The 72,089-nt window shown below is 35.4% G+C and overlaps 2 protein-coding genes and 1 long non-coding RNA gene across 4 annotated transcripts; all 3 read right to left on the reverse strand.

Moving 5' to 3' along the window:
• Positions 1-9,252: 9,252 nt before the first annotated feature.
• Positions 9,253-10,824, reverse strand: LOC149775825 (uncharacterized). Its single transcript, XR_016416439.1, has 3 exons — positions 10,759-10,824; positions 10,146-10,283; positions 9,253-9,453 (listed from the first exon to the last, which is right to left on the reverse strand). It is a non-coding gene; the product is annotated as an uncharacterized LOC149775825 (long non-coding RNA).
• Positions 10,825-11,099: 275 nt separating this feature from the next.
• Positions 11,100-45,604, reverse strand: LOC149775826 (ATP-binding cassette sub-family C member 3-like). Its single transcript, XM_089943523.1, has 5 exons — positions 45,481-45,604; positions 16,412-16,537; positions 14,064-14,189; positions 12,304-12,432; positions 11,100-11,234 (listed from the first exon to the last, which is right to left on the reverse strand). Exons 1-5 carry the CDS (start codon positions 45,523-45,525, stop codon positions 11,100-11,102), a joined length of 561 nt encoding a protein of 186 aa, XP_089799649.1. The 5' UTR covers positions 45,526-45,604.
• Positions 23,910-35,893, reverse strand: LOC149775827 (uncharacterized). Of its 2 annotated transcripts, XM_089943269.1 has the most exons (6): positions 35,197-35,893; positions 34,373-34,448; positions 33,006-33,214; positions 26,551-26,864; positions 25,306-25,411; positions 23,910-24,032 (listed from the first exon to the last, which is right to left on the reverse strand). In XM_089943269.1, the coding sequence occupies exons 3-5, from the start codon at positions 33,099-33,101 to the stop codon at positions 25,372-25,374; spliced, it is 450 nt and encodes a 149-aa protein (XP_089799395.1). In that variant the 5' UTR covers positions 33,102-33,214; positions 34,373-34,448; positions 35,197-35,893; the 3' UTR covers positions 23,910-24,032; positions 25,306-25,371. The 2 variants fall into 2 exon arrangements, with proteins under 2 accessions (XP_089799395.1, XP_089799394.1); XM_089943268.1 differs by having other exon boundaries at positions 33,006-35,893.
• Positions 45,605-72,089: the final 26,485 nt, after the last annotated feature.

Below are 72,089 nucleotides of genomic sequence, written 5' to 3' on the forward strand. Positions count from 1 at the left end.
TAGTTTCCAAATGCGCCTCATGTATCACCGAAAATCAAATATCGTCAACCGAAGCTGTATAGATACAATGCTTGAGTCATTTTATGTCCTACACAAATTTGAGTTGTGATGCCATTTAATTTGTTCGTCTATATACATGTTGAGCAAGGAAGTGTTACGTCATTCGGACAGTCTTTCTATCATTCATACAGGTGTTATATCCTTAGAGATCAACATTATGGGTACTGGTAGCACGAAAATAAGACAGGGATTTTAGCTAATTTTCTAGATCACAGTCTCTGTCCCATAGGGCTTTTGCTCATTTCAGCAAGCAAGCCACATCTGCAGTCCTTGGATTATTAGCATTATTAGTCCACATAAGTTAAGTAGCCCAAACATGCAAATAGAGTCATACAATGACGCCGTGACCTAGACAAGTAACAAAAATTCAAACAACGTCATGGTCACTCTACCCCAGCGCGTCCTCAACTGCAATCCACTTCCGAGTTGCTATATTTGCAATCACTGACTCTGACAGTCGCTGTTAAGCAGCAGCATTAACAATTTTACCAGCCACAAATGACATCATTAATGTTTATGGTATGGTAAATGGACACTTTGGTTCAACTTTTTATGCTGTTCAAGTGCTCAAGTGCCTAATCAACTTCAAATCAATTGATACGCATTAACCACCCTTTTCAACCGATCCCCAGCAACATGATTGACACTATTAACGACTCATATTGCAACTTGTTTACCGACTGGTGAAGACAATTCCGCAAGCACATTTGATGCGCCCGTGAACAATCGACGAGCAATATGTATGATGCCCGTTCCATAATATGTCGTGTAAACAGGTTTTCCTGCGTTAAAAATGCGCACGGGTCTCACGCGTCAACGTAAGACTGTCGTTATATTAAATATCAGATCGATTTCTAATGTAAAGTAGTGTCGTTAACGTTTCTCGTCGAAGGTCCACATATACTCGATGTATTCCAATCGATAAGTCCAAACAATGACACACCAGCATTGATTTTGATATGCAAAGTAGACAGACAACCTTTCAACTGTTTAAATCTTCGAAATGCTACCACTCTTTGCAGACGAAGTTACTTTCATGAATAGATGCTACCAAAGACTACTCTGGTTGTCTTGATCGATATGTACAACATCTACAAAACAGAAACAGGTGCGTACTAGAAGGAACACGGAATACTCGTATTCTGGATTCTCTACCAATCGTATTCCGGACAACCAAATCAGTGCCGGAAACAATTGTCTATCTGTTCACACAGAAAATGTTCCATAGGATCCTCCATTCGTCTGTGTACAATAAATGCTTATAAACAATGTAGCAAATATCCAAATGTAGAATGTCCAGACGAACGATTGAGAACAACATTTGCCAACTCAGAAATACAACAAAGAAGGATTTGACGTATCGAAGTGTCGCTGTATGTTCTGTTGTCAGAATATACAACAAAAGAAACTGCCACAAACATTGTAGAACAGTATTGAACAAACTATCAAAAATCTCCCCATCGTTCACTACTTTTATTACAGTTGATACAATACCAATACCAACGAACAAATGAAACAAATCCACATCGTCCACTAATTTAGAAACAGTCAATACAATATCAATACCAAGCTCAAACAGCAGATATATTTTACAATCCGGAACTGCTATCGAAGGCAACCAAAACGTTATATGCAATATACTGAGGAAATACCAAAGCCAGAAGACTTCATGCAGTTTCAAAACAATAAACCAACGAAGACACAAGACCTTCCTTGTTTTTTTGTTTGTTTTTTTTTGTTGTTTTTTTTTTTTTTTGGGGGGGGGGGTACAAATTAACGCTATTGTACTCAGCCAAAACCAAGAAGGTGTACAGCCGAATGAAGACATTTAAAAAACCAAACGAGTGCTCTGAAACATATTCCCTACTAATTTGTATCAGTTGCACCTGGAAACGTTCCAAATCTTCCAGCACAACAATAACTAAGTCTACTGCAACACCTAGGATACATATAATGACACTATCGCCATAGTTGTTTATATCGGTCAACAACAAAATGGTTGCAGATACATGTCGTGTTCAAGAAATGTGTTTATCTTTTTCGTCCAGACCAGAAGGTGAAATGAATAAACGCTTTTGATACGCTGGTAGAAAATCCCAAAATTACAACAACCTGCAACTGAGGCATAGCTTGTGAAAAAGGAACAGATTGATATGTTTATTTCTGACTGTCAAACATGTTTTCCGGCAATTGTGTATCGAAGATGAAGACGATGCAGAAAAATCTCCAGCTTCCAAGAAGATAAAATCCTACTAGTCTATTTGTTGGTCGTTGTAGGTGGAAAAAGTTCTAGAGCAACAACATTGTTCTGTTTTGGTACTCATGGTGGCCATTCACAAAGAACATTGAAGAAATGTGTTTTCAGCAGAGAGTGTGACTTGGATTTTTAACGTAGCTTTTATCAATTATTTTCAGTCATGTCGCTACGATGTCTGCAGTGTGGCAGTTTATATTGATGTCTAGCCCTTGGGCATGTTGGCGATGTCATGTAGCATCATGTCCCACCTAGTCACATTATTATGACACAAGGCCGTCCCAGTCCTAACACTAACATCTTAATGCTGAGCGCCAAATGAGTAAGCTGCTAGTACCATTTTTATAAGTCTTTGTTATGAATCGGCCGGGGATTGAACCCGTGACCTCCCGCATCCGAGGCTGACGCTCTAACCACTTAGAGCGGCATAGCGGTGCCAGCACAGAGGGATTAGCTTGGAGTGTTTCTATGCAGATATACAACCTGCAAATTCTAGAACGTATATATTTTTTCACGAAACAGCAGCGCCAATTATTCTACTATCAAGAACTCTTGTTCAAGCACATCCAATTTTTGCAATCCTTGGCTTTGGTGATAGACCTCTATTGGTGTTCCCATTGGGATTTCGGTGTGTCATAGTTGATCGACTTTTTCTTGTGCAATATCGACAAGCCTTTCTAGTTTTCTCTACTCTAGAAAATCCTTTTCTATATATGGCAATGCAACTATATTTTGCAAACATCGTGCACAATTCCCAGTATAGGATGTGTAGCAATATTTGGCCTGGGGATTTTGCAAACACGAACATAAAGCCACTGGGGTTGTCGTGGTGGCCTTGCCTGGTGTTCTAGATTATCTTCAGTAGAAACAAATGCAACTAGTATTGTTGCATCGTATTGTCGTTTGCTCCAGATCTTGAATTCCCAATAACTCTAATCGTGCAGGTAGAAAAGGTATTTTTGGTCCGGCCACTGCGAAATTTTCTTGATGGTCTGGTTGCCCAAAATCCTATACTGGCTTAGTCTAGAGGTTTTCGCACATGGTCCAGACGTTTTTGCAGCACCGCGGGCTTGTTTTGCAATCGTACAAGAATACGTTCCGCTTCCGTTCGTTGTTGTCCATTCGGCGCATAATATTCGGTTCTCTCCCTATCGGCATTGTTTTGTCGTTAGGCTATTATGTCTTGCCAATTTTATTTTTTTTTGTAGCAAAATATTTGCGTATAGCATTCGTTACCGAGCTCGAAAGGACACAAGGGAAACTATTTGATGTCACATTGGATGTTGTTTGGTCAATTGTAAATGGTAGAAGACTTCAGATCTCATTCAATACGTTTCGATTCCAAAGCGATCGAGAAAAGGTTGTATCCGAAAGATATACTGGTGCCAAATACATCGTTTGGTTCCAATCTGGTTTCAGGATTTTTATCGTCTGGTTCTTGTACACCTGCATACAAAAATGTATCTTATAATTTTCCACGACATAGTATGCGATTGGTGGATCCAACATAATTGTTTTCCAGGAGAATAGACAATTGTTTCCAACACTGTTCTTTTGATTATGCAGAATACAATTCATCGAAGCGTCATTAATAACACGTGCAATCGCTGTTACTCCTAGTAAAATCTGTCTTTGTTTTGTAGATCTTGTACCATTTCTAGTCGATCTAGGAAACAATAGTATACTGGTACGTTTGTGTTTGGATGTTTCGGTCAGAATACATAAAGTATATGTGGGTATTTTTGCAATATAGCTGCAACTGAAGATTGGTACAATTATGTGCTGTTCCAATGTAATATTGTCGTAGAAACAATACGTTCACGTAGGGCATCCGGCAGAAAGTTTTTCTAGATGCATGTGCGCCAACATTGGCTAGATTTAGTTTTCCTACAGGTCCGGCAACAGAGAGGGTATCTCCTCCTACTCTGTATGCGGTACATGGTTATCGTGGAGAAGACTCCAAATTTTAGATTTTCTATACATATATGGGGTATTGGTCTCAATCCTGTACCAGAAATTACTGCTTGCTCTTGTGAAAGCTAGTCTGCATTTACAAGGATTCCTTGGTATATGTTATGCAAGAACACGTGCGCATCGGTTCTCTCTCCAAACAAATCAGGTACTTATACTGTGGGCGATGGCGTATGTGTTTTTGGAATGTGTGTTCTCGATTAGTTTGCTGGTGCAATGCAAATATGTTTTGGTTTATATATACATGGGTGATGTATTTCTCCAACTGAAGATTATTTCGACTCCTGTGTGCTTTGGCTATTGTTGTGTAATGTTTTTGCAGGGCAACAAATTGGCAAATTGATTCTTGTGTTTGCTTGGAATTGTAGATTTGTTGCAGGCATTGTTTGTTGTTTGTTTGTAGTTGTTTGGAAGTATGTTGAAAATGTAGTTGAAATCTGAGGCCTTTTGAGGACTCATTTTTAAAATAATCGAAGCGGAACAACAACTACAAGATGAGACCTTCAAGAGAAAAGACATGGTCATTAAATACAAACTCAGGTGTTTGAGCGTAGATATTATTTGTGGGCAGCAACAAAATTGTTGGTCTTGGTGTGACAGGACTCAAGGCAACAATAACCATTTTAGGTGCACCAATTGAAATTATTGTCGGGGTTATATTGATAGTAAACGATGTCTCTGGTGGTGCAAGAAAATTAATTTCGATACGATTACATGCGCTAAAAAGTGCCTATTCAGAACTATTTTCAGCGGCACAAAGTAGTCTCAACTCGATTAATGAACTGTATTCGGTGGCTATTGAGGATAAAATAATTAGCGCAGGCAAAGTCAACACAGTGCTGGCGGACACGGAAAATCACCGACAACTCTGATCACAAATAAGAAACCCTGCGGTTGCGGATTTATAGACAATACAAGTCTACTAGAAACAGATAGTAAAGCTCAATTTGTCCAAGGAGGTTTTGCCGGTCAATCATCTGTATCACTAAATGACTCTAGCTGCTAGTTTGGGCTACTTTACTTTCGTGGATTATTAGTGCTAATAATCCAAGCGTTGCACAATGTTTGTGGTTTGCTTCCTGAAATGAGCAAGAATCATTGTGATAGAAGCTGTGCACAAGAAAAGTAACAAATTCCAAACCCTCTAATTTTATACTACTATTTTATAGCAAAGTCTTCGTAAATTCCAATCAGGCAAACAGAACACTGTTTGCTGTTGACTTTCGTTAAAGAAAGATACATAAATAGAAGTGTTTTCTGTACTTGAGTGGCCTCCATGTTGTTTTTCAGGCGATATATATTTGATCCTGACCAAATTGCAATTCAGATTGTGTGAGTTATTCAGAATCGAGAATTAGTTTGCTAATTATTATATTCTCTATGTTGTACATAAGTACTCTGTTATTTACATTAATATACTTACCATTCATTTTTGTATATTAAATACATGTATTAGATCATCATGCCTTTGCGAATTCCATAACAACATCTTGCCAAGAAAAGGCATAACAATGGAGGCATCCGACTATATTTTAAAATAATTTCACTATATTATTCTGCCGTTTGATCAACTGTAATTAGTATTTTCACAATGCAATAGAGATTACCTCTGTGCTCATTTCAAATGAAATTCATGAAGTTCGCCAAATATATAGAATCTTTTGTTTGCCAAGAATCACAAAAAAGCAAATTACTTTCGACTTATTTTACATATTTAATTTACTATAATTCCGATTTTTATAAATGAAGCGGATTTTCTGCAATACGATCGGCTGTAAAGAGTTAAGTGATACTGATCTGGAATTTTTTACACTTTGATAAATTCTGGGACTACATTCGGTTTTTATACTGTTTGCAATATAAATAAACATTGCAGACACGTTATTGTGAAACGATTGCATAATCTTTTAAATTTTTAATTCAGCAAATAAATAAAAATTATACTCTTTTTATACTTTTTGAAAATATTCTTTGATTCACATGCATAATTTACAATTTGGCGTTCGTTTGCTACATAGTCGCGCTAAATGGCGGATTACGGTTATTTTTAACTGCAATTTTCTGCAGAGTTTTCTGAACAATTAGATGACAAGGAGTTAAAAGAAATAATAGCAGCGATTGAAGCAGATGAAGATGGATTTGACGATAATGCGATGGATGTTACAATTGCTGAAAATGAAACAGAACAACAGAGATTGATAAATTCCCTCACACAGCACCCTATGACCTCAGTCACCCTAGCCATACACAACAACAACAATAATAGCGTGGGAATTGGACCAGCCACTTCAAGTAGTCAAATAAATCCAGTAAAGCATAGATAACTTAGGGAGATGGGCAGATAACTGGGGTTTTAAGATCTCACATGAAAAAATGGTAGCAATAATCTTCTCCCCTAAACACAATAACCAGATAAGTTACGCCAACTTCTATATTTAAAACCAGTTAATCAAATATGCTACAGTAGTAAAATTCTAAGGTATGTTCTTCGATAATCATCTATATTGGAAACACAAGACTGAACAACTAATTCAAAATTGCAATAAAGCTATTAACCTCTTAGGAAATCTTAATGGGACCACCTGGGGATCCAATCAAGAAACCTTAGTAACCATCTATAGATCACGTATAAGGTCGAAGCTAGATTATAGATGCAAAGTTTACAACTCAGCGAAACAAACATTACTGAACAAACTGGATACCATCCAAAGGAAAGCACTATCTGTTTGCACTGGCAATCTACCATCGACATCATTGGACGAACTTTAAGTCCTCACCGAAGAACTGCCATTAAAAATAAGAAGACAGGAAATGCTCCTCCAATATTCCAATCAATTAACAAATCACCCCGACTTGCATGCTACAAAAGTAACCATTAGCAAATGCAAAAAACCGTTTAGCCGCAAACTAGTTCCTAATCCACAAGGTGGCAAACAAATCCTAGAACTTAGGGAAAAGCTGCCAACACTTGCAGTACAGGTAGAGTACACTCACTCCCCTGACCCCGCCCCATGGACAAACCCTATCCCTAGGATCAACACTAGTCACCAATTATGGACATACTAAAATTAAAAAAGAATGTAATTTTTATATGAAAAGCAATGTGCTGACACCACGGGTAGCCATTGCCTAAGGATTGTGAAGTTGCCGAATAAATGTAACTGTGACAGGAGTTGGATTTCATTTGACATTAGATCACTGAACGGGTCTTCAAAAGTATTAACGCTGTTGAGAATGATATAAAATGTTATTTCTGCATACAATTTATTTAATTGTTACCTTTATGTTAGTAAGGGATAGCATCATCTTGTTAAAATTTCCATGTTGTTCATTCATAAAATCCATTATGATTTAAGGTTTGATTAGAAATTTAATCTAGCACATTTGTTCATTCCGTATCAGCTATTATTATGCACGGTCATGGTCATCTGACGTAGCAGATGGGACTGACTAAAACTGAACAAGAATGTTGTAAATGAACCAAATGTGTTGAAACCATTGGTAGCCATTGCCTAAGATGTAAAGTATGAAGTTTCTGAATAAACGTAACTGTTACAGTAGTCAATATGTTCGTGTGATTCTGTACAGGTTATGTATTATGGGGTGATGTGAAGCGGCGAATGGAAGAAAAGTACGCGCTACTTAAACTGGAATGCTTTATGGATGGAATAGGTTGATTTGACGAAAGAAACGACGAAATTGGAATATAAGGATTAAATGATCATGGATGGGTATTTATCGATGTGTAAATGTTAACAACGTTAACATAAAGTCCTTTGGACTTTTATTTACTTTGTGAGTGATTAGGTACAAATTACACATCGATAAATACCCAACCAAGATTATTTTGATCCTATAATAATATCTTCTATATCTGTGATTATGTCCTCAGAGAAGTTTTAGTCCATTGTCCAAGATAATCAATGTAAACTAAATATTTCTTCAAGAATCACCCACAGTATGCTAAATATATAAACGTAAACATTTTTGCAGCTATCAAGTGTAAATAAATGTAGAATCCGAATTCAGATTCCGTTGGTTTCCACAGATGCTTCAGGGTGCTTTGATATTCATTGTTTTCACACTTTGGTACAAGCCAAATATGTTGGTAACAAGTTTTTTCTTTGCGTCAGCATAGCCAGTTTTCATTACTAATATACATACTTGTTGAGAGCAATAATAAAATATACGTGTGTCTACTATCCCTCAAGTCGCTGACTACCTTGGACCATTCGGTTAATAAGGCCGCCTTATTGTATCTAGTGTATGTATCCCCTGGACTTTAGATCAGTTATACTGGTGTATTTATCATTCAGTAGGATGATGGATGTTATTTTGTATTACCATTATGTATTATCAAATTAATGTAATGTGTAAGAAACCATAGATACTTGCTTATAATTAGAGTTCAATAGCAAGCATCATAGACCCTGATCAGCCTTGATACAAAGCGCCGGCAGATCAGATTTTATTATCATTGATAGGAATCATTAAGTAATCCTTGACGTTATATTCACATATATTTTGTCGGAATTTTTGAGAACTCATTCAAAGTCATTGTGGATTGGATCATTATGGTACATCAGGGCATTCAAGACTATTGGAATTCATTCGGAACATTCTAAAACTTTAGACTTGTGAAAGAATATTTACGATTATTTGGGATGTAATTTACAATATTTTAAGTGATTATTAAATGTTCACTTTGTAAATGAAGAAATATAAATTCTTTGTTGATTTGACTTAAATTATTGTTTACATTTTCACTATGTTACTTCATTTAAGACCAGTAGTCATAACAGTAATAATTCATATATATATATATATATATATATATATATATATATATATATATATATATATATATATATATATTGCTATTTTTATCATCTTTGTCATAGCAATATATATATGTCACACAGAATAACAAGCTATATAATCGTGATGCATCATATACTTACCCTAGAATAAGTGGGGTTAATACTTGTAAAACGTTGTAGATCAGCATACATCCAAAGGAAGCAAGCATTGCAAATCCATATACTTTCATTAAGGCCTTAAAAAGCGATGGTTTTTTTAGCGTCTCTGCAGACTGAAATCCACAAAGATGGATTCTCTTTGTATGCTTCTCAGGGGAACAATTGTTAGGTGATGCTTTGCTATCACTGCTGAAATGTCCACATAAGAAATGTATTAGTGCACCCTGTAAGTGGTAGATCTATATCATATATGCATGGTGGCTTAAAATCAAGCAACCATCCTTCAACATACCTACATACTATCTCCAAAAATACAGTACACTCCAATAATATGTAGATGTAATGATAATGAGAAATCGCTAAACTCTTAGGATTGATTAGATAAACTACTACATCTTTTGAAAATATGAGTTCAGCTTTGATTTGTTCTTCACTGAAATCTGTGTTCTCTCAGAATCGAAAGAGCCAATTGCATCGAGATGTTTTCTTTCCGTCCTCTGTTTTATTAAATATGTATTCCGTTAAATATGTATTCCGTGGAAAATGGATGGATAAAAGCTATGTACTAGTACACAATCATGGGCCAAAGAGTAGTGACCAAAAACGAGATGTTTTTAACCAATGTTATCTCTGTAAGTGAACAATTCCACTCTAAAGATTTAAGTGCGAAAGTCCATACAATTCGTGTTTTTATATAGAGCATACGCTTTTTTTCAGAGAGATTAATTAAAAAGGACGATCATAAACGGCAGTCAGTGTCTTTCAAATATTCTGCTTAAGGATAATTATTGGATACGGCAGAGAATACATTAATGATATTTCAATGGGTGGGGTATTGTTTTATATTTAAGATAAAAGCGCAGATATAGTAAATAACATACTCATATTTCTTGGATTTCTTCATTTCGTCGCTCCAGGTCTTCAGAAATGGTGGGTGACTATTACTGCTGTGGTCTCTTGGGTTCAGTGGCCACAAATCTGTTTCTTCTATCCCTTCACGAAATCCCTTTAATAGGATACTAGAAAGAAATATATATATATATATATATATATATATATATATATATATATATATATATATATATATATATATATATACACGCACACGCCGGAAATTACTTAACATGAGAATTTCCATGTAATTTCTTGCTGCTATTTAAATTGGTAGATTAAATTATGATATTAAGTTTTAAACTATTTTAATAATTCGTCTGCAAAAGGGGACATTGCAAAGCATGTGTTCAGGGCTCATCACAGCAAGATAATCTACAGAGATTTATAAGCCATAGTATTAAAATACAAGGGATAAAGGAAGCTATAAAAATAATCTTTAAATGGACAATTATATATCAGCAAAAGAGTTTTCGAATTAATCCAAGTAGACTGCAAATACATTCTCTGAAATGATTTCGGAATCCAGACTTTCATCAAGAAATCTGCCACACTCATGATTTTGACATTCGGGGAATATGAATCAAAAGCGTGTGTACTTACGGGTTCATCCACCAGAAGAGAATCCTTGACAAAAATGAAGACTCTATTTCTGGACATGCGTTCTGAAAAGTTTAACTTCAAGTCATATCCATAATTTCTAATAAAAATATAAATTACAATATATACATGAGACACATATTCTGCATTTCAAGTATTTCGATAATTGTGGGGAAACTTTCCCCAACAAATTAAGACTAACGAATACATAACAATATATAAGTCTGCCTGTTCGCATCTCAACCTGTCTGTCTGTGTATCTGTCTGTCTCTGTGTATGTATGTATCTATGTATGTATGTACAACTTCATATATGCATTGTAATGTATATCGTGTAATCCGATTCTAGAGGAAAGCTACCTGATTATCTGTTTCGTTCTGCACCGGCCTTTCTGCAAAACTGTGTAGAATCAACTGTACTATTATACTGCCGTAGTGCAGGAAAAATTGTACAAAACGGACTGCATCTGTATGGTATATCTGGTGGAGAATAAACAAACAATGAACTTGTCAAAAACTCATTGGGAAACAAAGAATAAAGCATGAATCATTGAATACACAATTATAATATTGACATTTTTATGCAATCACAGTGTATTATTTTTCTGTAGAAACTGGTGATATTGATTTGTAGTTCTACAAAAAGGTTACTTGAAAGAAAATGTGCCGCATTGGTCTCTCGAGTATGAAGAATGGGAACAATCCATGGACTTCCAGTTATAAGAAGAACATTTTGTTGTCTTTTCATAAATGTATAGAAAGATGATGCTAAAGAAACAATGTTAAAACAATGCTGGTGATACAACATGATTCGAATAGCAAAGGTAGAATGAGTTTATCAGTTTCAAATAAGTTCATTGCTTAAACTAAACGATGTAATTTGAACTCCGTTCTTGTTCAACATAAACATGCATACATACATGTACATAAACAACATATACATCGAAAAGCAGAGAGGAAGGCGACCACAACTTGTCGCTTTTGCAATTTATGTCACATACAAGAATGGTCTATTCTACGATAATAAATTTAACAATATCGTCTGGTGAGTAGATATCCACCAATCCACGCTAATGTATTAGGATATCAGATACAAGGTGACTAAGGAACAAAACGTTTACAAAATTAATATCATTTAGGTGATAATCTTGTCGTTTAGAATAATTAAGTTTTATCAGAGCACAAATATAAATATCACGATGTCAACCATATGAAAAACATATTTTACAAATTTAAAGTTACACATTTTCCTACATTAAAAAAAGCCATAGCTTATATCTTGCGCTGAAATAAGGATTGTAGTCCACATATATGCTTAATTTCTAAGGACAAAGTCTGAGAACTACATTCACCTTCTCCCATAACGATTGTATTAAAACAACAAAAAAAGGACTTAATGTGCGAGAAGAGGTGATGTTTCAAAACCAAAATTTCCAAAGATCCTGGCAAATCTTTTCACTTATTAAGCTATGTAAGAGATCTTTATGTCCTTATTTATCATTTATTTCAAGCATATGCCTCGAAAGGTTACCATGGATTTTATACTCACTTTATCTGTAATAAAGCCATCGAAATTGATGGCTTCTCCAAAGGTCAGCAAAAACCAAAACATCCAGAGAACACCCGAAGTTACTAGTCCCTTTGCTCTCTCTAGATGAATTATCAAGACGGACAAAACCTGAAGGACGGAGAGAAACATATTCATGGTCAGAGAAAGAAATCGTTTAATGTATATTCATATTTCAAAGCGTACAAACGAGGGAAAATGCCTGCATAATAACTTAACATGAATACAAACGAAAATCGGTGAGGCGTCAAAGAATATTAAAAGCAGTCGGAGTTGGCGTCTTTTCTACATGACAGTAAACACAGCGAATGAAAAAGAAAAATGGTATGTATTTCAGTTTTATATATTTTCTGTGCGCTGAAGCTGATAAAAGAGAAAGAAGATGAACAATTAGAAGTTGAAGAAAAGACTTTGATAAGCAGTAAAAATAATACGAATAGATACAGAAATGGCATAATGCGTTTTCCGTCATCGACATTTGGCTATTTAGCAAAATAAATTAAATTCCATACATCGATATGTGCTATACTATATCTTTGAATTAACTTTTAACAATAAGGGATATGCGGAAAAGAGGAAACGAGCCTTAGCTTACAATTTAAACCCCCCTCTCTTTTTTAATGCAGATTTTCTCAAAAAGGGCTCCAAAACTTGTACGTTTGTTTAAAAGAATCATTTAATTCTGTCCGTCCATTGCAGCTGTGAGTAAAACGTACATATCCACCCTCGATTCAAAATAAACAATATTTTAATTTGTGGGCAAAAACCTAAGAAAACGCCATTCTCAGAACAATACCATCATTAGTCGGTCCCTATATGATTCAGGAGCTATACTTGTATATCTACTTTGTTTTTTAAATTCCACGGAGACAAATCCAGATCTTGTTTTGAATGTGACCTTATTTAAAGGACACGTAAATTATACATGGAAAATAAGAATAAGAATGAAGACAAGTCGTTGAGAGATTTAGTGCAATAAATGTTCTCCTTTTTAACAAATATTTACTCTTGTATGAGCTTTATGTATGCCGCAATATAACATACGTTATGTCAAAACGTTATTTAGTGACCTACTAGTAATTGGGGAAATATTTTTATATATTAAAATATTAAAATAGCCTGCTTGCCTGTATTGTTTGGGTGTAGTAGACTCTTTTCCTTAAGACCATTTACATTTTCTTAACAGAATTATATAATAATGGCCATTGAGTTAAACTTGATAATGAAAGAAACTAAGAAATACATTCAGATGCTCGGTCAATGTTGATCCTTTCTTATGGATTACTTCTTTCACCATTTGATCAGTGAGGTACTACAACTCTTGCCGAAGAAATTGTTGAACATACAATACTTATTGTTTCCAGCAACCCGTTCGCCATTCTAGTTAGACCCAAGATCTTTTAAAAATATTATTTATAATGGTTTAATCATTAATCTATACAATAACTATATTTAAACTACATTAGAGTTATAACTGATCAAATGTACACCTTGACATCAAGCAAAATCACGTCATGTCTGAGAACAAATGAGCAAACACATTCATGAATTCAGGGAAAGGAGAAAAATCCATTGTTTTCTTGAACGAAAAACACAAAGAAAAAGATGCTCAGAGATTATAAACCTAATAAAAGTACGTTTTAAAAGGTATGTCATCATAAACACGTAACGTACTGAAACAAAATGATAATTAAAGTAAATTAAATTAACGCAGATTAATTTACTGCTCAATTCATGCTTACAAATGTTGCAGCCTTGACGCACCCAGCAAAAAGCAAAACGCTGCCTAAGTTCGTCCCAGGGATTTCTTCACTCGAATATTTTATCAGATTCACAATTGACAGCACAAACAGAAATACGGAGAAGACCTGCAAGAAAAGCAATCAGATGTGTCGTTTCTATGAGCCTTTTCTGAAACTTTCTATTTTAATTACAACTGAATATTGTTTATCATATGGACGATTAGAAGAGAGAAGTTACCTCTCCACTTGCTTGCATACAGATAACTCTTTGTTACGAATCGTTAAGAAGACATGATGCTTTTTATCTCACATTCCAGACGGACAACAATATTTTGGACAAAACGAACTTAAAATGTTATATTTAACGCTCTCTTCAGCAATGATTGCATAAATCCATTCGGTTACTCATTACTAAATGTAGCGAAAAAAGTTTAAATCTAGCTAGGAAAATGGATAAGAAAACATTATAAGTAGAAAAATTCTCACGTTTCCTACAAAGGCTGACAATATGAAAACTTTAACAAAGTTATATAGATCGTAGAACAGGTTTGTGCTGAATGGATAAACTATTAAAGATTGAATAGCAATAACTTACTATTGTAGGTGTAGGATGAGTAGCATTCGTGACTATACACATATCAAGCGCAACAATACACAGTCAAATATTAAAATCATCTTTAACAAAAATCTGCAAATCATTCTGAAGCAGTCGTCGTTATATTAATTGGACCATTTTCTATAGAACGTGAAAAGATATAAAAACTAGTTCAACAATTGGATTATCTAAGACATCGACAGCTTTTAATGTTTTGAAAGACTTTAAACTGTTTCTACTTTCATAATTTCATTTACAAAACTTTTAACCAAGTATATTTTAATAGCTAAATGACGTCAAAACACGTGAATAATGGGTATATTATAGAGCACTTCAAAAGGGTTTGCCCATTTCTAAGCAACACTTAGATTTTTTCCACAATGTTATTGATTAAATAATTAATTCGTAATACTCGTTTGCATTTCATCTGCTACGAGATATCCGTACCTTAAACATCAGATGTGAAACGTTAACGTGATACCGAATCTGGCAGATGACTGTTATTTTAAACCAAACTTAAACATTTTTCACTATTTTGTATTCCTATATTAGACATTAAGGTCTTGAAATTGTACGTATAATTCAAGAGATACTGATTGAACCCTGTTTACTTGTTTATCGGAACAAATATTACGGTATATTAACTAAATTCACAAATATACTGTAAAGGAAATAATATGGATTTGTTAAAGCAAAAGTATCCTGGACAAAAGTTTTTAAAAATACAAAAAATCTTCGCGAGATGGATGAACTTTTATTTAAACGAGGGCAAAGACTCAGTTCTTGTTTGTAAAATGTGGAACAGTTAGATTACGCTTGACTAACTGAATCGTTTCTCTTTTAAGAAAGACCTATACAAAAGAGATAAAGAAAATAAAAAGAAACCAACGGAAAGTATCTTCCAAAGTGATTAAGTCTATCGTGATGAAAATATGGTGGTTTATTGTAATTAAAGCTTTTAACGCGATTTCGACTTAAGCAAACAGTTTGCACATGACATCAATAATAGAGATAGCAAATACTGAAAGACCTTACCATATATATATATATATATATATATATATATATATATATATATATATATATATATATATATATATATATATATAAATATGTATGTGTGTGTGTGTGTGTGTGTGTGTGTATATATACACTTTTATGCTTTTCTACCGTGGTTCGACTTGCAAGTTAGAACCGTCTTTGGCCGATGAATGACGAAGGTATCTCATTATGGTTTAAAAGATTGATTCAAAGTCTAGTTAAACGCTTTTCTAATCACTTAAAAGACAAACCTAAGTTGCAGTTGTCATCTGTCTTCATGAGATTTGCTATCGTTTAAAATCGGATTTATTCGGAAACTCTTTCATTATCTAGTTGGTTGAGCAAAGAATTCGTAATCCAGATGTGGGACCAATACCCACATCGACAATGCTGAGTCAGCTGGTTTGTGTTCTTTTCGGAAAGACACTTAGTTCCGATTCCCTCGGCATGATATAACCAATAGTGATTATAAGATATTGTCCTAACAAACAAAGCAAATGTCTCCATCATTTTCTTCATTAGATAATTCTCAATGTGAACGGGAAATAAGATAAGGGAAATTTATATGCGTCTACCTATTACCAAAGTCGCAAAGCAGGATGGTAAAATCTAGATGAAATTATTTACAATGTAGCATGAAAAAGAAAACAACAGTTGTAGAAAGCTTTTGATGCGATTAGCGTTCGTAGAAAATACTGTCATGACTTATTACCGTTTTGGATATGTTGAGGCAGGTCAGACGAATAGTGGCACCGTTTTTCGTGGCATGAAGATAGTATATGTAGACAGGTAGCGTGAGCCATAACCAGCCGCATGGAATCAGCATCAAAATTTCATTCTGGAATGTCGTTATTCATAAAGTAATTTTAATTAATGTTATCATCATGTTTAACAGAAAATAAATATAAACAATATAAACAATAACTTACAATCAAGATTTAAATGATATTCTGCTCTCCTGGAAAGCTGTGGTTTTAATAGAACTTAAAGTCGAAAACTGTGCAACAGTAATACTCTCCACCCCAATTTATATCGCAGCAGAAGAAATTTAAATCATTTTCTTCAGCAGTTTTGCAAAACCACTTTATAAATATGAAGGAGCTGCGTTGGGAGTTGATGAGTTCTGAATATCTAATTTTTGCAGAACTGAATATTTATTAATCAGTTATGTTTACATTTTTCCGTAGACGGTCTTTAAATCAAATTGCAGTATTATTTTAAACAATCTTTGACGCATATACCAGATAAAAAAAAAACAAAGTATACACAATGCAACAGAATAGACACACTTCTATCAGATATGAACTTTGTATAAATATTTTTACATTAGCAGGTAATGGTAAATTAAATCAATGACAACTTTTTAGAAAATCTAAAAGAATGGTTCACAACACACTCCTTACTAGAAACTATATATAGATATATTGCAAACGTTTGTATTTAAAAACAGTGTTTTAGTATTGTTCTGACACCTGCCAGGTGTTTTTCGACATTATGAGCCTGACAATGAATATGTCCTGTTTGGACACTTAAAAAGCTGTCTGAATTTAAGGTAAACGTTACAGAAATAATTTGAATATAAACATACGGCAGTCAAGAATTTGAAACCAGAAATAAACTCTCCGTCTACTGCTGTATTGTTGTTTTATTTTTCGGTAGAAATCGTTTGAAATATTTTGTTTGTTTGTTTGTTTGTTGTGGGGTTTAACGCCATTTTTCAGCACACTATAGGCTATACATGGCGGCCAGTATTAATGGTGGAGGAAGAACCCGGGAAAACCCGGGAAAGAACCACCGACCCACGAGAAGCTACTGGGAAGCATTCTCACATACCCACATTGGCTGAATCCTAGACTCGAACCGCCGCAGACAGAGGTGAGATAGCAGTGATCTGTAACGAAGAGCGCTTTAGACCACTCGGCCACTCGAGGCCCCTATTTTGTGCAGTTAAGTCTTATGCATCCAATACAAAATAAATGACCTGAACAATTTAAAGGACTTACTTTTCAGATTTTATCTTTTGAAAAAGGAAATAATTTATTCATCAACAGGAAAATGTTTCATAAAAATCATTAAGTTTACACATGATTTAAAAGGTTTAAAAAGTGTTCAAGAATGGCACAATTTTAATTAGACTACTTGTTTGCTTACATGGCATTTCTTTGATATTAAATAAAATACACTCATATAGCTCCATAATCAGTTTGACTTGTATTTCGTTTATCCTTTTACGAGTTATGAAGATAAACCTATAAAAGAACATGTGTTTGGTATTTACTGCTGTATCGGTGTTTACAAGTCATCTTATCGGTGGAGATACCTAACAAATACATATATCTTCGAGAGGTTGGTAAAGAACAAAGGCAAGTGCCACAACATGCTGGCATGCACAATTGTCAGCCGTCAGATTAAATAATTCAAATTTGATTATGGGATGATATTGTTCAAAGTTTAATCCATACGACAAATATACAACCGCTGTAAATGCAGTAAAGAAGTAGGGATAGGAAAATTTGTATTTTATGCGAGTCAGGTAAGAGAGATGTCTCTATTGAATATTTCTCTATTTACAAGCATAATTACACAAACACATTCTTGTGTTAGAGGTATATCGAAGATTTGGTTATGAAACCCATTACAGAGGACATTTGTTCTAGATATCCCACAGTGAACAGAAATACAGCTTATGGCAGTAAATTTATAGCAAACAGTGTCGTATCGAGAAGGTTATTCAATAATTAATTTTAAAGAATATAAAAAATTCACAGTGCAAGTGAAGACACGTTTACCAAAATATTATGTACTATTAATTCAAACTAAACACTCGTGTAACGTTTGACCAAAACCTGGAAACTGTAGATAATGGGACATTATGCATAATTAGAGCTCTCATAATCCTGGAAAATAAAAATGAAAACAACATTACGTGGCTCGAAAGGACTGATTTAGTCTCAAAGGTATAGTGCACTAACACGAAAATATGGTTCAGTTTTCATATTTGACCGACCTTTAACCCAGGTTACATGGATGAGCACATCCTGATTGCCAATTCCCTAGGTAATGCATCAATTGTTAATTGCTAGTTGTTATTTCAAACAGCAAGGAGACAGTCTGGTGGTTCCACAGAGTTCATAAATGTTTGGTAAGAAACACAAGATGGAATTCAAAAATAATGTCCTGTATCAAAACACCCATCTGCTAATGTAAGTGTGCACAAATTAACTCTTTTAGGGAAGGTTTCAACATGATACCCCAACCAATATTCCACAAAATCTGAAACCATATAATTTATGAAATCTCAAGCTGACTTCTTTTTCTTTTTTCTTTCCTTTTTAATTTTTGGTTTATATGTTTATTATTTTGTTTGCTCTGTTTCGATTATATTATTTGTTTCATAATATTGATCCAATATAAAGCTTGTTGGTCAAATTCGACCCAAGATTATAGGCACGCTTTTACTCTGGTGGTGTGCACTATTATTAAACGAAAGTCGTACATAATACTCTTCAAAATATGGAGAAAATGGCAATTGTATTTCATGTTCAACTAGGGCATATTTACAAAGACAGAATGAACTACCAGCACAATTAAATGATGCACATAATTTTTGACAAAATTAGAGACTGTGGAAATTGATATATAATAAAACTGATGACATGCTTATGCAATTAGCTTGAAATATCAATACAAACTAAAGCTGCATATAACTAATGACAAAAACATGGGCACTGTAGACAATGGTATTTCATAGGCACTTCGGATTTGCATTATCTTGCAAACTGAAAAGGAAGACAAACATTAAGAGACTGCGCATTAGCGTTTTGTACTAGGAGATGTTAACTCATCGTAATATCACACAAACCCTAACACGTGCCAATACCTATGGATCGCTGGCAAATATGACCGATGGCAAACTGCCATTACATATCATATCCCAATGCAACTCTTTATAACCTGAGCATTTTTCAAGCATTGTTCGTGCAGCTGTCAGTGGACATTACAATATTAACACAAATTCACACTTTGGTAAAATCGACATCAAATAATTTGATTTTATATGGTATGCTATGCTAATGAGTAATGTGTTATGTATGTTATGGCAATATGTCCGTTGTTGTTCTCTTTTATAATATTGGACGGATACGTGACCCTTTTCTGAATGAAAGGATGGTAGCATCATGAGTAATCCTTCACTTGATAATACATGAACTGTTAATTGCTACTGCATACGGCAAGATGGCAGCTTGATGGTTCCATATTTGTACATATATAGAGTACAAAAATAACCTGAGATGTCCAATGGTATTTTGTGATATTGAAGATGTGTTTGAATCTAGACTATCAGTCTGTTCCACAAAGCATTAAAGTTTTATATCTTTCATGATATTTCAAACTTAATTCTCTTTGTTATTTTTGTTGTTATTGCATCTTGTTTTATTTGTGTCATATTTATAAGAAATGAAAATTGTTAGTTGAATTCTACCTGATTTTAGAATGTCATATTTACAATACAACATAATACAACACATTTAATCAATATTTCAGGCCACCGGTCAATAATATATATATGATACTTTTGTATCATATAATCTACCTTTATGATTTCATTAATATCTCTAACAAAACCAAACAAAACCGATAAGACTTGGGTACTTTCTTCACCTGTAGTGCGTCTGCAATGATTATTTTCATAAAGATTCTTTAACATCAGATAAAAATTATAGGAATATCCGTTATGATCCACATGCATTAAAAGTAGACAAAATTTAATAAACCGTGCAATAAGTAATAAGTAACACATAATAGGTATCTGCATCAACAATATGTGTAGAGGATAAGAGATTAAGTTACGGTTTGGAATCCTTATGTTGTACCTAACAATATTTGTAGACCCAGAATTATGAACCATGCCACAATATTGGTTTTACTATGACGTCGAAAATTTTGTCAACAAAACCGATTATGCAGCCAATATATAAAACTGCTTTCAACAGACTTGGACTTATAAATATGTATCATCTTCATACCACAGACTTAATCTGGTATTCAAAACCTTTCTAAGACTCATACACACTGCATCTGTTAACGACCTCTGTAAGTGTTGGGATCTTGAACTGGAAAAGTTATGATTTTGTCTCATTCTTCTAGCAAAATGCCATAGTTAAAAAGTTTGATAAATAGAATCAGTAAGAAAGGAAAATATTCAACACTGTTTACCGTTCTAACATGAGTTATCTTAACATTAATTCACCTCCAAAGCATTCAGAACAGTATTGAGAATACGCCTATGGGAGCCATATCTACTACTAATGATACTACTACTACTACTAATAATAATAATAATGCTGCTGATACTACTGCTGATGCTACTACTAGAACCACTACTACTACAGCAATAATTATTTGAGATGTTTTGTTTATTTTATCTTGCGGAAGAGCATTGCTTCCTTCGAGTCTGCGACAGTAAGACATGCTCAACCTATTTAATTGGTTGTATTCTGCAGCAAAACTAGAGATCTTGCATTACCATGTGTGGCTTTTATTGTTCGCATTTTTACATTCAGCATTTTCAAATAATAACATTTGCAATTAACAAAATACTATAGCACAATCAATGAATATGGCGTCAAAATCGGTTAAAACATTTACTTTTACTTTACAATACACTGACTTCATGTCGACCATCAATAATAAAGATTAGCTTCCACTCAGAAAATGTAACATGTTGGTCCCAAAATCATTTTAATGACCAGTTAAAAATGACTTGTGTAATTCTATTTTAGTAGTCGTTTGCTGTCTTTTGTTGGCTCGGTGACCTGGAGTAGGCCCGATGCGGCCATACCATAAGAAACAACTAATGAGGGAATAGCCGGGGTCTCTAAATACTTAACGCATTGGAATTGTGACCAAAATGGTACAGGTTCGAATCCTATAATTGGATCCACTCTTGTCGGCTTCTGTGGCGCGACCAAGGTAAAGGCACTTTAATCGCCTCGGCAATAAATAATCCACTTGTGTTGCAGTGCCATAAAACACAAATCCAAACAAAATAAATTTTGCTTCGAAATGTTCTATCAATGTTTTGCAAAATGGGCCGGGGAAGACCTCCATCTCATTTTTTATCAAGATGTCTCCTCTAAAATATTTTTTTTTTAAAAACACTTTTCTTTTGTAGAAGACATCTAGTCTTACAACGACAACGCTTGTTTCCAACCACTTTGTTGTAGTAACGTATATGTCGCTTTGAGGATCCTGTCATTAATTTAGAAAAGTGGTCTTTTTCCGACTGTCGGCAAACCAACGCAATTTGATTCTACACCCGATACCCGTATATATATATATATATATATATATATATATATATATATATATATATATATATATATATACACACACACATATACATATACTCATTTTCGAACAATAACAGCTAAGGGAAATGCACACATAATGGCAACTTCATTGTAAAATCAATATATAAGTAAGTGTGCAAGTTTTGTACGAGGAAGTTGCCGTCCGAGTCGGAACCTGAATATTTCTTACTAAATATAAAATGTATCGTCGAATAAGGTTCTTCTTATGGAATAAATGTTGTTTCAACGAGACCTGACTGTATAAATAATGATTTGTCAACAATTTGAGAGAATGTTATCTTTTTGTTCCTTTCGTCCCAGATATGTTCATTAAAAAGAACATGGGATACTACCTCAAAATGGATATAAAAGTATTTTCAATTCATCGATATATAACGCATGATTTAAAGGTATCATCAAACGTATAGTTCCTCCATGCTGCTGAATTGACTTCTGTTTAACTTCTGGACATGTTCTCTATTTCACCAAAGAGTACATTTCCATGGAAGTAGAAATTAACAGCGTTGCTAACTAGGCTTCAATTTCCCCCGTTTTGTATGCTAGTGACAATATTCATTCTAAATATAAAAAACAGCAAGCGAGTTAAATAGTGATTTTGCATTAACATTATGCAACTAGAGAGGAATAACTAAAAAAATGACTGAATACAAACGTTAACGTCGATGCAAGAGTGCAGATATGAAGTTCAAAATGAAATATAATGCCACTATAGTATAAGGATAAGAATGCATATAACCAAAACAGAAATTAAAACACCGATATAGTGTTTAAAATTACTTTATCTTGACTATTTGAATAGAGATATGTGGAGTGGTATGACTTACTCAGTTAAACTTTACAACAGTATTGCAGCAACGTTGTTATATTACCTTTAGGCACAATGATCTGGTGAATGTGCTAGCATATTACTAAAACGTTACTGTTTCACATCATGATATAACATTCCTACAGCATCTTGAAAACATTACAAAAGCAATTGGAAACAATGGAAAAAGAAATCTACTTTGTGAACAACTATGTACTACAACAATAATAAAAGTCAAAGTCTGCAATTAAGCAATACCAAAATACTTACCTAAATATATATATATATATATATATATATATATATATATATATATATATATATATATATATATATATAGCGTCACCTCACACACAAATCCGCCTGCAAAAATGTTCTAAACAGATTACGTTTTAAATCGTTTTATTACAGCTTCTGAAATCGTATTATGCCTTTTAGAAATGCATAAAGATATGCATTTTAAATACTAATGGTCGTCATTGTCTGGACTTTGTTAACCTGTACTGACAAAAGTTTGTGTTAAAAAAAGAAAACAATTTTAGATTTTAAAATTAAAAATTAAAAATATAAAGAAATTATTGTAATAATCCTGAAAATGTAAACGATCAATGATATATACTAAATTACAATTGTCTATGAACCTCTAAAGGTAAATGGCCATACAACAGGGTGGACAAAATAAAACTTAATTCAAAAACTGGGGTAGAAAAATGATATTTCCTAATTTTCATGCAATAGTCAGATTATCCAATTATGAAGGGGGACATGCCTTACGAGCATGTTTCCTATGACTACGTAGTTATGTCTACTTGTTTCAGTATGGTTTACACGCAAATGTTTTTGCTGTTGATGACATGAACACCTGTTTAGGTACCACAGACAAGCAACAAAATTAATTGATAAATATCCCTTGGTCAATGCATATGTTATGTAGTTTTGTTTAAAAAAATTGCAGGCGTTACACCACAGATGTATGGACATCTGTTTTAAGACCACAAAGGGGAGTATGATAACAAATAATAACAAGGAGCACAGTTTCTACTTTTACTTTATTTTTCTGTTCATTTTCTGGACGTTAATAAGATTTTGTATCAGAATCTGCATCCTCTTCAACAAGGCCATTTTGAGACATCTTTCAGTTCTACAAGAAGCTCCTGCAAATTAAAAACCAGTTATAATGCTTCAACGTAGACATGCATTTCAGCACTGCTTACATATCTAAAGGTATAGGAAACAAATAAAATGAAACTTTCTTCACTGAACTTGTGCTTTCCTTGTATATATATATATATATATATATATATATATATATATATATATATATATATATATATATATATATATATATATATATATATATATATATATATATATATATATATATATATATATATATATATATATATATATATATATATATATATATATATATATATATCGTCTGTTTGAATATTGCTTCTATGTTAGAGATATAAATGGGTGTTTACTCGTTTTAGATTCAGTTTTAATCATAAACCTATTTACAAGTTTGGGATAATTTTCTAATTGGAGTATTGAGTCAGAGGACAGGTGACTTGTATTTCAACATAAGTCAGGTATTGTGAAATAAGTCACATGAATGCATTGCGACATAGATTCGTAATAGAGTTGTGGAGATGCTTATAAAGAGGAACACTTATTCTGATTCCAATTTCATAGTATTGTTTTTATTTGCCTACGTTTAATGTTATATTTGGGTGTAATGTGACATCCATCATTTAAATCAACTATTCTTTGGAATTACAAAATGTTCATATTACGGTCTGGACTAAAATAATACTTTGGGATTATTGTGAATTCACTGAAAGTGGTTTGGACCATACCATTGTGATACATCAGGAATCCTGACACTTCAGCACATTTAAGGATATTCAGCATATTCGAATTCATTAGGAACACTTTATTCGTTTGGATTTGTAATCAGATAAATTTTTATGATTGTTTAGGATTTAATTCGCAATATTGTACGTTCGTCTTTATTCTTCATTATATAACTTATAGAATTAAAATATTTGCTAACGTTTACAAAACTTGCTAGTTTTCCTTCATCCTATTACTTAAATTAAGATCATAGAACCATAACACTCTTAATATATTTAAACACGGATAGACATCAACTTTCATAAGAGTTGATTCGGGTAAGTGAATGGTGAAAGCCATTTTTCAAGAGTAGAATCTACATGTCCAAATAAATTAATGTCAATCAAACTCCATGTGGACACACTTGCCAATCGGACAAGTCGGATCTGACATTTTGTTGGTGTCCTAACTCAAGTTATGATTGTTCAGACAAAAGGGCAACGTTCAATAATCTAGAAACACAAATAGTATTGGATGTAAAGACAAATAAAACCATATTTTCACTAAAGAACAACTCGAACGTCTAACCTTGTATTTTTCGTCCCTCGTTCGATTTGGTAATACTTCTGAGTCTTAGATATTACCTCTTCATCTTCACTGGTCTTGGCCTTCCCATTCCTTCTGAAGTAGGTTACTGCAAGAGTTACAATTACGTCTCAAATTAAGTTACACTAGAATGGAGAAATCTAATGTTTATAGCATTCATCAATAAGTAGTATTTATCAAACACGTTCTATTAAATTTTGTCTCCAGATATTTTACACATATATAGCTGCAGTACATACGGGAACAGAAAACAATAGAGCCATTTCCATTCGTTTAAATATATGTGGCTTGTAAAATGAATAGAGACTCTAAATTATAGCATACTTATTTATCAATACCCTGCAGACTATTTCCACAAGAGTTTTCACCATTCTGCGAATGCATCCCTCGATATAATAACTACTAAAGGATAATAATAATAATAATAAAAATAATAATAATAATATCCTTTATCGATCCATGTTGAAAACATATGGTTAAAGGAGATATTGTATGTGGTTCTGCATGCAAACATATTTGCGCACGAAAACGTACCATGGTCTATTCTGAAACTTAAACATTTGATGGTAAATTCCACCTTCTATTTGAAACAAGCAAAATTCGCTGACCAGAGAAGGGACTTGTTCAAACAATAAACACAACGTTTGGGAATATACTGGGCGCTTTTGAGCATCCATAAATTGTCGGCACAATTTGTAACTCAGCTGGTCATATACCGGAAGAGTTGAAGCGAGGGGGCCTGAATTTCCCAGCCATGAAAATTACTAACCTGGAAGATTAATGGCATGAAAATGTGAAACGTCAGACTTGCAAAATGCATTCATTGAAACATAACAGACCCATTAAGATATCTGAACATGCGTGCACAGAAAACTTGAAAATGAAGATGAAAAAACGCATTGCAGGGGCAGGAAAATAACATATACTTCTCTTTATACAGCACCAAAAAAACTGATAACAGAAAATTATTAGAACAGACAATGCCCAAACTGGAAAATGACAGACAAGTACCACAACAGACAATGTATAAACAGGAAAATCACAGAAAAGTACCATAACAGACAATGCACAAACTGGAAAATGACAGACAAGTATTACCATAGAAAAACGCACACGCAAGACAAGTATCACATTGGAAAACGTATTCAAAGAAAAGGAGAGACCAATAAAACAGAAAAATGCACACTCTAGAAAATAACAAACACATGAATACTGAACAATGCACACCAGAGACTTTTGTCCTGTGCCATCCCCTCGAGCTGACTCCAGGTGTGACCCAGCTTAGCGATGTCCGCCTCAAGGTCACGTCGCCAGGTGTTTCTTGATCGGCCCCTTCTCCGCTTGCCTTGAGGGTTCCACCTCAATGCCTGTATGGTAATGTTGGTTGGCGGCTTACGTAGTGTGTGTCCTATACAACCCCACCTTCTCTTCTTGATCTCGTCCTCTAGCTGAAGCTCTGAGGTTCTTGGCCACAGGCTGATGTTGCTGATGGTATCTGGCCAGCGGATCTTGAAAATTCTTCTTAGGCAGCTGTTGATACCCTAAGATAAAGGAGAGATTAATAATTAGGAACACCAATGCGATGATGATATGATGACATAATGATGCTAACAATAATAAGGACGTTTATTCGGATGACAAAACCCAACCTCCAAACATATTGTGGTTATGTGGTGATTACAACATAAACATACTGTCACATATGCAGGAACATATGTTGGTGGCGTGATGTTTGTCACTTTGATATGAATCTAAGCGCCATCGATAAGCTAGCGCCTCATTTATTGACGCTGTCAAAATATACTGAACATGATGTTAAGTTTGATTATAATATGCCATTTCTCCTATCATCAACAATAGTTCGATCATTAACTGTATGGACTCTGTCAAGGCTTTGCCTACTCGAACCATAAGGAGATTAGTGACTAAGAGCAGTCAGTACAATATTTGCATAAATGTGTACTTATTCCCGTTATAAAAGTGTATTCTACCTAGACCTAACACTCCCCCAGGAATACTGTTTACTATATTGTCCGGGTTATCTGTTTCTTCATTAATGTAAAGTCCACCAAACTGAAAGACCAGGTAAGGATACTAGCTCGTATATTGTAGGTAAATTGTATAATGGAATATTTCTAACGTGGCTTAACAAAGACACGGCCCGTTGATGATCTGCATGTGATCGTATGGACATTCCAGTCTATTTGTGTATATGCATTTCTGTACACGTGGAGGAAAATGCCGATGTTTCCTAATATCACGCTCTTATGGAGCTATATAGACATATATATAGACATAAATACTAAAACATGCATGTTACTCTTCTTGAAATATGAAAGGAACGATAAGCGAACCGAAAATGAACAGTAACGCAAAACGAACGGTATAAACTCTGTGTTAAACAATGCAGAGTCAAATTAATAAATTCTAAAAGATAAGCTCTACATGGTCGGCCATAAACGATAAGTGATAAAAAATAGACAATGAAAACAACCAATAAAATCATTAATACAATATGAACATTTCCCTCCAATATATTGTTTATTTATCACAATTGTGCATCCATAAATGCAATTACAATTACAACAATTGTATCTTCAGTTTTGGAGGACATGTATATTTTCATGGCCTGTGCATAGATAGAGTCAAGCACATATCGAACGTGTGTTACGTGTTTAGGTTGTTACAAAACTTAACAAGAAAAAAGTGAAGACAACAAGCTTTGTAAAATTTAGCTAATAATTTATTTCTCTAGAAAAACAAGGTAAAAATGAGGAAAAGAACTTACGGTTCTACAAATGAAATCCAAAAATAATTAAAAAATTAAAAATTAGATGTGCTAGTAATAAAATGTCCTAATGAAACTGAGTTCGAATCCCGATGAAATCCAAAATGGAAGGCGATGACGTATCCTGTGGTCAGCGTCGTACTGATGTGTCAACAGTTCTTTATTGTATCATAGAACATACAATTCCAGTGTTTGAATTCTGTATAAATTTTGATAACTGTCCTTATCCTAGAATTAATTTAGATCACTAGTATTTCGAGGAAAAACAAGCTTGAAATCCAAATAAAATGAAGAAAACAATAATGAGCATAAAACTGGTCACAATATGAAACACTTTAACTTCTCAAGTGTATAGGCACTAATTCTTTCTCAAATCATCAATAATAAATCTAGCTACAACGCAAACAGATGCCCGGGTGTGGGTCAATCCTCTGGAGAAACCTAATTGATACATGTTATTTGTCATGTACCCCAAGTATAAGCTCGATTTCACTTATCAATCTTACTCTGAGAAAGAAATAAAAAAAATTTAAAAAATTGTTTGCCACAACGTTGCTGGTTCTGAATCAAGGTCAGGAACTCGGTCAGCATAAGATATAAAGTTTCTATTATTAGTTGTTTACTACTGAATTAAATTTCTTGACAATGTCAAATCCAGTAAATAAAATTACATTCCAATAACATGTAATGGAATAAAAAAAAATTAAAACTTACAAACAAACAATTAAATTAAATCCAATATAAATTAAATCAAATATACATAACACGTGTAAAAGTAAAAATAAAAATGTCGCTGAAGTTTTATACTATAGTAGCGATAGTAGAAACAATTATATGCAAAATGAAATCAAAGAATATGTTATTGATAGTTCAGGCATTTTGTGATTAACTATAACATTACGATCTCCCGACAAGTTGTATATCAAAGATTTGTGCGTAAGGAAATCGTTAATGATTAAACCATCGAGCATATTTTGTTCCGATATAAAATAATTACTGCGTATTACAGACATTACAACCTTTATTCAAAGAAGACTGCAATGCGAAGATGGAACATTTTTTATTGTAGGATATGAAATGTATGTAACATGTAACAATGATGCTTCTTGGCCTCGGTAAAATAACAAACGTCCCCACACGCAATAAAAGAACATTTTCCGCCACATGAAACGACTCAAAAGATGTCCGTATTTGATATACAAAGCAAAAGATAAGATCAGAAAAGTGAAAAATAATTCTCAATATTAATGTAAAAAAAAATGTCCCAATGCTTACATGATAAAGAGTCGCGCTTAAAATGACTGTTCTTAGTCACTGCCAATAATGATCACTTGACTAATGGGAGCAGCGGCTTGTTATCAAAATTAATGAAGTTGATCGGTTGTCCCTTTGTACCTGGGAAATGTCTTTATCTATTAACCATACAGTACATACATTGTTAACAGACCATTCCTTACTACTTCATATTAAGAAGAAAGAACAAAGAATCTACATAATACATGCAATCAACCAGTGATACCAAACATTTGCTTCCTGTAACCAAACAATACCAAACGTATTTACAAAAAAAAAATTTCCAAACTTGCTTAACTGTTCACATTTTAATCATATGTACACTTTGACTGATCAGTAACATTCAGAAGTTTTTAATTTTATCAATATTTTAGTGATTTTGAATGTCATATGATATATTCTCTTTTCAACGTTTGGAATTAATTATTGAAATGGCTAAATGTTATTTCTTTACGTTTATCATTCCGCATTATAGTTTGCTAGATCACAAACAAGAATTGCAGATTATAAATCTCTGCTTAACCAATTTTACTTTCTTTTTTTCGTCCTAACGAATTAGTACAGCTCTGCATCATGTGCTTAATCATCTAAATAGTTAGACTTAGTCCGATCGATCAATCTATGTTTATGTGTATATATCTAAAGTGAAATTCCTGAAAATCTGAAAACCGAAACCTCAGTATACCGGAAGCTCATCAAAACCCAATTTATTTTCGTCCCAAACCATACAACTGAAACTCATTTTAAACTTGGAAATATATTTTAGGCGCTAAGTTCGTAACACACGTTGGAACAGATTAATTAAGTATTGTAGTAGAGTGATCTGTGAGACAAAGACCCGGATAATGTCCCAAGGACACAGGAGGTTAAAACATTATTTGACTCGCAGCTGGAAACAGATTGGGGCTGACAATGGGTTAAATCCAAAACTTTTGCAGCATACAAAAAACCAGCTTTTAAGGCGAATTATTAAGTGATTTAAGGCAAGTCACTATCGAGGGACTATTTATCTATACATAGTAGAGCGTTGTTTGCTTGGTTTTGTAATGAAATATCCGGGCTTTATTAACAAAGCATGTTGACTGGCTTTTGTTGTTTTGCCGACAGAGACCGACAAAGCAGTATTCTAAAAGTTAGATTCACTCAGTGACATACGCTTAAGTTTTAGACCTTACACAGAGATATAAAAAAACTTAGCGGTTGCTAAGGATGAGCGTTATTCGGCTACGGTACAAGACAGGGAGTCATTAACACAGACACATTAGTTAAAAAAGATGTAAAACACTGACAACGCTCAACGCCTTCTTCAAGCGTGGTTCTTGAACTGTGATCATTGTGAATTATACGGAGCATTTAAACATTGTGGAATTTCATTCATAATTATGATTGACCTAACGTTATAAAAGTATTTAATTCCTCATGCTCCTTAAGGCATCGACTATATTTCCATGTCACAAATGAATTTATTTATGTGGCAAGATGTGATTGTCGGAAGAAACATTTATTATTCATCTAATTCTTCATTCAAAAGCATGTATTTAAAAAGCAATATCGTATTCTTACACACAGACTTGGATGTTGTTCGTCATTATATCCCCACTCCCCGCATCTCTCAAAAAAATTAGTAAACTGAAAATCTCTCCTAAGAGTTTTATGTCTAGAGGGGTTGCAGTATATATATATTTGTCTACCTGTACATAATTACATACAAAATTTCACCTCATATTGTCACTTATCTTCCTGTAATACAAGGGATAGCATTATCCGATGTGTGTCTGTGTGTATATTTGTTATACATAAACTTTATGTCCCAATTCCTAAAAAAGTACTCCGGAGTGAATATGTATCAGATGACAGATAATTACTGAGTTGAGTGTTTCTGCTACGCAAGAATGACCCTACCCATGATGGAGGTTATGGGTGTTGACGCGTGCAGGCAAGGAGTCTAGTGTCGTCACTGGCGGACCGGGATTTTCGATTCTCAGTATGGACTGAATTGCAAATTCTCTAGCCTATATGATGGTACTCTTTCTCCATAGAGTAATTTCAAGTGACTTTATCACGTGTCCTCCTGAAAATAGTGGAATACCACTTTCCGATCTGTCTGTTGTATACGTGTAACTGTCAATCCGCCTCTGTGTGTGTGTGTGTGTGTGTATCCTTTATTGGGGCGTTGCGCATAGTCCATAGGATATGGGAGTTGGTACCTGCAGTGAGGACGATTCGTGCCTTAGACCACGGGTCTGAGTTCGAATCTGGTTGGGGGACTGAAGAGTCGTTACAAACTTTCCCCCATACAACTTGATATCATATCTAGATGATGCAGCAACGACATCTGATATGGCTCCCACTGCAGCCATCTTTAAATTGTATAATGATTATTCCGCATAATTCGATAATCATATCAATAACGTGTTTTCACTAGAAGACCTATAATCATGTATAGTTTGTCCTGAATGAAAATGGTGCCGATCTGGCATCAGTTCTGGCCGCCAAGATAGCCATTTTGAAGATCTTTTTATCATTATATCTCCGAAAAGGAAAGTCATATCTACACTAGGGTTTCACCAAAAGACTTATTATGTCTTCGTAGTCTTAAATTAAAATGGTGCCCCTCGGATATTCAAAATATAACCGGCACAGCATCATCTTGAAAATCTTGTTGTCGCTACTTCTCCTGATTATATGGTCCGATCAATATAGGGGTTTCACTTAAAGACTTTTTATGATGTTTAATTATTTCTGAATGAAAATGGTGCTGTTGTTACATACAGTATAGCCGCCAAAGCAGCTAGCATTTGAATATCACTATTGCCACTCCTCCAGAACGGAAGGTTATACAGACAAGAGCTCAATTTGCTCCAGCATGAAAATGATGACGATTAGAACTCCAAAATGGCCACCATGTCTGCTGTCTTGAAAATCTAGAATTGATGGTCAAACTGACGTAGAGTTTTCACTAAAATACTATGAAAGCCAAATTATCCTACAAATGGAGTTAAGCTTATATCAAATGTTGCTGCTGTAACAGCCATCTTATTAATATTGTTATTTCTGTTTCTTCTGAGTGAATGGTCAATTGGCATGGGGTCGTCACCAAAAGCTTTCTAATGATATACACTTTGACCAAAACGAAAGTGGTGCCGATCTTACGTCCAATATTGCACCAACATAAGCTAGTTTGAAAGTGTTGTCGCTCAAGAATATCAGAGATGGTTTCAGTAATCAGCAGTTATAAAGAAGAAAATGGACTTATTTTCAGTTCCTGACAACTCTTTTTGAACTATAGAGGATTAGTTCCTACTACGAACTATTGCTTAGAAACAGCTTGATTTTGTAATCGCGCGTCCTATAATAGACCCTGCACACATACACCGACTATATAATACAGCATAGCAATTACAATGTATACAACAAATAAAACCACGTTTAATCACCAAACCTTACAAATGGCATTTATATCAATATCTAATTGGTAACATAATATGGTATTGAATGTATTGTAAGATGCATGCGTTGTGCATATGTTGGTGCAAAACCGTAAATACGGTTTCTAAAAATAGTTGAACAATTCTACATTTGAAGAAAGATCATAAATTACCATATTTTTGAAAGGTTCTGGAGTCTCTCCCAGTCTCCTGCAAAGATAGTTTAATTCACTGGCTCTGTTGCTGGGCCTTGGAAGTATGTCTTCCATGTCATCTCCTGCTGACCCTTTGGTATTTCCTTAGACTTTCTTTAGAAGGTTTAACTGTTCATGTTGACTCTTCATATTATTGTCCAGTTTCGAAAGTACACAGATCCAGAAAGCTATAAAGATTTAGGATACCATGAGTGTCAGTTTTAGAAAATCTTCGATAACAGTGCACATTGAGCTAAGAGGGAAAAATTACTATGGTAATCATTGTCTAAAGTTTATTATCAAAAATGATATCAACAATCTTAACATATGGTCCAATGCATATTATCTTCACTGTCTGTAGATGGACACATGCATACTTATTATTGACTCTCACATACTACACATTTTTGATTTGGTAATTAATCTAGATACTGTAGCAAGTCATTGACCATCACAAATATCGTTTTGACGTACAATAATGAATACAACATGCACCTCTCTACCATTTCTTTGAAATACAATTAAACATTAAAATTAACAAAATGGATTTTAAGCTCGGAATCTTAACGAATAATGACAACAAAAAATTGGCACGGGGTATGGGAGGTTGTACATATTGTAGCATCAATTAATATAAAAGCACTAATTGAACGTTTCAGTGCATAATGTATTCATATGTTGCTACACTGAATGATAAGCTTGTCTTGTGAAGCTTATCTCTCCCGTTAATAATACCTGGCAGCTCTGCTTTTTTTAATAGATTACGCATAAAATGTCATTCATTTTATTCGATATATATTGACCTATAATTTACTTTCTTGTTGGTAAAAATGTTTGTACCTAATATGATATAGTTAGCATATCGTATGTATTTTTTAAATCTTTTTTTAATATATTATTTGATAGCATTATGGCTTATTAAAATTTATGATCAGCACGTTTGAATTGTCTTTTAGTGTGCATTTTCCTTCTTTTACCTTGATACACAGCACCAGGTATACACGTATTTAAAACACAAATGATTTAGTTTCCTTTCCATTTATTTGTCTTAAATTTTACTTCGTTGTATTTCATGCATGTGCATTTCAAAACTATCTCAACCATGATATTTTACCTGCCATTTTACCTGCATTTGAAAAAATACACCAAGCATTTATAACTGTCTATTAACAGAGCACTTTGGCAGCTACGTTTCTTTGCTGCAGTTGGTACCATCTCGCAATGTGTTACAGACGCATAACAGCTTCCTTTGCTCAATCAAACAAAACTAGCCTCTCTGTCGCAATGAAAACTTTTTTTCTATAAGTCTAGATGGGAATTATAAATGAACTGATCAATGTACCTACCTTGATGGTTCCAAAGAGCAGAAGACGACGCACATTTCAGCCAGTTTCGTACTGCTGGTTCCAGAAGGGCTACACACTTCAGTTAGTAGCATTGTAAAATTTGATAAAGCATATATCATACCTCGTGTTTGTAAACATGCAAGCTGACAAATAAACTATTTCAATCAGTTATTTTGTCTCTAATTTATGTTTGGAAATAAGCTTATAACTCACCCTCAGATTTATATGTTTATTACAATATCGGTACAACATTTTAAAATGTAACATGTTATCCAAGCATAAATAACCCCGTTAGCTGTGAAAACTGGTAAACATATTGCATATACGCCTTATGAATAAATCTTACATACTTTGGAGCTTAGAGAACAATTATGTGCATATGCATCTGCAATGTCCGGGTAGGAGTAAAAATTGCAGGCTTTGTACGTTTTTCTATCAGATCCCAAAAAAATGTAAATACAAAAACTGTCAGGCTGTGCGTTGCATGATATGCATCAATGCGCTTACATTTTCCTCATCCCTTAAGATTAATGAAGGTCACAGACCTTTTTTCACATTTTACTGGCTGTGGAAAGCATCTGGATAAATACTTTACCTCTAATGCAAAAAGTAATCTCTAGGATATATAGTTCATGATTGTGTGATTTTGTGTACAGCTAATTTCTTTTACTCTGTTTATTTCTCACTTATAAACATTTCAACTGTGAGAGGTTCCTCTCAGTAGGTAAAATAGGTATTGTACACGTGAATGAGCCGGTATTAGAAGTAAAGGACTGCATATATTTCAGATGCAGTAGCTAATCAAAATAAGTACCAATGCATACCGATGCTAGCAAGTCATCCTATCTGATTGTCACTCCAGTTGTCACAGGATGAGGCCGGGTCGGGGCTGGATTAGGGAAGACACCAAAAGCAACTGCGTTTACAAGATGTTTATTTATAAACGCAATTTAAATATTAATCTGACACCATTATAAACAAAAAGATAAGGAAAATTATAAAGTTCCTAACATAGAACAATCAACAATTAACTCGGCGAGAAAAAACTCAAAACATGAATTTAACAAATGGAATTTCAAAACAAACGTGAATTCCTATCACCGATCAACAAAATAAAAGTGACCTACACCCCAATATAAAGAGTCTTGAATGTATCGTTCAAATAACTATTGTGAAAAGCAGGTAAATTTGAACGTATCGTTCAAACAACGATTTTGAAAAGCAGTGCAAATTATGAACCTATCGATCGTTCACATAACGATATAGCAATAGGAATGAATGAAATTACGAACCTATCGATCGTTCACGTAACGATATAGCAATAGGAATGAATGAAATTATGAACCAATCGATCGTTCACATAACGATAGGAATAAATGAAATTATGAACCTATCGATCGTTCACATAACGATATAGCAATAGGAATGAATGAAATTATGAACCTATCGATGGTTCACATAACGATATTGCAATAGGAATGAATGAAATTATGAACCTATCGATCGTTCACATAACGATATAGCCAGAGCCGGCGCCAGACCCGGCCAGACTATCTGGCGCCCTAGGCAAGGTTAGATTCTGGCGCCCCCACCCACCCACCCCCGGAAAATATCACTTTCAAAATTTATAAACAATAAATTTTTAACTTTTAAAAACAATGCGCCCTCTGAAATCAGCGCCCTAGGCGGCTGCCTAGTTTGCCTATATGGTAACGCCGGCCCTGGATATAGCAACAGGAATGAATGAAATTATGAACCTATCTATCGTTCACATAACGATATAACAATAGGAATGAACGAAATTATGAAACGCAATTGTGGAAATAACATGGAATACTACAACTATCGTGGCGCCCATTTGACGACCAAGATGTAACTCCGGTTCCACGCGCTCTAGTCAATGGCCAGAGAAGCACCCACGCATGGTCCGTTCCTCTCAGTCTGTAGAAGGATCCCTCGAGAGCCCTCACATCACAGACCCGATGGTCGCGAAGCCCTGGTCCCTCGCATCGAGGAAACCAGTCCACTCTTCCGATCCAACGTCACCAAAACACAGCGTATACGTCACACGAAACCCCACAGAATTCTGTGACTCCACATCAAACGATGTATAAGGCATGGCAGGCATGTATAAGGCAGTTCTACAGCTGGTGACTCCACATCAAACCATATACAAGGCATGACATAAGGCAGCTAAAATTATAACAACTAAACCGCGTAGTACATATGACACGGTTAAGTAAGTCTGCATTGATACATGTTGCGCATGTGCGTACATGAATTAGTTACCCATTACACTAATCGTTCAATGCATATAGCGTATAACTAAATATCAATGTGTTTGTTCAGTTACAACAAATAGCTAACTCGAACCAGACTAAAGAATTTCTAGTATGGCGTTGTATAACCTAGGTATTGACTCAGTATAATTTACAATAAATATGTTTCCTGCTCGTTAGCTACTGCATTCAATGAATATGTTTGCAGATACAAGTCTTTTTGAAACATTAAGGTTCTAAAACATCTAATGTATGAAAACAATTCTGTCATATAAACGAATAGTGATAAAGAAAATTTCATTACGTCTACAGCTGGAGATTTGCTTCTGTAAAGAGGTTGTTGTTGTTGTTGTGGGGTTTAACGCCATTATTCAGCACACGATAGGCTGTACATGGCGGCCAGTATTAATGGTGGAGGAAGAACCCAGAAAAGCCCGGAAAGAACCACCGACCCACGAGAAGCTACTGGCAAGCTTTCTCACATATCCACATTAGCCCAATCCGAGACTCGAACCCACGCAGACAGAGGTGAGATGGCAGTGATCCGTAACGGAGAGCGCTTTAGACCACTCGGTCACTCGGGGCCCCTCTGTAAAGAGGTAAGCTTCCTGACAAGACTCGGCGTAATGTGATTTGGTTGTAGAGAATTTGCTCGATATGTACACTAGCTGTGACAGATATGCGCTAGGTACGTAGGTTTCCCCGCTTCGGGCAATTTGCACGTGCAGGGGTCTGAGTTTCGCTCAGGATTTCGAAATAACTAAGCCGAAAAAATATACCACCCTCGGGTGACGCTGTACGCGGCAACGAAACCCGAGTACATTTTTGACAACATATACACATTGATATAACTCGTACACAATTTCGTGACACCAGCCGTACCGGCAGTCTTTGATTTCCGATCGATACAATATGACTTCTAGGGTAGACAATAATAATATGAGTTAATGAAGCTGAGTTTCTAACAACGATTTGAAAAGGAAAAAACAAAACCTCTCTCTCTCTCTCTCCCTTGCTCTCAATACAAATAAAACTAGTATGCTTAAACATATTTAGAAGAAAAAAAATATTTAATTTAACATATTTGAAGTCCCAATCTCTAACTACAGCACTGAGTCATTCAATAATAAAAATGTCGGCGTATCAAAGGCTTCTTTTCAATAGCTTTACAAGCGAAAAGTCTCTGTGCAAACAGGGAGTTTTGACTATACACTCACGTAGGAAAATTACACAGATTTGGTACAGTGACTTTGTATGTATTTTTAAACGCAGTTTTATGTACGCCTTTCATGCAACGTGTCGGGGATTTATTTGCTTGTACTGAACATGAAAATCATGATTGTAGCTTGAGTTTCCCATCCCTTTCTGACTCAGATGTGGGTAGCGTTATACGCAGAAGGCAAGTACTTAGCATTTGCCGTTGTTGTTGTTGTAGGGTTTAACGCCATTTTCCAGCACACGATAGGCTATACATGGCGGCCAGTATTAATGGTGGAGGAAGAACCCGGGAAAACCCCGGAAAGAACCACCGACCCACGAGAAGCTACTGGCAGGCTTTCTCACATACCAACATTAGCCGAATCCGAGACTCGAACCCATGCAGACAGAGGTGACTTGGCATTTGATATTTGGCTCTAAAGAGAAACAAGCACCAAACGTGTAGACGGGACCTTCCTACAAATCATGTTACATTATTCGGCGCTAAATGTCTACGAAGAATCAAGATTTTACCCTTTCCAACAGAGGACCGAGGAAGCGCTCGGTTGGAGGGATGTGATCTGTACGTTTGTGTGTAATTTCATGAATGTTCTCTATGTGCACCAAATGCACACACACACACACAAACACACACACAATAATAATGGGATTCCAAACCAAATTAACAAATATTCCATAATGTAGATATAATGCCAACAATGTATTATTATTGTTATTATTACTATTAGTAGGGTTATTGCTCGTTGTTTTCTCCACCGTCCCTTTAATGTAATACATTCACGTCTTTATTTCCCGTAGTGTCAATTATATCCGTAATGTACATATAGAAGCTACACCAATACTTGCATCATGAATAAATACTGAATTGGTAAACATTATTCCCATGTTACACAGTAGTAAAGTTTTAAATTCTAAGACAGGATAAAATACAAATAGTCAGCCTACATAATATAGTGGAGTTATCATTGTGTATTCGACAGGAGTCTGGGATTGCCATTTCATGTTGGAAGAATCTGGCTATTTCTTACAATTAAAGCTTGGATAATAATAATAATAATAATAATAATAATAAAGATGAGGGCTTTGTATAGCACCTAATCTTTAGAAGCTCTAAGCGCTTTACAACATTAGACAACAACTATAAGATATTTAAAAAAAACATATAATAATATTATTACTAAAACAAACACCATGAAATTAGAAGAAAAAAAAACATTATTTAAAAAAAAAAAACATGATGATAATATTTTAGGTAGGAAACATTATTAGATCTTTAAGTTTGTTCTTGCAGTCGAAATAAGTGAGGTCTGAGAGCCCTCTCGAATGTGATCACTGTCTCTTTGTGTCTAAGTTCAGTGGGCAATTCATTCCACGTTGCTGGACCTTGGTATGCAAAAGAACGCTGTCCATATGACTTTGTTTTCATAGTGGGAATAATGAGTATACAATTGTCAGAAGAGGAGCGTAAGTATCTCGCTGGTGTGTACACATGGGGGAGATCGGATAGGTATGTTGGACTGGAGTCCGACAGTGAAACGTAACACAGAGAACAAATTTTGTGTTTGATTCTGGATCGAATGGATAGCTAGTGTAGGGTACAGAGCAGCGAGGAAGTGTGCTCTGATCGTGGTACTCTAAGTATGATCCGAGCAGCTGTGTTTTGAACTTTTTGAAGTTTCTGGAGTAGATATTGAGATGAACCAGACAGAATTAAGTTACAATAATCCAGTCTTGAAAGTACTAATGAACACACAAGTGTTTTAGTGGCATCAACTGAAAGATATTTGCGAATTGAGCTGATGCGTCTCAGCTCAAGATATGCAGCCTTGCATATGTTCATGACATGTTGGTGCAATGTGAGTGTACTGTCCAGAGTAACACCCTGGTTTCGTACTGATTGTGTGAATTTAATGTTGGATAATAATGTTTATTGCTTCACACATTTCGTTTTCAATACATTTTTGTTGCTAGTTACCATAATAATTAAAAATCGGAACACTTTTGTTAGTTACAAAGCAAAGACATGATTAGACAAAATTGTGACTCACCTATGCTTTACAACCGGATGAAAGTAACAAAAAAGAGTGTGTGTGTGTCTCTGTTTGTGTGCATGATTTGGATTTTTAATGTAGCTTTAACTGTTTTTCAGTCATATCGCTGCGATGTCTGCAATGTGGCAGTTGATAGTGATGTCTAGCACGTGGGAATCATGTCGCAGATATATAGCATCATGTCCCGGTCACAGTATCCTGACACCAGGATGACCAGTCCTAACACTAACATCTTAATGCTTAGCGCCTAGCGAGGCAGCTGCAAGTACCATTTTGTATAATCTTTGGTATGGTTAGGCCGGTCTTCCAATATGAATGTAAAACATTATAATCGTGAATGAATAGAGGATGTATAAATTGTGACATAAGGTAAGAAAATGGACTTTTACATGGCCTATTAAAAAGACAGGTCGTCGCAGAAAGTGTCAGACTGAGACGTGTATTTATCTTTTCTTCGACTTTGTCTCCAGTGAAGAGACAATCGGAACAAAGTTAGTCTTTGGTGCGATTAAACCGTTGCAAAAGTACCTAACCATTTGTAATGTAATAGGTAAGACCCTAAGGTGACGGCAATAAAGATATCAGTTGTGTGGTATAACAAAAGACAAAACAAGAAGGTCAGAAGTATCTCAAGGTAAGAGATATGGGCGCTTGTAAATACAAATATAAACTGAAAATGTTCTCCTAACATGTTGTACTCAACAGTGTCAGATTTAGCGTATTTTCTGGAGGTTAGGAGAAACTTCCTAGTTGCTGTACAAAAACTTTTCACTAAGATTTTTTTTAAAGACGACCATTTTAAGTTGAATGAACCACCGAGTCAAACAAAATAAAAAATCTCTGTTCCCTTCCTAATTCAATGTATATGTCTGATAAGGGTTGTTATGCACCTTGGCTTATTAATTCCCCTATGTTAACTGTAGAAATATCACACAAATATCACACAAATATTTTCGACTTTGCAAAATTATATTTAGGATGACTAAGAGACTTAATTAATGGACTGAACTTATAACCATTTGAATCACATTTAATTAGGTCTTATTCATTGTCATGCTGTGTCTGTGTATATTTTCTGTATAGCCGTTTGTACCGGCATCGAGATTACTGCTATTATATACCGCTCCGGTGGCCTAGTGGTTAGAGCGTCCGCCTCGGAAGCGGGAGGTTGTGGGTTCGAACCCCGGCCGAGTCATACCAAAAACCTACAAAAATTGTATTAACAGCTGCCTCGCTAGACGCTCAGCATTAAGAGGTTAGTGTTAGGACTGGTCGACCTGGTAATAGGATAATGTGACTCGGTGGGACATCATGCTACATGGCTGCAGCATGATGCCCCAGTGCTAGACATCACTATAAACTGCCACACTGCAGACATCGTAGCAATATGACTCAAAAATTGTTAAAGCTACGTTAAAAATCCTAATCACACACACACACTGCTATTATATTTTGTTACTGTTGGGGATACAGTGATAATAAACGTATGCCTTATACTGAATCTCACAAAATCGTATCTTTGTAATTGCATTTGAAATAGTTTAAATTAATTTCCCTAATTTACCCATGATGCAACGTTATTTCCGGTGAGCAATCTGTATAGTAATGGCGTAGAACAAAGCTATGAATGAGCCTTGTGACCTGAAAATCTTAGTGTCTCGTGCCTCAAGACACATTTTCGTGTCAAGGCACTGAACACGCGGAAATTATGACTTTTAGTTCTTTGAATAATAATAATAATAATAATAATAATAATAATGATAACGATTCAAAAGATTTTATATGAAGTTTTAATTACTTTATTTCCTATTTCAAACACAGTTCATGTTACGACGTAACACGATGTACTTGAAAGGTCTGATAAACGGCGAATGGTAGTAACAAATACATATAATGATGATGTTACAGTTGAGTGTAATTTACTAACTCCGGAATTGCAATCATAATAATCTAATTAATCTAATTGATAGCGTAATCATCTAGAAAGGCATATAAACCTCAAAGTGTGTGGGTGTGCATCAGAGAGAGAGAGAGAGAGAGAGAGAGAGAGAGATTGAGTGCCTTTTTAACAGTGTCACCGTAAATTCATAAAATGTGGCATAATTCATCTAAGACTTAAAGTGTTAATTAGATATTTTGTACAGTGAACAGATAGATTACAGAGACAAAAATCATTGACGTCTCATTATGGAATTCATTGGACAGCACCGTTTCTTCTTCCTCAGACTAGAATTCTACAATTTTAGAGCACATGCCTCATCACACAGACCAGAAGGAAGTAGGAATGAACATGTATACAGTAAGGAACTTCAAACAATTTATTCGGAATTAAATCTGAGAAATTCAGCCTATCAAAGTAAAGTTATGACATGATGATTCCACATTGTTTAGTAAACATAGAATTTCATAATTTGTGATGATGATGACCGCAATGATCATGATGAACATGAAGATCATGATAAGAGCAACGATAATGACAAAGGAACAAAGTTTGGATTTTATCAACGTTATTGAACCATTTGTGATGATGATGACCGCAATGATCATGATGAACATGAAGATCATGATAAGAGCAACGATAATGACAAAGGAACAAAGTTTGGATTTTATCAACGTTATTGAACCATTGTTATTGATAGTAGTGTGTGTGTTTGTGTGTGTGTGTGAGAGAGAGAGAGCGTGTGTGTGTGAGTGTGTGTGACTCTGTGTAAGCGCGCGCGCGCGCGCGCGTGTGTGTGTGTGAGAGAGAGAGAGAGATCTGGATTTTTAACGTAGCTTTAACAATGTTTCAGTCATATGGCTACGATGTCTGCAGTGTGGTAGCACTGGGGCATCATGCCGCAGACATGTTAGATAATGTCCAACCCAGTCACATAATCACGACACCAGGCCGACCAGTCCTAACACTAACCTTTTAATGCTGAGCGCCTAGCGAGGCAGCTGTTAGTACCATTTTACAAGTATTTGGTTTGACTTGGCCGGGGTTCGAACCTGCGACCACCCGCATCCAAGGCGGACGCTCTAAACACTAAGCCACATAAGCATTCCTGAGTGTATTTGAATTTATTTGAGTGAATTTGAGTAAAGAGACGTGCTGCGGAACTATTCGTTCCACTGGGCCCTAGTACGCAAAAGAACGTTGTCTGTGTGTGACTTCGTTTTAACAGTGGGAACAATGTGAAAACCAAGTGTCGGAAGAGGAGCGAAAATGTCTAGATGTAACCACACAGGTGTGGTCATATAGGTAAACTGGACTGGAACCAGTCAACGAAATGTTGCATAGAGAACACATTTTGTGTTCGATTATGGCTCGGGCGGGTAGCCACTGAAGGTTACAGAGCAAGGGGAGGTGTACTCAGTTCTTCGTAAGACTGATCTGAGCAGCCGTGTTTGAACTTTTAAAGTTTTTGTAGTAGATACTGAGATAAACCAGAAAGAAGTGAATAACAATTACTCATGAGAAAATAAATACGGTCAATGCTTCTGATATAGCATTACATTTCATACCAGAGACACAAATAGACACCTGATAACCATTTCTACATAGAACAGCGAAAAGTCGCAGATGTAGTCAAGTTCTTCGATATAATTGCTAGCATGACACAATGTATCCGGAAAAATCGTCAAGTGTCTATAATACCAAGAGCACATATAAATATATGACACGAATCATGTGCTGTCAAGAATTTGCCAATCTTCTAAATATTCATTGATGTACTACAATAACTTGAATGTCATGTTTCTACATGATCAAATTTCTCATGGGTAACAGTATACACATGTATGCATCTACAGTACTTCAAGCCGTATATGTCCAATTGGCTGGTTTAATACGCGAAACGGGGTATATGCTTGATGTGTTGATCAATGCAATTTAAGAGACCCATTACCAACAATGCGGCCAATAGAAGCGACACATGCAACTGGAATGAATCTCATCAAATAAGCGTAAATGGTGCTAAACCTTCCTCGGGCGGAACTGTAAACTCTTACAGGTAATGTCGTACCCTAGTATTTCACATAGATGTTACTGCAACATTGTTATAAGGAGGGTAAAATGGAACGTGTAGATTTCTTCTCAACAATGAATTTACGAATGACTGATGTCAATCCTGGAAGAAAAGTTAGTCACGCGTACAATATGTACGATATCAACAACGCCATAACATGAACAATGCCTAGATTAGGTGTCGTTGATGCCGGAACAGATTATTATAACCGATGGCCACGTCGAGATTTGTATGGTAAACCTGCTACTAAAGGTGAGGTAATAACACACCGGCCACTCACACATACTTATGGACAGTTCAAGTCGATGTTCTATAGGACAGCGCTGCACACACACAAATGCCATTCGATCGGCATATATATATATATATATATATATATATATATATATATATATATATATATAACACAATATTTAAAGTGTTGGTATAAAGCAATTTGATATACCTATATTATTGGTGTAACAAACTGTGATCCGCAAATGACGCAATAATACACATATATAAACATTCTTGCAACTTTGTGCTGTCGATTCTAGGCCTATATGTCAATGATAAATTTCCACTCATTAATCATTAATGAAGTATTCAATTAACGATAAAAAGTATTAATAATCCCACTTTTCTAAATGAATTTAATGTGGTACACAATTTCATCGCAATCCTTTCCTTTTCGTTAACCTCCCCTCTCATGCATAAGAGATAAAATACGCAGAAATCTTGAGTGAGAGAGAAAATTAATTTGGGCTGGATGAAAAACCTTGGTACTGAACTTACATCAAGTAACCTACAAGAATATGGTTCGTCGTAACGGTATGCTTACACTTTCCTTGGAATTTCAGTGTTTCCATAATCAATGATACAAAGTTTCAATAGGCTGTCGGCACTATACGGTAAATACCTTGGTTAAGAGGCACGAGACAGGCATGCTATAATTTCTATTATGCTTTGTTGTTCTTGTAGTTGTTTCTTAAACTTATTATAATGTTCTATAATCGATTATTATTAAATAAATATGAAACTGTCACAAGGCCGCATCTCTCTCTCTCTCTCTCTCTCTCTCTCTCTATCTCTCTCTGGACCATCCTAGCAAGATACTGGCGAAAAAGGATACGGGCTAAAATCCATGAAAAGAAAAGATGAAAGTATAGGATTTTGCTTGTGTCATACCACAATATCTCTGGACCTATGAATGTTGGCAAATATATATATATATATATATATATATATATATATATATATATATATATATATATATATATATATATATATATAGGGGAATTCTGCCGGGTTGGTTTTCATTTAACGGGGTGCTGCAAAACATGGTCCGGTCCATGTGCCCGGCTGGGATATTTTGCCTGGTCCTGGTTCCCGGCAGGGAACTATTCGGCCTGGTCGGGTATTTCTGGTAGTGCAAATTTGGCCGGGCCCGGACAAGTGGATATATTACCAATCCATCCCATTAGACACACACACACACACACACACACACACACACATATAGTAATATATTTTCAAATCTTTCTTTACATGGATAATATGTGTATACGTACGAAAATTTTATCCTCCCCACGGACAACGTCAATGTTTACTCCCATCTCTTTCTAGTGGTCGTTCTTCCTCAGTTAACATACTCCAAATTCCTCGTTAGTGACCGTTCTTACCATGGAATGTAATATCCTCTGAAAGAATTTGTACCAAGGGCATTATAAGTAATTAAACTAATTTCAAAGACATTCTATTATCGGAATACCCGTTACACCTGCGAAGATGCCGAAATATTTATACACTTAAATGTCTGACAAAGGATTACGTTACTGTATCGCTTATTTCACAAGAAATACATTCGATTTAATCTGAATGATAACACGTCATTATATTATTTAAAACGTAAGATCCACCGCTGCGAGTCCTGTCAATTTCAAATGCTTTTCAGTTCACATGCTTTGTTCTATTACAGTTTCCTTAATTCCTTGCTGTAAAGTGTTTAAAAACTTACTGCTATCAGCTGAGCGCCCAGACTGATCTATGTGGCTTTAACGTGTCGTGTTTATACCTGTGTAAACTAGCATTCAGTCTGGTCAGTCTGATTTTAAAAGCAATGGGTATAATGATGTCGCACTATTTTTTATATATATTCTTACGCTACTCTATTCCATGTAAAATTGTTATAGACCAAACTTAAGGAGAAAACGTGGCATGGCTATACTGGTTTTGTTGTTGCTCTTGTCTATATCCTCCGCTTAAACTGCTGTATTTATTCTCGCGGCGGAGGGGGGTTGGATGTATTTTGATTGTTCAGTCATAAGATTCGTTGTACGTAGTGTTATATATATATATATATATATATATATATATATATATATATATATATATATATATATATATATATATATAAAGAATACAAATCATAAGGCGAATAACAGTACTTTCAAGTGCACTGGATCCAGCAAGGGATCACGTTTGTATGGCATTGATTAAGATAAATGTAATAACTGACTACGAACAGTGCAAAACTAGGATCTAACTAGCCTAAGCGCTTTTGACTCTTGATGAGTCTTTTTCAAAAGCAAATACAAAACATAGACAAGACAAACAAATAAAGCAGAAAAACCGTTGTCTTTGCAAAACCTTACATGACTATGATTTGTTGCGGATGCTGGAAGGTATTTTATATTGATCTAGAAATCTATGAGCCATAGCGACATCTGTTATTTTATGTGAATTTATGTACGCGCTAATTATATCCCGGATATGTCATTGTTATAGTAGTAATTATATGTTATGGGGTGACTAATAAGCAAATTTAGAGAACTATTGAAAAGAAAACATGTCGGCCGCAAAAAGATAATTTTATTTGTGAATGGCTGTCTTTTTCTATTCTTCTTAGTTTTAAACCGGTTGGTTTCAATTTTCTAAGGCGGCGTATCCAGTAAGATTCCTTTTCTTTCTTGGTTTCGGAACTCCATTTGTGATTTGAGCAAATGCTGAAAGTGTTGTATCCCGTGGCCACACTTTCAGTGATATAACACTTATAGCAATTGCTCACATATATATATTTATTAGTGATATGTGTGTACTAATATCAAGAAGAAGAAGAAAAATAAAAAGAAGACTATGATGATGATAACGATAACGATGATGATCACGACGACTATGATGATGAAGAAGTTCTTGTTGCAAGTCATCATCTTAATTATGATGCTCAAAACACAACGTGATAGTAAGGGTAACTATAATAATATCATCTTCCCTTAAATTGTGATTATAATAAACTGAAATGCAATATGAAACTTGCAAACCGGTTCCAAGTCATAATCGACACGCACAAAACAAAAAAGAATAAAATTAAATAAATATACTCATATCAATTTGTGTATGACTCAAATGTGAGAAGTAAGTACTAAACCGTAAATGTATCAATAAACGTATAGGTTCAACTTCTAAAGAGTAGCACATGGACAGTTCATAATGAGATGTGAACGATATGTCGGAGAAACAATTACAATAACCCCTCGAGTACGTTTATGTACATTATGATGATACAAGAGTCAAGATAAATTGAAACAAGTCTAAAAGTGGCAAGAGGACGCATAAAATCTAGTGCTGTCTGTTGTGTTTGGTTCTTCTTTTTGTTGCTGTAAACAGGTACTTCAATGACTTGATCTAGAAACCTAAATCTACAATGATAAGTTTAACTCTACGGCAGGTAAATACGACCTTTTCTTGTAAACCCGAAACCCATCACGTAGTCAACAAATATTTCAAGACTAGGAGAGCAGCTGGATTCGCCAATGAAGAACACTAATAACTGATCTGTATTTTACAAAATATTCAAGTAAAAGACCTAAATCGTTGCACAAAACTGAATAATTTTTATATTAGTACATGCCTTGCAATTTTAAAAGACACTTTGGCTGAAAATGCGCAATGGCAGCTTGTGTTTAAATGTTCATTCAAGTGTCATACATTGTAATGAAGATATTTCATCGAAACTTTCCAAGCAATTCTTACGGTCTTGAAAGCCTAATGAATTAGGGCCGTATTGCCTGGAAACAAAAATAATAAAATGGATACGATTGCACTATTTAAGCCTAGAAATCATATAAACCACTCGAATTCTAAAAACTTAAATAGTTTCCATCTTTCATCAGAATTAGAATATATTTAAAAGACGAATAACATAGCAATTCAACTCAATAATGACATTTCGAAATATATATTTTAATACCTCAAATGAACTGCAACCTAAAAAATGGTGATAAAACATACGTGACGAACGTGAGTAAAACTTTGTGCCGTATTACACGTTAAGCACACTAACGTACGTATTTGGCAACTGCCCAACAGGGGAACCAGACAAAATTCAAATTAATTGTTTGATGATAAAACTGAATGAATTATACATGACCATTTCGATCTGCATGTACGATTATTTTGATGTGGAATGATGGCAACACTGATATTTTCCCACCTTTTCAGCTTTTAATATTGTGTGGACTTTCTGAGTTTCACTTTTTTTGGGGGGGGGGGGAGGGCGGGGGACATCATAATATTTTCGGTGCGTATAGCCCTGGACGGCCTTAATCCAGCACTGGTAAAATTATACTTATCCGCTAGAGATACTAATACAAATAATCAGTTGGAGTTAAATATATTCGTTTGCACATTGCACTGTCTATATAAGCCTTCGGACCATTTCCTTCTACACCACTGGCCAGGATTTCCGCACCTCTTTGCTTACGGTTCTTCTACCCAGTACCGATATGTGTCGTACCTGCTCCTGCTGTTATCTATCTATCTATCTATCTATCTATCTATCTATCTATCTATCTATCTATCTATCTGTCTATCTATCTGACCGCTAAGTGGTTAGAGCGTCAGCCTCGGATGCGGGAGGTCGCATCGTGAATGAATAGAGGGTGTATAAATTGTGACATAAAGTAAGAAAATGGACTTTTAGATGGCCTATTAAAAAGACAGGTCGTCGCAGAAAGTGTCAGACTGAGGCGTGTATTTATCTTTTCTTCGACTTTGTCCCCAGTGAAGAGACAATCAGAACAAAGTTAGTCTTTGGTGCGATTAAACCGTTGCAAAAGTACCTAAGCATTTGTAATGTAATAGGTAAGACCCTAAGGTGACGGCAATAAAGATATCAGTTGTGTGGTATAACAAAAGACAAAACAAGAAGGTCAGAAGTATCTCAAGGTAAGAGATATGGGCGCTTGTAAATACAAATATAAACTGAAAATGTTCTCTAACATGTTGTACTCAACAGTGTCAGATTTAGCGTATTTTCTGGAGGTTAGGAGAAACTTCCTAGTTGCTGTACAAAAACTTTTCACTTAAGTTTATTTTAAAGACGACCATTTTAAGTTGAATGAACCACCGAGTCAAACAAAATTTAAAAAATTCTCCGTTCCCTTTCTAAATCAATGTATACGTCTGATAAGGGTTGTTATGCACCTTGGCTTATTAATTCCCCTATGTTAACTGTAGAAAATAACACAAATATTTTTGACTTTGCAAAATTATATTTAGGATGACTAAGAGACTTAATTAATGGACTGAACTTATAACCATTTGAATCACATTTAATTAGGTCTTATTCATTGTCATGCTGTGTATGTGTATATTTTCTGTATAGCCGTTTGTACCGGCATCGAGATTACTGCTGTTATATACCGCTCCGGTGGCCTAGTGGTTAGAGCGTCCGCCTCGGAAGCGGGAGGTTGTGGGTTCGAACCCCGGCCGAGTCATATCAAAGACTTGTAAAAATGGTGCTAACAGCTGCCTCGCTAGGCGCTTAGCATTAATATGTTAGTGTTACGACTGATCGGTCTGGAGTCAGCATAATGTGACTGGGTGGGACTGGGACGTCATTCTACATGTCTACAGCATGAAGCCTCAGTGCTAGACATCACTATAAACTACCATACTGCAGACATCATAGCTACAGGACTGCCTATATATATATATATATATATATATATATATATATATATATATATATATATATATATATATATATATATAATATATATATATATATATGTATCTTCGTATATATATATAGGTATCTTCGTATACTCATATTTAATGCAATTACATTTGGGATTAATCTTTCTTATTCTTATTACGTCTTTGTTGACAACATCAACATAACTTTCAATGAAAGCAGTATTGTTTTCTAAGCTCAACATCACCATTAAGCTCCGGGGTGGTGGTGGCCTAAATGTTGTAGATTTGTTATTCGTTCCATCCTACTGAAAAGCACTAGCCCTTAAAAATATGCAAATATTTGTGCACTGACAGCACCTTTCTCATTCCAAGAAAAGGCAAGTAAAAAGACATTTGTAAATGAAACTTTTGATTTCATTGTATCAATTATTATTGTGACGATCTCTCTAAACTCTAACTTTCAAATCACCAAAATAATCGAGTTCAAAATTTTATATCACTTCTAGAATGAACACACTGGAAGCACCGTGAAACTATATCCTGCTAAAAATGGTAGGATATGGTTGATTGCTTCCTTTTTACACCGAGGAATGTATCTACGTCGTATTTAACTTAGAAAATATATATTGAATATATATTTAATCAATTCTTTCCACGTACTTTCGGAAATAAATAACAAACAACAAATCAAACAACTACCTCAAGAAAACAATTTGACCTTGTATGATTGTTCTAGGCAGGGCTCAACAAAACGTGCATTTAATCAATTTAGATATAATTGGTGATCAGCATCTGATACCGGGTAAAGTCCATTGTCAAGTTTATTTGGATAACGTCTGGATTAGCCGAAAAGCAATATCGAACAATTTGTAGCTATTCAGTGATGTACCATGGTTTCCGAGTGAGCGCAGCAGCGGTTGCCTTTGTCACAATTCCACTTCGTCGTTTAAGTAAAGCTTTTTCAAAGTGAGGAAATTAATATTACGAATAACATGCTCTTTACTCTTTCTGTCTGGCTGTATATATAGATATTCAAGATGGCCGCTATCGCTTAACCGGCTTGAAGCGGCTGTTCCGTTTTTTTTTGTGCCGTTTTCATGATACATGTGCTCGTTGCCTGTCTTCGTCTACGTTCTTGTGTATATCATGTTTTGGCTGTTCCATTCGTATGTGTTTCTTCATCTCCTTGTTTTGGAAACGAGAACAATTAGACTTTTTCTCAACTGTCTTGCTCCACTGCTACAACTTTCTTTGTTGTTAAACAAACCGCCATCACATGATACTCGCCAGTCAACCCGTTTATGCTATGATGGAGCCTCATTAAGTGCTTTAAATGACCACTCCGTGGCCCTCCACACTACATTGCGCTCTAGACTAAACGAACTGGGACTATATTCATCATTACTTAAATGTAAACATAAGCAAAAAAAGACACGTTGTTTCAAAGCTGGCCGGTGTAGAACAGGAAGAAGACTTCCAGTTATCTCCCTTATGCCCTTTCCGGCTCAACAATTTAAAAATTCGACCGTTAATTTAGATTTTAATTCAAATCCCTATTAGATCGTCAACCTTTGTGTCAACTATCCAAGAGATACCTCTGCGTATTGCATTATTCAATGCCCAATCAGTAGGACCACCGGAAAAGTGCACAAAAATTATTTATTTTTATCAACGACCAGAATATCGACGTTTTCTTCCTGACAGGAACATGGCTAAAAAGATCAGGCGATGAGCCCAAGTGCGCGGATCTAACAGTCACTGGTTACTCCATCAAGTCGTTCCACGCCACTCTCGCGGAGTTGGAATTGCTATCATCACAAAGAAATCCATGATCAAACGTCTTAACTACACCACAACATTCAATAGTCCAAACCACACTCACACTGGAGCAAAAGGTCAGTCCATTTTTTCTGCCTATACCGCCCTCCTTCTAGCAGAAAAATCAAGCTGACTGAATATCTCTTTTTGGAGCAGTTTCCGAATCTCATGGAGTATGTAAATTCGATAGGTGGCAACCTGATAATTCTCGGAGATTTCAACTTTCACTTTGACTGTCCCAGAAATCCAAACAAATCAAAACTCATAGATCCCATTAATGTTTTCAACCTCAAACAGTCAGTTAACCAACCCACCCATAAACACGGCCACATTTTAGACTGGATTCTTCATAGACCTGATGATAACATTCTACGGTCCTCCCTGGTATCCCACGAACTTGCATCAGATCACCTCTGCTTTATATGTAATCTTGACGTATCAATCCCTAACTCTCCACCTTTATCTGCTACTAAGAGAAGACTCCGTATGATAAATAGAACCAAACTAATGAATGACATCCAAGCAAACCTAACAACTACTTGCTTTTCGAGATTACTAACAATCTAATGCGAATGGAACAAATGTACACCACTTCCATCTACCTTCTCTCCAGTCGACCTTCAGGACATGTTTGCACATTTCTTCCGTGACAAAGTACAAACCATTAGAGATAAGCTTGACACCACAATTTCAATTGACTCGTCGTTACCATACAGTTGGGATGCAGAATTTGAGCGGCAACAATTAACAGCATTTGAACCTGTCTCTATGGAGTTCGTACGTGCAATCGTGAAGAAGAGTGCACCAAATTCATGTGAACTTGATCCGATTCCAACATCATTGCTGCTTGAGTGCTTAGATCCAGTATTGCCTTCACTAACTGATTTATTAATACCTCTCTCTTATCCGGGGAATTCCCATCATTTTTCAAAACTGCCATTGTAAAACCTGTGCTGAAGAAACCAACACTAGACCAAAACGATTTAAAGATATACAGCCCAGTTTCTAATCTCCCATTCATATAAAAAAATCATAGAAAAGGTTGTTCTATCCCAGTTTGTATCTCATCTGAATTCAAACAGTCTTTTTAGCAATGTACAATCTGCATATCGCCCTTGCCACAGTACTGAAACTACTCTTCTAAAAATAGTTAATGGCATTCTCTCTGCTTTGGATAGCGTAAAGATTACAGTCCACACCCTCCTTGATTTCTCTGCAGCATTTGACACAATAGACCATGATATATTATTTCACCGTCTCCAGCATGTCTTTGGCATTCATGACACAGCCTTACTGTGGTTCAAGTCCTACTTGGTCAACAGGACACAAATTGTATCTGCCAATGGAATACATTCCAGCCCAGTTAATCTATGTTGAGGTGTTCCACAGGGGACTGTTCTTGGACCTGTTTTCTTCATTATATACACTTGGCAGCTCTAAAGTGTCATAGAACATCATCCAGTGTCTCACCAATTGTACGCTGATGATACCCAAATATACAAATCTAGGAACCCAACTGAAGTTGATGCTACCATCCAAGGTGTAGAGAGGTGCATTTCTGATGTGAAATCATGGATAGCTTGTAACAAGCTGCAGATGAATAATGATAAAACTGAGGCCATTCTGATCACAACACAGACTTTCTCATTCATATCCTTTACCTCAAACAATAAATATCAGCAACACCAACATTAAATTCACACAATCAGTACGAAACCTAGTTGTTACTCTGGACAGTACTCTCACATTGCACCAACATGTCATGAACATATGCAAGGCTACATATCTTGAGCTGAGACGCATCAGCTACATTCGCAAATATCTTTCAGTTGATGCCACTAAAACACTTGTGTGTTCATTAGTACTTTCAAGACTGGATTATTGTAACTCAACTCTGCCTACTTCATCTCAATATCTACTCCAGAAACTTCAAAAAGTTCAAAACACAGCTGCTCGGATCATACTTAGAGTACCACCATCAGAGCAACCTCCCCTCTGCTCTGTACCCTACACTAGCTATCCATTCGATCCAGAATCAAACACAAAATTTGTTCTCTGTGCTACGTTTCACTGTCGGACTCTAGTCCAACATACCTATCCGACCTCACCCATGTGTACAGACCAGCAAGATACTTACGCTCCTCTTCTGATAATCGTATACTCATTATTCCCACTATGAAAACAAAGTCATATGGACAGCGTTTTTTTGCATACCAAGGGCCAGCAGCGTGGAATGAATTGCCCACTGACACAAAGACACAGTGATCACATTCAAGAGTGCTCTTAAAACTCACTTATTTCGACTGCAAGAACAAACTTAAAGACCTAAGAATGTTTCCTACCATAAATCTTTTCAGCATGTTATTTTTTTATGTTTTCTAATTTCATGTTGTTTGTTTTTGTAATAATATTACTATGTTTCTTATCTTATAGGTGTTGTCTAAAGTTGTAAAGCGCTTAGAGCTTCTAAAGATTAGGCGTTATACGAAGTCCTCATTATTATTACTATTACTACTATTATTATTATTATTTTTATCATGTATGTATGTATGTGTGCATATATATATATATATATATATATATATATATATATATATATATATATATATATATATATATATATATATATATATATATATCTTGTGTGTGTGTGTGTGTGTGTGTGTGTGTGTCACGTTTGCTCAGCCCAAGTTCGTAAGTCTTGTATAAACTAAGGTATTATTACAAGCCACGGTTTGATGTCTAACATTGCCGCAGGCTTGAGTTAATCTCTTACGCAAGGTTACCGTGACCAGGGAAAAGATCTGGCAACTTGAATCGGCACATGCGTTGGATCGCGCGACTTCCCACCCATGTGTTATAGCTTAGTCCTGGGATCAGAGGAACCCGCGAGAGAAACGGGGCGTGTTCTAAATCCGTTTCCACGCGGACAGACATCGAGAAGGACATTGTCCGCTAAGTTTGACTGGATTGGGTCACAGTGCACCCAATCGGAATTGAGATAGAGGTGTAATAAAAATTTCGATCAGAATTTTAACTTCTACCTAGCAAGCGAAAATTTAGTCTCGGCTAGGAAGATTGTGACCAATATAAGGTTACTCCGAGGAAGCCACTCGTAATTTGGCGGTAAAACTTAGAGAGGAGATTCCAAGGAAATACAAGCTTCGTAAAGGTTAGTAAGTTATTTGTTCTATGTTTGCAGAATATTTCGGCATTGTAATTTTAATGATGTGTAGGTATGTATGCGTAATTACTAGGATCGTTTAGTACGTAGAATTACCTTTTGTAGTGTTTTTATTTACATGCGTTTTTGAGAAATGATTTTGAGTATTATGTAGAGAATTATGTAGATGGTTAGCTTGTGGTCAGAATTAATTTACTTCGTAGTAAACTAGTGCATTTATTCATGTGATATGTTAGAATTTACACATGCTTGAATTGCGAATTTGTAAAATGGTTGATGTGTGGAAGATTAGTCAATATAGATGTATGGATATATCAGAGCATGGATATTTGAATATTTGTGTACTTTGTATGAGTTGTAAAGAAATGCGTCTGATTGTTGTGATAATTGTTTAGTATAATGGGATTGTGAATATGTACTGATGTGAAGCGATTTATTGATATATGTATGATAAGTAATTGATACCTTGCTTTTCTTACGACGTTGTTTTACCATACAAGAACGTATGAGTATTTCGATGTGAATGAATGCGTGACCGATGATAGGCGGTGTGTAGTGTGAGATGAAAGGGATAAGGAAAATATCGTACCGTCCTCGTGTTTTCACAGGAAGCTTTTGGGGGTACAGAACTTCTGGTTCAGTTGAGTCCTGAGTCTCTAAGAGGGGAGACGGAAGTGAGACTAGCAGAGCAGTCGGAGTCGACAAGTCTAGTCGGTGGAAAGAGTCGAGGAAGAGGAGGAAAATGATTCGAAGAGGAGAAAATAGAGAAGGAGGAAGAGTATAGAGAAATCGAGGATGAGAAGGAATCTGGAGAACGTCGATAGGAAGGGGAGAGTGAATTGGAGGAATAGAGAGAAGAATACACAGATGTGTAGAATACAAGGACAGGTGGAAAGCTGTCTCACACTACTAATCAAATGATGCAGTAGGCTATCACAGGGTCGAGCGGACGGAGAGTACTTTGTAAATTTGAAGCACCTGACTATTTAATTATTATTAAATTGTTATTCGTTGAATTTCACTGTTTTGTATATTAGTCATATAACCGTCGGTATTGCTGACTGGGGGAGGGGGGCTCAGAGTTTACATCTATCTTTCACTAATTTAACTTCCATCCAAAATCAAGCGTGAGTGGGACTGCTATAATAATTTAAACAAAATATTGGGAGCACCCCACCCCACAGTGGCGGCATAACAACCCGTCACACCACAGTGGCGGCATAACAACCTGTCACACCACATATAGGCAGACAGATCGACAGACTATTTCAAACATTTCAAGTATACGCGAAACAGAACGGAAAGTGCTATCCCTGGATTCTGCAGGAGAATGCTTGATTTCTTCAAGGCAGAATATATAATTCTATCATACAGGTTAGAACATTTTTAATTCGTACTATAAGGATATTCGAAATTACATCCGCGGGTAAAATGCACCACCAATCGCCTTGCCTGCGCGCACAATTGTTATAGCATCATGTATGTGATCTCTGTTTAGTCGTGATGGTATATGGACTATTGCATGCTGGCAAACCTGGGTTCGAATCTTCATAGAGTATTAATTAAAAATTATCAAACGTGTATGGTAGTATTGTGTGTGTACACACACACACACACACACACAACCAACCAACCAACCACACAACCAACCAACCAACCACACACACAACCAACAAACCACACAACCAACCAACCAACCACACACACAACCAACCAACCACAGCTTTATTTAAAGTACTTAAACTGTATTTAGTTTTGGACATAATGTTGTCTCGTTAATTAGCATGATTTCAAGAAGAATATAAATTGTTCCGATTTTATCTAGACCCAACTGTAGTTGCTTTTGTGACAGTAAGAAAGTTTCAATAAATTACATAAATAAGCTCGAACTTTTGCTTTATTTACTACTTTACGAGCTAATTATTTTACAGTAATTAGAAGCTGGTGTATGCTTGCGTAGCCTTCTGAGATAGCAGCAGACAGGGTGAACAGACCTTTTACTAGATCGTCATTTTTAAAAACAAAAGCTTCGTACGAAAGTGAAAATATAAGGTCATTAACGTCAAATCGAAGTCTCTCACTGACTGAGAGTTTCTCTAATTGGGTTAGTTTTTTTGTTACTTTATTTTTGTCGTTATTGTCTTTTAAAACGTATGCGCGTTCGTTTACCCGCCGAACGTTTCATTCAGGTCGCACCGTTACTGGTGCTGTAATTAAATCATTGTTATATCTATAATGGCGCCAGCTATGGAGTCTTATACAGCGAGATGAGCTCGAGAGAGATTAGAAGCAATCAAAATATATCTTTCTGTTCATGATTCTGTCAAACAAATTTCAAGAACATCAAGAATCTCAAGTTGAATTTGCAGAAGGTACAGAACAATTATTTAAACCTGTTACGAAGGTTACTGAAAGAGTTGCAGAAGCTACAGAAGGTCTTCTTCCAACGTTAAAACAATCTGCTGAGCAAACTGAAAAAATAGCAAGAAGAACCAAACAGACAAAGAGGATTTTAAGAGATCTTCCCACTGAAATAGCTGCAGCTCAGCCACAACCTGCCCCTCAACTTGAAGAAGAACTTGAAGGTGCTGTTGGCGAAGAACCACAACCAATAACAAAAAAAGAAAAAGTTGAAATGCTTGATAAATTTACTGAAGATGCTATTACTACAATAACAAACAAAAGGCAAACATCAGCAGATTTAGCTGCATTTGCTGTTGCGAGTCATAGTTATAGAGAAAGATTTTTGAAATCAGAATATGCTAATAAACCGGTTTCAAGAGATATTTCGAATACAAAAAGGAAGTAAGCAAGCTGGGACAGGTGATTTTGATCATATTGCAGTGAAATAAATAATTATTTAGCGATAGGGCAACAACTTAAAAAACTACCTAACAAATCTAAATCTGAAGTTACTCTTCAAGACAAATTAACGAAAAAAGGTTGTAATGCTATAGGGAATGCAAAAGCAAAAGAAGTTTAGGATATTGGTGCAAAATATAAAAATACGGGTAAATCTGTCAGAACGAAATATGCGGAATCTTGGACGATTGGGTTAGAGATGTATGTTGTATCTCTGTTAAACAAGATTCTCTCAAAGCTGATGATCTTGATTTTCAAAAATGTAAAGAAGAAGAAAAGAAAACCAAACTAAACAACTACAAATTATATCTGATCAACCTCAGTCTCCTGAAGCTCAACAAGAACAATTTAATGATCCTTTAGATGAAGATTTTTATATTCAACTGTTTGGAAAACATAAACCCCAAACCGGAAGTGGATTAGGAATCTGTCCTGAGAGTGTTCTTGCCGATGTTGATCGCTTAGAAATTCTGATTGGAGGAAAACGCGCAGGAAATAATTCTCCAGGAATTATTAATGAAATATATGATATTTGCCGAAGATTGTTTACATGCTGTGTATGGATCGTAATGTTTATCATTCTCTCATTAATGAAATTGTCGATGATTATTACAGTGCCTGAAAACAATTAATTAATCAACATGTAATTTATAAAATGACTGTACATAATGCTCAACGTAGACGTGTAACGATCAGGGTGATAAATTCACGATTACCAACCTATAAAGTAGCTTATGGCGATGGCCTAGGTGATGTTGTTCAGGGTTTATTTAGAAGGATAGCCCCAAAAGCAATACCGATTGCAAAACAACTAGGAATGAAATCTATTGATTTTGTTCGTGAACAAAGTCCTAGCGCAGTTGGTAATGTTGCTAGTAAAGCGTTTTCGGCAATCAAGGATAGACTAGCACGGTTAATTCGACGAAAACCTCGGCCAGTAAAACTGGCAAGCACATATGTTATGCCTGCAAATGTTAGTAAAATAATAAATCCAGCAGCAAATCAAAAACTAGCAGAGTTGGCTGGTGAAGTAGAAAAAATATAAATACAAGTCTGATAGCATGAAGTTGTCTTCGTTTAAGACGATAATAAATATAATAAAATGCTTAAGTGTATATTCGATCCAGCGTTTGACATGGACGCACCAATTCTTAAAGAAAATCTATACGCGATTATCAATATTATTCTTATTAAACACGACAACCAAATCAGCGTAGTCGAAATGAATTACAAGTTCAGGATACAAGTATATATTTCTTACCCGCTGAAGCGTTTATTGAAGTAGAAGGAGAACTTGTAATAGACGCCATCGCTAATACAGAATACGGAGCTGATATCAGAGTTGGTTTTGTTATGAACGGCATCATAGCGTTATTCAAAAGTGGTGTATATATGATTGATGGAAGAGAAATTGAAACAATTCAAGATATTGTTGACGTTGCCACTACGATATTGGAACTAGCAAGATATTCAGATGATTATACAAGATGAGCTGGTCCGTCAATGATTTTTGTCAAGGATATTTCTGACCATCCTGATGGCAGACCGTATTTTAAGGTACTAGCAGCACGATCTACTGCGATTGATCCACAACTAGCTGGAATGATACACAGACCCGACGCTGATTTTTCGATTTTACAAAGCGCCAACGAAAATAACAATTTAGGATGTAGAGCACGTCAATTAATGTTAAAAGGTAATTGTAGAAGATTTTCATGTGCAATTCCACTGCCCCACATCTTTGGATTTTGTAGAAATGTTAGAAGAGTTATTTTTGGAGCCAAACATACAATTTTATTTGTAAGAGAGGGTGATAATAATGATGCCATCTGGCGAGAAGGTGACGCTGCTGCTGCTGGTAAAGTAATATTATTTAAGCTTTCGTTGTGGATGACGGTAATGACTCCATCACTTGCTGAAGAACAAAAGTTACTTTCTTTTATGGATTCAGGTGGTAAATCATTATTATCACAGTTGACGATGAAAACAGATAAGTGTTCAAAGTGCTGTAGATGGTTTATTCACATGGCTTATAGCATCACAGCAAGGTGTTTCTGCACCAAGGCATATTTTCATTGCTCTTCAAAATGTTACACGATTAAACTCTCAAGAACATAGTCCAATGATATTTGATAAACTCTGTGTCTCTGAAGTTTCCTTAAGAATAAATGGACATCAAGAACCATCTGAAGATATGTTAAATTTTGATCAAAATTATGCAGCACGTGCATATCATTGTTTGATAACATTTATGGGAACTGTTAAGAATATAGATACTAGTTTACAAATATCACAACTAGAGTTTACAAGTCTGTATCAGATTTATTATTTTTCGCTGGAACACCTGGATTTGTTTAGAAAGTCTGTCGTTGATATACATTTTCCAGTTCGCCTAAACCCAGCAGGCGGTGTTAATTAAAGAGCAATTGCAGTTATACTAAGTGATAAATCAATGTTACTTGAAGGTGTTGGTGGACAATGAGAGTTATTGATGCACCAGTAGAAAACATGTAATTAAATCGCTCGTGATATATAAAAATGTCATATAGTCACGTTAATGTCACTCTGACTTCCGGTCAGGTGAAAGAATTACAATCAAAACTTGCAAGTAAATGCGAAACAAAAATAACGTTAAAAAAGATCAAATGTCTAGTGTGGTCCAAACAAATTAATCATTAACCAAGACTCACCTCTAACATTTTAGAAAGGCTTTAGAATAAAAAACCGGAGTTCACCTTCATCTTTCTCCGAGTTACATTAAAGGCTCGGTTAAAATAGGTGGCATATGTCCACTTCTTGCATCTATACCAACGTTAATATCCGCTGAAGCTCCAGCTGCTGCAAAAGCAGCTACACTTGGTGTTGTTGGATTTACTGGTCATAAGTTAGCAGAAAAAGTAATAGGAAAAGGAATTAAAAAAAGAGGGAAAGGCCTAATATTACCAGGAACCCTTTATCGATATGGAAAATATCTGAGACTTCCAGAAACACTTCGTTAATTCTTCCTATGTCAAATTTTGATTCACTAGATGCTGCTAAAAATTAAATATAAAAAATATCAGGAGTTTTTATACGCCATCAATTACCAAAACAATCAAATAATGTTGAAACCGGTATCATTAATCTTGATAACAGTTCTGGTCCAGGAACTCACTGGGTTACATATGCGATTAATCCGCGTCGAATTTTATAGTTTGATTCGTGTGGGCTAGCGCCACCAATTGAATTTCTAAAATGTACAAACACAATAAAAATATTCCAATCTGGTATTCAACGTTACCAACATAGACAATAACAGATCCGCCAATATGAGGTCGTGAAGTAATTGCTGTGCTTGTCGCTATATCAAAATCAACCAAACCACCTTATAAAGTCGTGCGTGAGTATACCAGTAGGCGCGTCGTTTAAAATAGACCTTAAAATATAATAGTTGGTATTTACGGAAGATCTTCTACCAGTGCTATCACTGTAGGCAAGAATAAAACGATGATTTGTCGAATTACGCTACTAGAGATGATCTTGCCTATCTTATGAATCTCTCTTGATTTGTCCGGGATGAAGTCGTTAATTTTCAGGATAAATACGGTGTTTCAAGTGGGTTGACATAGTTTGTAGAGATATTGGTACTACCACGGATAACATTCCAGTATTTACTGACGGAGGTAGAATCAGAGACTCAAATGTATCAATCACAACTATTAGAAATGAAATTGCAAAAAGTGTTGTTAATCATTTACAATCAACCGGTGATATGACAGGTGAACTTAGCATGGGTGGTAATTATAGTATCGCGTTAAGAGAACCAACATCCGATGAAGATACCGTAATCAAAAAATATGCAGATAATAACTATACTACAATAGATACCAAATTAACCACGTTGCGATCTGAGTATGACGTTCATATAAACTCGTTTTGAAATCTTCATATACTCTGTAACCCATACTACACCCATCAATCATACACCAAATTAAAGTGAATTAAAAGTTCTTTGAATTATACCTAAGATATACAAGGTATTTTTTTAAATACCAGTATAACCAATGAGGAAAGCCGAGGAAATTCTTTTTCTTTAAAATTCTAGAGCGCCACCTAATTACTTAATTACACTACCTAAGAGAGACATAGTTATCTCCCTTCAATAATAGAAGTCACAGAATGATAAACTAACCATTGTATCTTGATAGTTTACTCAACACAAAAATGAAACTTGTGACATTTTTGTGAGAATTTCCATTTTGTCATATAATATATGTATTTATGGAAGTTCTCACAAAAATGATAGAAGTCACAAAATAGATAAATAACAGTTGTATCATAATTATTTTAACAATGAGCATAATGATACTAAAAATGTTAGTAATATAATCGAAATAACTACTTAATTACTCTACCGGAGATATCTTAGCTTGACATTTATCTCTCTTGACAATAATTGAACATTAGTTTTTGTTCATATTTCTTTGAAAAAGCCAATCTGGTTACATTATTTGCGACGCACTAAACTGATTGCATGCAAATATCAAAATATTTCCAGCTGCGTTCATTTATTGAAATATCTTTCCATCGCCAATCTCTTCATTTGTAGATTTAAACGCCCTTTTTGTAATTGTTTTACATCTACCAGCATTTTCCAATTTACAATTTTGACTGCGTGATAGGTCGTAAATTAGTTTTTGGATTTGAATCCATATGACAAGACCGTCTTCGATTACTCCGTTGAAACACTCGTAAATAAATTTATGACAAAGATATATTTTAGCTACCCCGGTACTGAATATGAGATACCGAGTATTAATGACATAACCGACTGGTTATTTTAGTCGACAGTGTATGATGATGCCATCACGAGATGCTTCATAATTCTTCATGATAGGATGTTTTACAAAATATTTTTGTTCCATTTAAATAATAATATTACTTATTTAAATAATGATTTGTCTAAATGATTATTTTTAACATCTAGCTAGATAGTCTTCTGCGCTTCTTATAACCTTAACCTTATCAATGTCTGTGTCACTTTTCTTATCATAATATCTTTATAGTTCTCTGTATTTTTACTACCATTTTGCACACACAACCGAATACAGAATATCCCCTGACTTACCAATACGAGCTCTGGTTGATCAGTCGAATAAAACATTAATTAATAATATTACTGACGCCAAGGAAGAATTTAGTAACGATGCATCTCACGTGTGGTCAACATGTAAAATCATAAGCAAAACCGAAGGTTTTGACGAAGTCATCGATGCTACAATTAACGATCAACTAGCTGCGACGATTATTAATTATCTCGACGATCAAAGATATTTTTTTAGAGTAAAGTTTATTGTGTTAGCGGAAACAGACAATAATACTTGGATTATCCATGACAAACATGACCTGTCCTTCACAATGAGAAAATTGGGGTACTGAGTAAAAATTCCAAACCAGGAATGTTGACTGGTATTGACAAACCGTATTATGAAAGAGCGTATCCTGTAACCGCTGTTGTTTACGCGTTATATCCGATAAATGATAAACCCAGCGTTAATAATCTAAAACCAATGAAATTGTCAAGGCTAAATAGTATAACAGAACGAGTAACGGAACATTTTACAATTTCGACTCGTGGAAACGGTCTAACGGACAAAAGACGTAAAATAATAAATGATTCGGCAGAAATAGTTAAAGACAACAAATTTTTACAAAAGTCATGTTACTGAAATAAAATTAGTCAATTCTTATCAATTTTTATGTGCTGAACACGAATATGACAGTCAAATTGCAAAATTGGCTCTAGTTTTTTTGTAATCTGCAAGAAATTAATGTTTACATAACGAAATGCATTCCAATAGTAAAAGGTCAACTGTAATAGCCTACCTATAAAAAATCAAGTCATTGACTACATCTTAGATTTCTTCGCCTGTCTCTTGTACAGCTGTTCGGGAGCATCTCTGAGGAGTGTCCAGCAGTAGTCAGCCAGCATTGTAGTGGACCATTTTCCCTGGTATCTTTGTTCCATTGTTGCGACATCTTGATGAAAACGTTCGCCGTGTTCATCACTAACAATACCACAGTTGCTAGGAAAGAAATCCAAATGGGAATGAAGGAAGTGAATCTTTAGAGACATATTGCAGCCAAGTTTCTTATACTTCATCAACATGTCTTCTACTAGTTCCTTATAGTTTTCTGCCCTAACATTTCCGAGGAAGTTTGTAGAAACTAGGCGAAAAGCATTCCATGCTTGTTTCGCGTCACCTTCCAGCAAGTTGTTGAACCGGTCATCTTTGAAAAGCTCTCGAATCTGAGGACCCACAAAAACTCCCTCTTTAATCTTTGCTTCGCTGAGTCGAGGGAATTTTTCATGCAGGTATCGGAATGCTGGCAAAGTCTGGTCAATGGCTTTCACGAAGTTCTTCATCAAACCTAGTTTGATGTGAAGGGGTGGTAGCAAGATTTTCTGAGCCTCAACCAGAGCTGGGTGTTGGATATTCTTCTCTCCAATGGCTACATTCTGCCTGTGAGTCCATTCCTTCCTCATGTAGTGCATTTCCCTTGCTCGGCTATCCCACTCGCATAAGAAACACATGTATTTTGTATATCCTTGCTGCAGTCCCATTAAAAGGGCAACTACCTTCAAATCACCACAGAGGTGCCAGCTGTACTTGTTATACTCAATGGAATTCAGTAGCTGCCTTAAGTTATCGTATGTCTCTTTCATGTGGACAGCATACGCTACTGGAATAGATGGAAGAATGTTTCCATTGTGCAAAAGCACAGCCTTGAGACTCAGTTTCGAAGAGTCCACAAATAGTCTCCATTCTTGTGGGTCATGAGTGATTTTTAAAGCATTCATGAGGCCCTCAATATCGGAACAGAATATCAGATTACTTTCCTTTCTGAAGAAAGGCTCCAATTGCTGGTGGCGCTTTCGATATGCAGTAATTGTGACATCTTCTTCTAGAAGATTCCATTGTTGGAGTCTTGATCCTAGCAATTCTGCCTTGTTCTTTGATAAGTCCAAATCACGAATCAGGTCATTTAGTTCTTCCTGTGTTATTCTGTGTGGGGTTGATGATGCACCACAGTGAAAATCTGGATCACTGCATGCTGATGGACCAGGAGAAGAACAGGTCGACTCACCTTTGTCTTCGTCAGATGAATCAAGAGAATATTCTGCTGGAGGTTCTGGAATAGGAAGTCACTCACCATGTGGAACTGGTCTCAATGCAGACGGAATGTTTGGGTAGACTATTCTCGACTTCTTTCGCTTCGTTATTCCGCCGGAAAGAGGAGGAACCAAGCAGAAGTAACAGTCATTTAGGTGGTTGCTTGGCTCTCTCCACACCATTGGGACTGCAAACGGCATTGATGACCTTTTGCAATTCAACCACTGTGAAAGCTGTGTTGTACATGTAGCACAGCATATATGCGGAGCCCAAGGCTTGTCTTGGTCACCAACCTTGCATCCGAAGTAAAGATGATATGCCTTCTTCACTTGAGAATTGATACTTTTCTTCTGGTTGGCAAATGTCACTTCCCCACAAATATAGCAAAAATTGTCCGCGGTATTAACACACTTTCGAGGCATTACTGTTCTTTATTGTACGTAAATGGATAAAATGATAAGTTTTATGTAACAGTAGCTTGAACTGTCTCGCACAACGTCTAAAATATTTTAAATGCTGAACATATCTGATTGGGCTTTATATAGTACACTGCTTACGTCAGCTTCAGCAGCCGCCTGGCATTAGTATAATAGGCCTACACATGTATAGTACACTGCTGACGTCAACTTACTTCAGCAGCCGCATGACATTAGTATTGCATTGCATCAGAAAATGATGCAATCAACTGTGGATGATGTGAGCATGATGGTATTATGCAATGTTACATCATTATTCCGGATGTTGCTGCAGTCCTACTGGAAAAATTTACACAGTGAAACATAGAAAATGAGGTATATGAATATCTTCAAAACGAGAGCCAATACAAATTTTTCACGGTTATATTCGTGTTCGGCACACCAAAATACTACAGATTAGGGCCTTTTCAAGTCAGTAATGATTTCACTGTTGACCAGTGTAATGGATTGTCTGTCAAAGACGTCACTCAAATAGGAAAGAAACCAAAATTTCCAGAAACGGTAAACACGATAACCGGAGAGATTTTGTAGGAATCAAAATATAAATCGAAAGGAGCTTCGCTTGAAATTATTGATCATAATACGCATGAGTGGACTAATGCAGTAACAATATTTCCAAGAAATTGAAATGTTACATTTTATATCGATAATATGTTTGATTTTATTAAAGAAATAAGTAAAAACGTTACTGTATCCGTGTGGCTGTTTCAAAGTTCCGATGATGGAAGTTATGATCAATTTGTACGACCTAATGGCGTTATTTATCGCACATAATCACTCCACGAACAAATGAAAAATCTTGTGTTAAAATATACCCATGATACTGAACAATTACTGAGTAATTGTTTTACAGTTCCGTCAGTCGCGGCTCATTTTGGTAGAGAAATATTCGTGGAAACCAACTAGGTTTGATTTTCTCGATGATATAATATCGAGATGTGTCGAATACGGACACGGTGGATTTTGGTATAGTAAATGCGATCATAAAGATGTTATGTCGGTTGATATGGTTGCATGTTATCACGGAAGTTTTCTTGGAATGGGAGAGTGTTCTGTATATTTTATAGATTTGGACATCCAACACACGAGATGACAAGAGTATCGACGAACGGACCATTACAGGATTTTGACTTGACTGAATTCGCTTATGTTGAGTCCTTTAAGTTTGCCGAAGGTCTTCATCCAATTTGTTATGTCTGGTTTGGCAAACATTTTTCAGAAAAAATGTGGGCACCAACAGTATTATTACTATATATGCTTGATGTAAAAATATTGATATTTCAGACAGTTATTGAAGCAGTTATATCATATAGTCCTCAGAAAGAAGTTTGGTTACCACAACAAAAGAAATATTCTGATGATGAAAATCCTGATATAACTGATTCTGAAAATAAAATCACAAAAGATCTTTGCAGAAAAATAATCGGTATATTCACCCAAGGAGTACCATATCATAAACGAGATTGTACAAGATTAAATATAGATGACGCTCAGTTAGATTTTATAATTGCTGATACAATGAATACAAATACGTATATAAGTCGAAATAATGTTAACTTATCAGACGGAACTAAATTAGGTACAGTTGTGAGTTATATTGATGGTGAGTCACCAAAGTGTACTCATTTAAGATCTTCAATGCTCGCGTACGTTTCAATAAATCTATTATCGATGAAAATGGTGCTTGAGTTTGTTGTCAGAGTCGCTGCAGACTCATTTTATATCAATAAAAAATATCTAGCTGATTATTTACATCATTCTGAAATTCCAGATAAACAAAATTGGAAAGAAATTGTAAGGTCAAAAATTGTTGGTCTTGAAAATAGCCTCTGGAGAGTTCGTATGTCTAATCAAGCAGATTCTGATAGATTCTCTTCGATACACGAATACTTACGACATGCCTCAGTGTGGCAGTCGGCTAAAACCAGACAACACACTAAGGTATTTACATATGTAGCTAAACTATGGGCTGCTGTTCCACAAACACAGCTTGATATGTGTATTAGATGTGGGAATGTTTATACAGACTTGATACTTCGTTGTTGTGTTAGTTGTCCTTATATGTCGAACTTTCGAAATTCTTTCTGGGATTTCCTTACTGATAAATTTCCCCTGAGTCTGCACATTACGTTATTTAATGCAGAAGATGAGCTGCAACTACAATATCTTTTAGGTAAAAGGTTACCATCAGGAGTAATCGACAAAGAAAACTCCAAGCTATTCGTCCTTTATGCAGCATACTTTGTCATGCAGTGTGCAGCTATCTTCTGTAAATAAGGTACTGAAACTTGCAACTTATGAGTTGACGAACACTTTGTTGATTGATATTGTGTAAGAATTTGTATTCTAATATATAATTTCTTTCTTTTTTTTAATATGTATTGATTGTATTCAGATGATTTATTCTTATATCATGTAATCTTCCATGGAAGGAAATAAAGATGATGATGATGATGATGAGGTACAATTGTGAGTTATACTGATGGTGAGTCACCAAAGTGTACTCATTTAAGATCTTCAATGCTCGCGTACGTTTCAATAAATCTATTATCGATGAAAATGGTGTTTGAGTTTGTTGTCAGAGTCGCTGCAGACTCATTTTATATCAATAAAAAAATACAGGATTGTTAGAACAACTACATATCGGCACTGATGCATCATGGGGTGAATGGAGAATAAAACAAGAAAATATATTAAATTATTCCGAATCCGCCGACGTTGAAATTAAAGATATTTATTACCCAAAAAATCAAATATCAAAATTATCTGCGCCATCGGCATTTGATCCTGTAGCTAGACAAATGCAAAGTATCATTCACTGTCATTTTATTCCTATATAATCTTAAAGGACTATATTATTCTCACTTGATATGATACTATGGTACCAGTTAAACCTTAAGTATGGACAAAATGAATCGCCCGTGGGCGCTGGTACCAAAATTGTTAGCAATGAGCCCACTTATAATAGTGGAACCTCTGGACCGAAATCGTTTTACAAATAAAGATCTATAAAATGTGCTTATACAGAAGGATATATCAGAACATTTTGAACACTTACCTCCAGTCCAAATTACACCCAAATAATTCGAGATTGTAAATGGTGAGAACCTGCTCACTTGGATTTTCTTTGTCCTGTCCGATGTCTTATTACTTTCTATACAACACATTTTTATATGCTACGTATTGAATGGGTAAGGTTTGGATTAAAACACAGAGCGTATTCCATATTTTCTTATGGATGTACCATAGCATGCCTTAAATAATAATAATAATAATGTCAGGGGCGCCTGCAGGATTATTTTCGGGGTGGAAGTGGGGTACATGGGGTATCATGTAGTGGTCAGCAAATAAGTTTTACGAGTGTGGACCAAAACATGTTTAGAGGTGAAATCGGGCGGGGCTGGGGTCCCTTGCCCCTTCTTGCCGGCGGCAATGAATAATGTGGACATAGTGTCACAAGATGAAGCCGGGTTGGGACTGGATTAGTGAAGACACCCAAAGCAAATGCGTTAATAAGATGTTTATTTATAAACGCAAATTAAATATTAACAAATCTGACATCATTATAAACAAAAAAGATAAGGAAAATTATAAAGTTCCTAACATGGAACTATCAACGACAAGTAACTCAACGAGAAAACTCAAACATGAATTTAACGAATGGAATTTCAAACAAACGTGAATTGAGCCCTATCACCGATCAACAAAATAAAAGTATAAGATCTACACACCAATATAAACAAGGTCTTATTAAACACCAAGGGATATTGGGATATGTATAGATTTATGAATCTATCGCTCATATAACGATATTGAAATGGGAATGAATGTAAATTTGAATGTATCGTTCATATAACGATATTGAAATGGGAATGCACGTAAATTTGCTCAGATAGCAATGGTGAAAATAACATGGAACACATAATATATATAACTATCGTGGCGTCCATTTGACGTCCAAGATGTATATCCGGTTCCACTCGCTCTAGTCAATGGTCAGAGAAGCGCCCACGCACGGTCCGCCCCTCTCAAGTCTGTTGAATGATCCCTCGAGAGCCCTCACATTTAACACAGACCCGATGGTCGCGAAACCTTGGTCCCTCGCATCAAGAACACCAGTACACTCTTCCGAACCAACGTCACCAAAACACAGCGTACACGTCACAAGAAAACACACAAAGTTCTGTGACTCCAAATCAAGCCATGTATAAGGCAGCTAAAATTATAGCTAAACCGTGTAGTACATATGACACGGTTAAGTACTTCTGCATTGATATATGTTGCGCATGCGCGCACATGAATTCGTTACACATTACATTAATCGTTCAATGCATGCAGCGTATAATTAAATTCAATTTGTGTGTTCAGTTACACTAAATAGCTAACTCGAACCAGACCATAGTATTTCTAATATGATGTTGTATAACCTAGGTATTGACTCTCTGTAGAATTTAGAATAAATTCTAAAACATCTCAAGTATGAAACAATTATGTCATAAGATACGAATAGTAATAAAGAATACTTAAATTTCATTACCTCTACAGCTGGAGATTTGCTCCCGTAAAGAGGTGTTAACACCTCTTAGTCCCATCCCAACATATACGGTTGGTTAGGACATAGAAGTGGCACCCTGGTTTTTTCCAAATAGTGTTGTATGCTATGGGTTTCCCTGTCCACCCACCAATGTGTTATAAATGTTTGTGTTATAAAATTAATAAAATAGTATAAATAATTTAGCAGGGTTACTCTTTGTTTTGTTCGTCAAATGTTATTGGTTTGATTATCCCTTTGAGGTTTGGAGATGTATTATCTTCCCTTTGCCTAGGCTGGCAGTGGGCCTGATTTCCATTTTCTCACAAGAACTTAGGAGAGTACTAGCTCCCTCTAAAGTTATATAAACTTTGAGGTAGATTTCTTCCCCTTATTTTCCTTATTTGTTTGCTATATTAGTGACTCTACCAGAGTCCGTAAAGTCCAGTGTGTGTTGTTCGTGGTGTTGATGTTGTATATTGTCCCCATATTTGTGTATGGACGGCATTATCTAAATCAAATTCATCTCAGTTTTTGTTCCTTATTTAAGGCTTAACATTTCTGAAAAAAGGCTTTGCCTTTAGATCCAAATGATAAAATAAAAAAGTGTCTATACTGCATTGTTTTAATGTTTGTGAGTGCGTGTTGCTTTGTGTCTATTTTATGCCTTAGCATAAGTTATTTGTTTATTGTGTGTATCAAAAGGTTTGGTATATTTTGTGCCATAGCACTTGTTGTTTGGTCTAATCTGGATTTTCCATTTGGGATGAGTATTTATTTTATATTTGCATTTGCTTGCGTATTTAGTATTTGTTTTATTTGTTTTATGTGTTGGTTATATGAGTAGGTACCTTGGCACCTTATGTACAAAAAGGGATTGAAAGTCTCCATCACGCGGAAGTGATGGAAAACATCCCCTTTTGTATTTAGATTTTCATTTTGAAGCATCCTGACGCTTCATTTTTGGAAAGGGATTGAAATGTTCAATCACGCAGACGTGATTGAAAACCTGTGTTAGTTTGGGCGCAAGATTGTTTTAGATTAGATTATTAGTTATGTTGTAACGTGATCAAGAGAATAATGCAATTGCTTAATTTTGGACATAGTTTAGTTGCTAGGCTTGGGACTATGTGTACCAAGTAATATAAATAAGTAATATAAATATACAGTTCGATGGACGGTCTGGGACTACCGTGAATACTTTTTGTATGTTATATTGTGCCAGATTGAAAATGAGTTCCAGTTTGTCTAAGAAATATATGTTAATTTAATTGATTGTTAGTTTTTTGTTGTACATTACCGTGGTGCTTGTACATTTTATTAGAATGTGTTTTTGTATTGTAGTGGTTTGTCATATTATTTGTTATATTTGATACAAGGGGTGGGGTCTGGGCTTTCCTTTTTTGAATGCCTAAAAGGCATAAAACCCAGTCCTTCCTGTATTTTTGTTATTTTTTCATATCTGTATTAGTTCATAACAGTTGTTTTTTTTTTCTGCGAGAGGGCAGTCAAAGTGCATATTTTGCTATAAATATAAGACATTTCCCTTGGTTCCCTTCAGGATAGTTATTTCTACAGCTCTTCCAAGGTGTTTACTTTTTAGCTAGCATGTAAGATGCTATTCACAAAAGGGATTGAAATCTTCAATCACGCGGACGTGATTGAAAACAGGTTTGCTTGGAGCTGTTTAGCTAGCTCATCTTATAGATGGCTATTCCAAACGTTTTTTTTTAGTTATTATTTATCCATATATTTTGTCTCCTTAGATCAACAGTATCTAAGATAAAGTTTATTGTTTTATTATAAAGATTTTTTTCTGCAATCATATCTGTATATAGCAAGTTTTCTTCTTTAAAGAGTCCTATCTTTTTGGAGATTTCGTTGGTTACTTCTCTTCTTTTTATTTCTAATTTTTCACAGGAAAGGATTATGTGTTTTTTATTATCATACATTTTTTACATAAAGGACATTTAGGTATTTTCCTTATTATTTTTTCTCAAAGACTTTTTCTCCTGTCCACCAAGCATCGTGGAGGTAGGTGTAAAAAATTGATTTTTTTATTTAAATCCTTGATTTTTGACCATTTGCTCCAAATTTGATCCCAGTTCAAAAGGGGATGTTGTAATTCAACTTTGTTTTTTGGCAGTCTCAAATCTCGAATTATTTCATATATTTT

The sequence above is a fragment of the Sinohyriopsis cumingii genome, chromosome 19 (genome assembly GCF_028554795.1).
Source record: "Sinohyriopsis cumingii isolate HCF-2022 chromosome 19, ASM2855479v2, whole genome shotgun sequence".
Lineage (NCBI taxonomy): Eukaryota > Metazoa > Mollusca > Bivalvia > Unionida > Unionidae > Sinohyriopsis > Sinohyriopsis cumingii.

What these genes read in the sequence shown, in the direction of transcription:
- LOC149775826 (XM_089943523.1), bottom strand. Translation starts at nt 45,525, where the DNA reads ATGGGAGTAAACATTGACGTTGTCCGTGGGGAGGATAAAATTTTC. An exon ending in GTGGGGAGGATAAAATTTTC is followed by an intron (nt 16,538 to 45,480) that starts GTACGTATACAC and finishes ACGACATTCCAG; the next exon opens with AATGAAATTTTGATGCTGAT. An exon ending in ATGGCTTTATTACAGATAAA is followed by an intron (nt 11,235 to 12,303) that starts GTGAGTATAAAA and finishes ATTCTCCACCAG; the next exon opens with ATATACCATACAGATGCAGT.
- LOC149775827 (XM_089943269.1), bottom strand. Translation starts at nt 33,101, where the DNA reads ATGGAAGACATACTTCCAAGGCCCAGCAACAGAGCCAGTGAATTAAAC. An exon ending in CAGAACCTTTCAAAAATATG is followed by an intron (nt 26,865 to 33,005) that starts GTAATTTATGAT and finishes CCTTTATCTTAG; the next exon opens with GGTATCAACAGCTGCCTAAG. An exon ending in GCACAGGACAAAAGTCTCTG is followed by an intron (nt 25,412 to 26,550) that starts GTGTGCATTGTT and finishes TAACTCTTGCAG; the next exon opens with TAACCTACTTCAGAAGGAAT.